Genomic DNA, 71,674 nt, shown 5'->3' with positions numbered 1-71,674 from the left:
AGTTAATAGTGAATAGTGTTACCTAGTCTAAAATGTTTCTGTTCTGATTAAGTTTTAAAATTTTTACTCCTGCACTCTTAAAAAAAGGTGCCAGACAGAACCAAAAAGGGGGTTTCACGGCACTGCCATAGAACCATTTCTTTTTTTCTTGATGCCGTAAAGAACCTTTTATGATACCAAGGTTATAATGTAACAACGTAAAAATACTTTGTATTTTTTTGGGAGTATCTGTACTTTGCTTGAGTTTTATATCCACTAAATCTCCTAATAAAAATGTAAAATACTTTTACTCCAATACATTTCCCGTAAGTATATTCATTACTTACTAATCAGAATAACACAGACTGCAGGAAAGCAATGGAATGAAAGTCACTAAGTACCGGAGGAAGTGCTTCTTATTCTTACCCAAAAATACAAAATGGAAGAAATATTGAAACTGATCTCAATCTTTCTACTCAAACTGTATGAACATTTATATATATATATATATATATATATATATATATATATATATATATATATATATATATATATATATATTTGTTTCTTTCCCATTTAGCATTTACTTGTTCTTACTTTCAACACTTTAGTACTTTTAAGACTTAGTACAATACTTAAGTACGATAAATACGTACTTAAGTACAATAAATATCAAATACTTTAACACTTTTACTCAAGTAATAACCTAAACAGTGACTTCAACTTCTACCAAAGTCATTTTTTGGTAAGATATCTGCACTTTTACTTGAGTATGACTTTCAGGTACTTTATACACCACTGTCTGATACAACGAAGAAAGTTCTAAGAATCACTGATGAAAAGGTTCTTAAAGAACAAACCATTTCTATGAAGTAAATATTTAACACAAGCATATAAGTAACAAGATTTTCTTATACTTAACTTTGCTTTTTTTTACAACTAATAATTCAATCAGTGAAGTCCTCTGTAAGTTAGCTGTCATAATTGTACTACTAAGTGACATAGGTGACACTTCTGTGAAATGTATATTTTTTGAGGATTCTTGGAGAGTTGCAAAACAGCATTAACATGAATGAACAAAAAGTAAAAAAAATAAAAATAAAAACTTTAGATGAAATTCAAAATTAAACTTTTTTATTTTATTTTATTTTTTATAAAACATACCATGAACACTGTATAAATGATGTTGTTGTGCTTAGGTTTTGAGAACAAACGACAGACTAACTCTGTTCTGTTACCATCACTACAATATTGTTTGTTCATGATAGAACCTTGTCAGAATGTTCTGAAAACCTTCCTTGTTAGCTGGTTTGGTGGTGCACTATAAATTGTTCATTTTCATATAATCTGCTTGCACTCCAGTGATGTTTAGAAGTGGATCCTCATGCTTTTGTTCTAAATATCCAGTTTTCATACAATTCCCATTGAATTCACACAAAATCACCATCTCGTTTTCTGGTAATTCAGGTTGGTAATTCTGTAGCTCCTTTTGTGGCCCATTTGTACAAATCATGCTGGCCAGGTGTTGCTGCACATTTGCAGTTCCTGACATCAGGAATGTAGAAAAACTTGCCAAGTCATTGTTTTTTATCAGGTTTATTTATGTAAGATGCTTCCAGAGCATAGCAAGGGACTTGGGAAGTCATTAGAAGCTTATGGCACAATTAAACAAGCGTTGGAGTCAGTGCAGGTATTTCCCTAGTGACTGCTGTAACCTGGAAACTGGTTTCCCTATGGGGCGGGACCAGGACACTCGTGAGACCAGCTGCTATCTGACACCTGTCGCTTTGTTTTGTTTGTAAGACTCAGGAACAAGGGAGCTGGGAGGGCAAGTAGATGCATCACTATTCTTCGGTTTCAGCTATCGTTGAACTATGAGGTAGACAAGGAACGAGCAAAAAGAGAGGTGAGGGATACAGAGCGAGGAGTGATGAGGCCAGTAATTTGCTGATCTTTGAATCTGAGGCGATGAGACTGCCTCTAACAATACTGCAGCAGGACAGAGATAGGCTCATTTACACACACACACCTACACACTCCCACATACATACTGTATGTTCACACGCAAAATGATGCAAAATGATGAACTGCTGAGGATAAGGCATTAAAATCGGCTTTTTAAAGGATTTCTGTCATAGCACAATTGAGAAGAAGGATCCACTCTGGATTGGGAGATATACGCTGTTAAATGAACATGAAGACTGGGAAGAAATCATTCTTAGGTAAGAACCTTTTCTAGTTAAGATCTAACCAGTATCATCCTTCAGTTTACTTTACCATGAGGTTTTGATTCGTTAACATTAGTTTAGTTAATACAAACTAACAATGAAAAATACTACATCATGAATTATTTTGGTTTATGCTCATTTCAACATTTACAACATTATTAAAATCTGTAGTATATCTGTTTATAATCTTATTTAATGTATCTGAGCTTACATGAACTAACAATGAGCATCTCTATCCTAATAACATGAATAAAAATGACAGAAATACTGTACCAGATGAATTGCTCATTGTTAGTTAATATGTTAATGTTAAGTAATGGGGCCTTATTGTAAAGTGTTGCCATTTACCTTAATGTGTACAGAGTACTTACTCTGTCTTGTTTAACTCTGTGAAATGTAACCATTTTGTGAGATTCATCAATAGTGATGCTTTAATTAAAAGGGATTCATGTACTCTGAAGACACTGAGTACAACCGAAAATGTCCATTTTGGTTAAAGAGATTACTTACTTAAACTGAGCAGCAGAACTGCATCTTTGTGACGTCAAACATGAATACTTCAACACATCATCAACCGGTTTCAGTAGACGCACAGTTTATTTACAAGAATGCAATTGAATGTAAGAACAATATTTACAATCACTTGTGTAACAGGGTTGAATATCTTGACAAATTCAGCTCACTATTTAAAAGAAAAGAGATAATTTACTTCTGATCATGTTGTAAAAAAGAAGTCACAATTTTAAAGTTACTATTTTGAGTAAAAACGAGAGAAAAGTCAAATTTAGGACGCAATATTGTGTTTTTTGTTATTAGCATACGTTAATAATCAGCAGATAATGCATTATGATGCTGTATGGTTTTTAATTGCTGGATCCAAGTGAAAAGATACACAAACAAAAAAGTGTGCGTGAACCACATAAGTCGCGACTGATTTCATTATTATGACGTTTTTCTGAGGGAAACTAATAGAAGGCGGGGCTTGATTTAAGGGCTTTCGGCTCAACTTTATAAAGAAGAAATGGCATACCAGAAGAAAATCTTTTAAGACAAACAAGTATTTTCTGTCTATATACTTGGCATGGATTAGCTTATTATATAACAAGATTAGTCATTTGTACTAACAACTAAATCTCTCACATTAAATCTCTTTATTAAAGGGTCAGTATATTTATTATTTTCAGTATGTTGTATTCTCTTTTTCCTCACTTATTGTAAAAACAGTAAGTATTTGAAAAAAAGAAACAGAAATTACATTAAAAAATCATTAACACAACACATATAGTCTACAGTAGGTCTGTACATTCATTCATCTGTCACAGACATAATCCACTTAAGTCTGATCAGGTTGTCTAGGCTTTGATCTCTCTGACTCTCTGTTTGTTTTATCTGTCACCTGAGTGAGCAGGACACTCTCTTTCACTTTTACATTCAACCTGCAACTTAAAGAGTTTCATACTAAATACACATATTGTCTAATTGTGAATGGTTCAATGGTGGACATTATTCCACACAACAACGAATATATATATATATATATATATATATATATATATATATATATATATATATATATATATATATATATATATATTGTTTGTTTGCTTCAAGATAAATCCCATCTTACTTTTCCTTGTTGAATATCCTGTTTAATTTAGAAACAGGTTTATATATCACATAGAAAATAAAATGGGTTGAGGATGCTTCATGCTAACTTCAAATCATCAGTAAAGTTGAAGTGAAAAAGAAGTGTATAGTGGGAGGAAGTCATGAATAAATCAGTCAAGAAAACACAGAATTGAGATATCAAATATCAAGACCATGGGTCAGACAGTGCTACCTGCAACTAGAGAGAAATCTGTTTGATTTACATAAGTGTGTGGACATGAGGCTGGCGCTTAGTTCATGATGGCGAGCCAGCATGGAGGTAAAGTGCCTTATGGGTCCAATCTGTCCCTGAGCAGTGAGAGGAGGTGCAGAAGTCAAGAATAAACTCCCCCTTCTCTTCAGATGATTCACTTCCTGCCGAGTGGAGTGTGGCAGACAGTATCTGACCGAATAACACTCGGCCTGTTATGCAAATGCATGCTCTCTCACACTTTCAGTCACACAGCAGGGACCTGTGTCTCCACAGTAACACGGCAAGTATAGTAACAGGAAATAAATAGTAATAATTGGATCTGTGACAACTATGACAGAATGACTCCTTCAGAGGTGCTTCGGTGAGCAGCGGAAAGACTTTGCCACCTGTCCGCTTGGCATATGAGATACTGTTACAGTAACAGGGTTGAGTGGAAACATGGGCAGGTTAGTGGGGGAAGGAAGAGACAAGACAAATCCAGAGAACCAGTCACTAGTCATCTGATCTAGGTAAAGGAATGGCAGTATTTTGGTTTCTCTGCATTAGTCTCAGAATGAATGAATGAATGAATGACAATTTTCCACACAACATGTTCAACTGGAAATTTCTCTTTAAGTAAATTATTTCCTTTTTAAAGTTTTTAAGATGTAATTTGGGGCAGGTTATTAGGTTATTGGACAGTGTACAAATTCAACAGTGGTCTGTATTTTTTAGTGTATTTTTCATAGAAATGAAATTAATCTAAAATGTTTAAATAAAACAATTTTACAAACAAAATATTCAAATGGACATTTCACTTTTAGTATTTTTTTTCCATTTTTTTTTGGGGGGGGGGGTGCATGTTATTAGGTTATTTGAAAAAAAAAGTAATCAATGACAAGTATTTTTGTTCTAGTTTCATATAAAATTTAATTTAGTCAACTTTAGTCAGGCATGACAGGAACACATATCAATGGCCTCAATCTAGCAGACATGGACTAAAGGTGCAAAATTAATTTCAATTATTCATAATTAGTTTATATTTTTTAAAAAAACAAATGTATTTGTTCTGAAACATGATGTATGCATTGTCTGTAAGTCTGGTCTACAAAGTATGCATAATGTCCTTGCCATCGTTTCATTTTACACAAACAGCTTGAGTACTTTCTTGAAGCTTTAAAATGGCCCGGCCAGTGGAGCAATTGAACTCTGTTGGTGGGTTGCTGGAGGCTTGCCGAAGTCTTTTTACATTATATATATATATATATATATATATATATATATATATATATATATATATATATATATATATATATATATATATATATATGTATATATATATATATATATATATATATATATATATATATATATATATATATATATATATATGTGTGTATATATATATATATATATATATATATATATATATATATATATATATATATATATATATAAATCTATTTTTTGGTAAACTTATGTCAGTCTAATATTCAACAGGCTCAAAATTCTAAGTTATGGGTGGAAGAAACCTGATTCCTCTGAACTAAGTGATCTTCCACCAAAGATCTTCCCCATCACTTTTGTTATATGACACCTATAGCTCCAGCTGAATTCCCCCCCCAATTTTTCCTCCTAACTGTTATCGGAAAGATAGGATGTTTGGTTAATACAAAGCACATAACTCTTAAGTCTTTTGATATCACGCCACCCGATCCTGCTCGTGTGAACAGGCAAATCTCCACCAAACCACCAACAGAGTTCAATTGCTCCACTGGCCGGGCCATTTTAAAGCTTCAAGAAAGTACTCAAGCTGTTTGTGTAAAATGAAAGGATGAAAAGGGCATTATGCATATTATGTAGACCAGACTTACAGACAGAACAGGTTATGCATTCCAGACGTCGTCTGGAATAGTGGAAATGCTAATCAAATGCACCAGGGCTATTAATAATAAAAACTTTAAGCCTGAAATAAAATAAACATGAAAAAATTTAATAATAATTTGGTAACAATTTACAATAATGTTCATTTAGTCAACATTAGTTTACTACTTGAGTCAACATGAACCAAGCATGAACAATATTTCTACAGCATTTATTAATATACTTAATGTTAATTTCAGCATTTACTATTAAAATCCAAAGTAGTTGGGGTATACAGTTGACCCCGTTGATCTGATGATGTCTAACCTGGCAAAATCTGTAAAAGACCAGATGGCAAGGACGGCATCGTATTATGGCACACTTATATAACTTACAGGGTCAGTGGACCACATTTGGAGGCTGAAAAATAAATGATGTGGCTCAAAGTGTTGGTTTACGTAAGCCGTGATGCCACATCCTCACACCCTTGACCTGGTCGGATGGCTTGAACACTGTGGCTTGCTCACAGACGACAATCTGGAATAGTATACAGGCTTCAACAGATTAATAATGTGCCTCGTTATTGGAAATGCTAGACTCTAAGTTACAGGGGTGAATATTTTCACAGGAATATCTTCCTTTTAAAAAAGACCTTAATTTCAGGAACATGATCCTACAGCAGTTTTAACCGCATGCTTTTATTTTCTAATTTTCTACTGCTTCACTTTCTTCCTCATCATTACTGGCAAGGATTAGAGGTTAATCTGTTAAACTACAATGAGATTACCTGCCAGCTGTGTGGTAATTTTTCAGTGATTAAAAAAAGTCCCCCAGTGTTTAATCAAGCTTGCATCAATGGGAGCGCCTCCGTTTCCTCTCGCATCGCCCCCTACCGGCGGAACGGAGAATCGAGGGGTTCCGTGACGTAACACTTCGCAAGTCTCCTCGGTTACTCGGAGTGATGTCAGAACCTCGCCTCCACAACCACGTGTCCCGTATAAAAACACGAGTGCGGGGCTGGCGGGGGAAGACAGTAGCGCTCAGCACCCGACAGCCCGGCATCAGAAACCCAACAGTGCGATTACTGCTGGGAGATCGGCGCTTTGCAATAAAAGAAAGGCTTCACCGAAGGAATACTACATTCCTCCAGTGGATTTGTAACATAACTTACTCATAATAATAGTGATGGCAGTTACTCAAACTGGATGTGACTTGACTTACTGCAAGATGCGGGGGATCGTGTCCGTTCTCACCGGTACGTCTGAGTTGTTCTGGTGTCTGTAATAGATTTCGTTAATTTACATATGCTTTTTGGGAAAAGGGATGCAATACATCACATTGTTAAAAAATAACAATGAGAAAAATATATGTCTTTAGACATCGTTTTTGTGTTTGTATAGTCAATTTAAATATGTTTTATTATTATTATTTTGTTAATAGCATTTTTTATATCCTTATATCATGATGAAAAGTATGGATTTTCTCGGGGTTAAACACCTTTACATTGTTTTATTAAATTACGTGGTTCCATGAGAGTTGTAGAAATGATGCATTATCGTTCTTGATAAATAGCAGATATATGTACAGCTGTACAGTGAGCAATGCGGTGTGTTGTGTAACACTGACAGTGCTTGACATTAAACCATTGCTCACGGATCCTCTGAATCACTGCATCTATAAAACACGTTTTCTGTCATAGACTTGACGTGTAAGTGATCATTTTACCGAGAAAGAGAGAGAGAGAGAGATTTCGAAGGGTTCCCCATCACATATGGTTGATGGTTCATTCAGATCAAAAACAGGGTGTTAGTGACGTCAGCTGTGGATTTCCTTCTTCTGAAGTAAATGCTTTTTTTTTATATTTCAGCTTTTATTAAAGAAAGGAAGATGGGCTTAAACGACTTCATCCAGAAGCTTGTTTCCAACCCTCCCATTTGTCAACAGTAAGTATCCTAATACTTAATAATGTGAGCATGGAAATAAACAATTGCATGATGCTTTTACAATTACAAGTAGATGTGTGAACTGAAAAAAAAGGCATAATCAACAAATAAGAGCAGAGAGGATTTCTGTGTTTCAAAATCAGCAAGAAAGTGGTTCAGGAAAATTCCAGCATTCTTTCATAAAGGCAGCTCTGTGACCCGAAGTGTATTTATAATAGATTAATTGAGGTGACTGTACAAGAGGATGTAATCCCATCATCTGAGTTTAGCTGTGCATTCTGCTAATTGTGCAGGTTAATCTGTACAGGCGAGATAAAGCCAAGCACCAGAATAGTGCTCCAAGAAAATCAGCTGTTGAGGCCGCTGTTGGCCACAGTAAGAAAATCCCTAATGTCCCCAAGATGAGGATAAGGGCCTAATTCAATCAAGCACATTTGGTCTTAGAGTCATTCAGGTCAGAGCAGTGGAAAATTTCTCACCGCATCATCTCTACCCTCCATATGTTCCCCTCAGTATTCATTCAAAGAGGATGTTAGAGTTGCGTAAAAGGTTGGGATTTAACCTCTCAATAGTCTAAAAGCCATCATGTTGGGCAGGGAGGGAGTTTTTATGAAGGTTTCATTAAAACATTATTTGATCTATATTTTAAGTAGATGCATCTTATCTAATAGTCTTGCAATAATAGCTGTCTTGTCAGGTCAAAAAGAAATGATGAATTTCTAACATACCTGAAACGGCCCCACATAACCTTCACAAACACTGCCATCCATCGACCTGCCTAAGGCATTACAAGAAATAATGGATTTAAAGGAATGTTCTGGGCTGTTTAGTAAAAGCTAAGTTGATCGCAGAGATCATATGTGGCATTGGGTCTATGATCTACTTAGGCTTATGATGCTTTTTGGAAACACAACTCTGGATTAAACACACGCTGTACATTTTGACTCATTTTAAAGAGATTTTGAAACAAATGCACTTTTTAGAAATACATTTAAATTGATGGATTTAGCAGGCGCTTTTACCCAAAGCAACTTACAGTGCATTCAGTTTTTACCTAACATGTGTTTCCTGGGAATTGAACCAACAATCTTACGCTACTAACGCAATGCTGTACCACTTGAGCCACAGGAACAATTATGATAAAATTTTATGAAATAACACATATTATGAAATATGTTGAGTAGTCATTGCATATCATGGTCCAATAGTCAATGGGTCTTGAACAAAAGAAATAAAATTGATAACATAATTTATTCTCCTTTCCTTAGTGCCGATGTTGATTCATTCTTAAAAATCGATGAGAACCAGAATGAGGAGCTGGAGGAGACTCACCTGTGTTTGACCAACCCCAGGAGCTCTTTGGCTGAGGAGACTCAGTACGTAGTTACTATTAAACATTTTTTTTTTTTTTTTTTTGGTTAATTGGATTTCAGTCAGCCAGGCTGCTTGTTGTTGGCATTACTAATGTTGTTTAATTTCCTTAACAGGATCAAACCTTCAGATTTTGACTACTTGAAGATCATTGGGAAGGGGAGCTTTGGAAAGGTGGGCACAAACAAGTTTCATACAGTCAAGATGTCGACATTTATGTCATATTCTAAACCGAGAATGCTAACAGCGTCTTATTTTCACAGGTTCTGCTCGCAAGGTACAAGGAAAACGAACAATACTATGCTGTGAAGGTGCTTCAGAAGAAAATCATACTGAAAAAGAAAGAAGTAAGACCTAATGCGATGCTCATACGGATGTAAAAGCACTTTGCCACAACTGCAGAATATTAACAATCGCACTTAATATGTTTCCCCAGCAAACGCATATCATGGCGGAAAGGAGTGTATTAATGAAAAATATCAAACATCCGTTCCTGGTGGGGCTGCATTACTCTTTCCAAACCACTGACAAACTGTATTTCGTCCTAGACTACGTCAATGGAGGCGAGGTTAGTAAACAATGCATTAACGCTTTACTCTCATATAGCTCCATATAGCTGACTAACTTTACTGACTCTGGTATGTTTTTTTTGTCCTGCAGCTGTTCTACCACCTCCAGCGTGAGCGGGTGTTTCTGGAGCCCAGGGCGAGGTTTTATGCTGCTGAAATCGCTAGTGCACTCGGTTACCTTCACTCACTGCACATAGTTTACAGGTATGTGACTGGCTGCAGTGCCCCTAGTGGAGAAGGAGCTGAACTGTGTGCCAGATTCTGTCCATTATAATGGGGCCTTACCAGTTTCTGTTTTTTTTTTCAGAGACTTAAAGCCAGAGAACATCCTCCTGGACTCTCAGGGCCACATTGTGTTGACAGATTTCGGGCTGTGCAAAGAGGGACTGGAACCCAACGGCACAACCTCAACGTTCTGTGGAACTCCTGAGGTGAGGTATTCGAAAAAGATTAAGTGGATCAATAATGCTCTCTAAAGTTCAGCTAATTGCATTTAATATGCATGCGTACTATAAAATGTTTTAATTTAATTCCAATTAAGTGTCATAAAAACATTACATTTTAAGTATATTATTTTTAATTAAAAGTACTGTTATGCTAACACAAGATTTTTTCAACAGTACTTGGCTCCCGAGGTGCTGCAGAAACAGGCATACGATCGTACTGTGGACTGGTGGTGCCTGGGATCAGTGCTGTTTGAGATGCTGTATGGACTGGTGAGGAAGACCTATCAAGTCTTTTTTTTTTCTGAAAACTGACTAGATCAGCTGCAGCGAAGGAAATATTTCGCGAACAATGCCAGTTAATTTCTATGTCTCTGTTTTTCCAGCCTCCATTCTACAGTCGCAACACAGCCGAGATGTACAACAACATCCTTCACAAGCCTCTAGTCCTGAAGCCCAACGTGTCCAACGCTGGCCGAGAGCTGCTGGAGGGTCTTCTGCACAAGGACCGTACCAAGAGACTGGGCTCCAAAGATGATTTTGTAAGTGGACACAACACACCAGTGCCACATGCATAACGTTTATTTTCCTGAGATTGCTGATACTTATACAAGCTTTTGCTTATTTGTAGCTGGAGATGAAGTTCCACAGCTTCTTCTCTCACATCAACTGGGACGACCTCATGGCCAAAAAGTGTGTGCCTCCTTTTGTTCCTACAGTGGTAAGTTAACTCTTTACATGCGCAGTCAAAAGTTAATGTCAAATTAGATTTTTTTTTTTTTAAATAATAATTTTTGTCATGCTTTAAAGGACGCATATTTTGATGTGTTGACTAAACAAATGTAAAGTACTTGATTATAATTTTAACTGTTATTAAATGCAACATTTAAAGGTAATATTTTATATTAAATTTAAACTTTATCATTTAATGCATGACATACAAGTTTCAACAGAAATTACATGAAAGCATATATTAGTTTACAATCAGTTACCTCAATATTTAATAAATTCTGTCTCTATTGAATCTACAGTCTGGTCCCACTGACCTCCGGCACTTTGACCCAGAGTTCACCCACTTACCAGTGTCGACCTCCCTATGCAACTCAGACAGCCTGCACCTGTCCAACAGCGTACGGGAGGCTGCCGGAGCGTTCCCCGGCTTTTCTTACGGGCCCCCGGCTGACCATGCCTTCCAGTAACGGCTTCCATGACCCTCCAAAACGTCCATTCCAGCATCACTAGATGCGTCGAGAAGAAGGACCACAGTGTGGGACACTTAGCTCTTCTGGTTTATTTGCATGCACGACCTGGCAGCACAAGGAACACTTGTGCATGACCAAGAGGAATGTGGGACATTGTAGGACACAAACTACCATAACAACAACTTCCAGAAAAGATGCAGTGTGTGCCAATGGATGCAGAGGGGACCTGAGCTCAGAGAGAGAGAGAGCGAGCGAGCTTAGAAGTGCCTGAGAGTTGAACTGATTATCTGTTAAAAAAAAAAAAAAGAGATGATGGCACCAGCTACTAGGCGAAACGCCTTTTGATCAAAATGTCTTTGGATGATGTTTTATTTAATTGTATTTTTCATGCATCATTGCACAGAGGAGGTAAAGGATCAAGAATAGTACAAAATATACAGATTGTCCGAAAAAGGGGTGATTATATCAACCCCTATCAGTACAAGAGGATACACAGACTGTCCGACTCAAATATCAATACATTTATTATCGTCTTCCTATTGACAAACATTAATTTAATAACGGCATTATTGATCATACTGCATTATATTAGTGTGGTTTAGCTTAGCTCTTCAGTCCTGCTCAAAACTTCCCAAACTATGTTTAGGTTTATATTAGAAGGAAAACTAGTCCTGCAAGCGTTTAGCATTTGTCTGAATGAGTAGAAGACATCATTTGTTCCTCCTAAAATTAATATGTTGTCATAAAAGTACTTTCTTTCCTTTTTTTTCTTCTTCAATGCCAGAACTTTTACACAAAATGCCAGACACTGTGTTTCCTGGGAAGACAATTCTAGTAGCCGCACATCATATTCTATTATCTTACAATTAGTGAGATGGATGGATGGATGTCGTATACGTCTGTTTATCATTGTTATCTGAGGTGATTGCTGTCCATTGCAAACACAGCACGTCGATTAGATTGTATTGAAACTTTTGCATCATGCACAGTGAGATTTGTAGTAGCCCAGAAGGAACGGTGTCTTTTCTGTTCAAATTGTGCCTGTACAGCTACTTTATGTACATTGTGATACATTTCCATGTGTGTCTATCTTCCTGTCTGTATCGCGCCGTGGTTTGGACAGGGACATGGTATTCTGTGCAATAGAAAAGGAGACTTGAAAGAGATGTGAACAATATTTCATGGGACGACTGAGTGGTATCGACTTAATGAAGGAGAGAGGTTTGGATGCCCTCATGATACGCATCCCTGTTTTAATTCTAATATATTTCATATCACTGGACCAATAATGCGCTATATGTTGTTCTTTAGGTAACTGCAAACAAGGCAATATGGATAAAGTTTATTCTTTCTTCCATTTTTGGAAGGTATTCATATATTGTTTTCTATTTTTCCATGTATATTTATTTACATGTCGCATATTTTACATCTAATGATCAGAGTATTAAATTCTTAGAATAATGAAATGTTGAGAATGATCTATATGAATGAACAATAAATATGCAAAAATGAAACTATATGTCTTAGTATATACTTGTTCCTCACCAAGGGGAAGTCGTGGCCTAATGGTTAGAGGGTTGGACTCCCAATCGAAGGGTTGTGGGTTCTAGTCTCGGGCCGGACGGAATTGTGGGTGGGGGGAGTGCATGTACAGTTCTCTCTCCACCTTCAATACCACGACTTAGGTGCCCTTGAGCAAGGCATCGAACCCCCAACTGCTCCCCGGGCGCCGCAGCATAAATGGCTGCCCACTGCTCCGGGTGTGTGCTCACAGTGTGTGTGTTTGTGTTCACTGCTCTGTGTGTGTGCATTTCGGATGGGTTAAATGCAGAGCACAAATTCTGAGTATGGGTCACCATACTTGGCTGAATGTCACTTCACCTTTGCTGTGATGTTTCATTTGTTCACATTGATTTTGTGAACATGATGAATGATGGAATATACTTAGCCTCAAATACCACCCCGAAGCAGTTTTACAGATAGTGTGGATTTAGTGTTGGAGTTTTCTCTTTTTTTCAGACCTGGGACAGACTTTTGCACTTGTGAAATGAATGAAGCCATTTTCTTGATATATTAGGCATCATATTAATAATGAATGTACACATATTGTGAATTTATTAAACCCTAATTACCTAGCTTTAAGGTAACTTGTCTAAGATATATGATTTATAAAACATACTGCAAGTATCACCATATGTTTATTGTCTTCACTGACAAAAGGTGAAAATGAAAAGACCATCAATCAAAGTAGAAAGCAGCAAATAATATACTACCCACTGACTTAAAATTACTATCCAATTATTTGACCCTCAGATATGTTCATGCACACATAAGGGCTGTCCAAATAGCTGAATATTATTATATTTGAATTAGATTCAGATTAAAAAAAAAAAAAAAAACTTAATTTCAATTGCGTAGAAAAGCTTTTGCCTTGTCTCCTTCGGCCACAAGAGGTCGCAGTGAATTTGAATATACCGTTTTTTTTTTTGCAGTCAAATGTGGATTTAAAACGAAACGAGTATTTGAAATTCTAATTTTAATTTAACAGGAAATAGCGCACATGCAGCTCAGTGAAATCTAAATGTTGTGCTGGAGGGGTTGTGGCGGGATTTGGGACATATGTAATTATAAAATCCTGGCTACCTATGGCTTCCATCAAACAATGATAATAAAAAGCTTAATTATCTAATTAACTTGAATACTGTAGGCCTGGGACACGCCAGACAATTTTTTAATCTTAAACAATTTTAAAACCATGGGAGACCACAGATATGAGGACCATTTTAACTCCTTAAATTAAAGATGACAAAATATTATAAAATAGATACATTTCCCTGGAAAATGGACCATCAGAGCAAATACATTAAAGAGTTTTATCATATATGACTGAAATATGAAGGCAGACACTTAACAACAATCAAGAAATTAAGCATTACCCTTGAAAAAAACACATGCATCATTGTCAGTGTCACCAGTCAGAATAAGCCAATTTAAATGCAAAAAATCCTCTACATAGCTGATAATGTATACTTCACAAATTACTTTCTCTAATTCTGTCAGACATTAAAGTATGAAGGTAAGTGCAGTGTTGTTAATTTTTATTGTTGGATTTGTTTATTTTGTTTATTTATATTTGTTCAGATCTTTGATTGACTGTTGAAATTTTGCATGAGCAGGTTGCAGAATCAACAGTGTCAAATTCATTCAGTCATTAAAAACTTAATTCATGAGAAACATGATAAATTAACAAGATTCTTTAAGGATTTTTTTATTAGTATTATTATTTATTTTTTTAATATGACACCTGACTATAACTATTTTAAGATAATAATCAGTTAAAAATATTGTCTGCATATTGCTTGTTATTCATGTGAACAAATAGGAATGGGGATGAAGATATTTATTGAAGTTATGCCCTGCATGCTTAGAGAACAAGGTTCAGAGTACAAAACAGAGTACAGTCAAATAGTTAATTAGAATCGCCATCAACATTACAAGGTTTAAAATTTAAAATTAAAAATTTGCCAAATGTATGAAAGTTTTTTACATATGCAAGACATTTTCATTGTAATGTGGAATCAGGTCAGTGCTATATATTTACAGTTTATTTTCATTTAAATAATTTTTTTTGTTTTTTTTTCCTCCAAAAAAAAAAAAAAAAAAAATCCAATTCATCCAATAGCGGTATAGCACTGTAAACCATATGATTCTCTGGGTTGATTCTCAGAATGAACCTGCAAGCATAAGTAATGAAAAAAATACATTGGCTCTAAAATGCTGCTTTCGGACAATGCATTCCAATAGAGGAAGGCATTAAGGCACTTCCAAATCCAAAGTAAGCTTCACATTCTGTCGCATGAGATACCTTCGATCTTTAAGAACAGTGTTTGCAATATTTGATGTCACTCTTAAAGTGTGAAAAAAATACATACACATACATACAAAAATACATGACATTATAATTCTCTTGTAAGCACTTCGTCTTGGCGCAGTAATATCTTCATTCTTGAAAAATCCTCTCACCGGCCCCTGCTCCCTCTAGTGAAGATATTACCGCGCCAAGACGAAGTGCTTACAAGCACTTGCCATGGTATTCTGCCATACAATATGATCCATTTTACACGCTTAGAAAAGCGTAACGTTTTGTTTTGTGTTACCGTCCTAGGTCGAGTTACACTAGGCGAGTAACTGTATTTAAGGGAAAACGTGGAGGTGTTTGGTAGCTTCTCTGCTTGGCCCATATTGAATGAATGGGCTAAGCTAAGTGCTTTCAAAGTGTCACCACGCGCCAAAGCGATTGAGTGCACGCACTGAGACAAGAGAGGTATGTATCAACTCGTCTTAGTTAAGGGAAAAACATAGTTTAATATGAAAACACAGTGGAGTATCACTTTAAGACATAACCTTCTATGTTTGTTATAGTATACAAGAGACCATTTATATGAGACATGCCACTTCCTCGATCCTCAATACAACTATATAAGGAAAACCCGTAACGGCAAAGATGGCGGTTGTATGCAAATGTCCCGCCCCTCCCGCTGGAAAGCCAATCATCTGCTTTTAACAGTCAAGACGGGGAACATTTAATCCTATCGTCTGGTTCCACTGACTTATGTGCACAGTTGAGGAACACTTGCACATGCGTATAGTAAAAGTAAAACCTGTGGGGAAAAGGGTGTTTTAAACCTTATATTGGGGCAAAGTCATAAAACATTTTCAGCGATTTTTATCATATTTTACTGCTGTTTCTATACATGCAGTTTTTATGTCATGGTGACCAGGGAAAGTGAAGTTCTGACTCTATGCCCATTCATTTAGATAGGAGCTGGTCTTGTTAGTCCGAAATAGCTGCACGGAGGCGTTGCCAAGATGGCGTGAAAGTGACATTCAGCCAAGTATGGTGACCCATACTCAGAATTTGTGCTCTGCATTTAAGCCATCCGAAGTGCACACACACAGAGCAGTGAACACACAGGGCAGTGGGCAGCCATTTATGCTGCGGCGCCCATGCAGGGAGCAGTTGGGGGTTCGATGCCTTGCTCAAGGGCACCTATGTTGTGGTATTGAGTGTGGAAAGAGCACTGTACATGCACTCCCCCCACCCACAATTCCTGCTGGCCCGAGACTCGAACTCACAACCCTTCAATTGGGAGTCTGACTCTCTAACCATTAGGCCATGACTTCCCATAAATAAAATAGTAAATAACATAGGTATTAAGATATGTTTCCTGTGGGTCCCAGCACACGTGGGAGTGGATGTAAATGAGGTTGTGGATCATTTAGCAAAACAGGAGCTGAAATTATCACATACAGAAATGATTATTCCACAAAACAAAGAGGAAGTTAAGGCTAAAATTAGTACATCAATAAAAATTAGATGGCAAGAAGTGTGGAATAAGGAGGAGAGAGGAAGACATCTTTATCATATTTGAAATCAAGTTGGGGTTGAAAGAGTTAATTTTGGTAGTAGAAGAGAATATACAATTATTACTAGAATTCTCATTGGCCATACTGCCTTAATTTTTGTACTATATAAAATTAAAAAGCATGAGTCTGGGAACTGCAGACATCCCAAGTCTCCCGGAAGTTCCGGGAGTCTCCCGCATATTAAAAGCGGCTCCCTGAGACCCGCAAATTAGTTAAAATCTTCCGGAATCTAGACCGAGCGAGCAAAAGCGCGCATGCGAAACAGATACTGTGTTTCAAACGGTGTAGCGCGCGCACGGCAGAGAGGGAGAGGGAGCGAGAGACCTTGCGTGTGTGTGCTAATGTGCGTGTGTGCGAAGTGCATCTCAGACAGAGAGCATCCTGATTGGCCTGTTTCTGCAAATCAACCAATCAATTGTCAGTGTGGGCGGGGGGGTCGGGATACCTCCCTGAAATGACTTTTTGCAAGTTGGAAAGTCTGGGAACTGTAGTCTGTGTGCAATACCAGAAACTGTAGAGCATACACTATTAGATTGTTCTTCATATTGTAATGAAAGAGCATTTCTGTTGAAAGAATTAAAATAAAAAGGGATAGAAAATATTACACTTAAAACTCGAATAATGGCTTAAATCATTATAAAATATATAATGCTTTAATTACATACTTTTAAAAAAGTAGATCTGTTTAACAGGATTTAAAAGGGGTTGTTTGTTTATTTATTTATTCAATTAATTGTTTGATTTAGTTCTTCCTGTTCAATCAATGGTCCACACTCCAGGACAGTAAGTGGCGGGAATGTACCTATCGTTTGTTTGCCAACCGCCATAAAACTCCAAAAGAAGAAGAAGATTATATTGTCCATTCTGCGCATGCGCGTTGCGAACTGTAGCGACTTCCTGCCAAATAGTTGTCCCTAACAACACACGGCGCCCCTCCGAGGGAATTTCAGTTCAAGGAAACATAAAGTTTCCTCGAAAGTAGCATTTAGTGACATGGTAAGTGTTTATTTCCCTTTAATGCGCCGTACATTGTGTATTTGAGCGCTTTAATGAGCTATTTAGTGTGAAATGGTAAGGTCAGTGAGCCACGAGCTAAATAACACACAGTGGCTAATTGGTCAAACTGTGCTAAACGCTACATTATCAAAGCTAACGTTACCACTTGAAAACAGCTTATGTTGTGTCCTCTTATGTTGTGTATGTCAGCCGTGTATTGCGTGTTTCCAAATGATTAACACGTTAAATGTGTGTAGTATCTTGGACATCGTCGGTGAACTAGCCACAGTTTTGAAGAGAAACGCTGTCTGTGTCTCAAACCCTATTAAGTGTCCTACATAGACTGCACTTTTGGGCTTCATAGAAACAAGACGTTGTTTTTGTAACGAAATACTAGAAAAATAGAGCACGAAATCAGATGTGGGATCCTCTCTTTCATTGGTCTCCCGTTTTTAAGTAATTAGTCTCTGCTATTGAGAGCCTCCTGTTGCTGTTTTTTTCCTTGATAGATTAATGCTGCGAACACATACACCAACTTCTAGCTGAGCTGACCTATATTTATATCTGACATAGATGTTTATAAATCTTTAATGTATGCATGACTGAATGTATACGAAAACATTAAAAAAAAATAAAAAATCTGTTTTGTCTCAGAATTCTTAATGCGGAAGATGTGTATGCAGAAGGATGCATTAGAGAAAACAGTGAGGACATTTGCAAAAAAAGCAAAGTTCTTTTTGAATTAATGTTGTTCTTTTGAACTTTGTCTTCAAAGAATCCTGTAAAATGTATGTATCAGGGTTTCAACAAAGAAAAAAAAGCCAACCTTTTTCAATACTGATAATCAGAAATGTTTATTGAGAAACAAATCTGGAGGACCATGCATTTTAAATTATTACAATATTTCACAATATTACAGTTTTTACTGTATTTCTGACCAAATAAATGTAGCCTTTAAAAACGTAAGAAAAAATTAATTGCCTTCCCTCTTTTGAACTATTTTTATTCTTTCAACTTGAATTCAGTCATCAATACAATTTTACATGTTTGTAATGATTGAACATTGAAAATTAGGAGCCTGCAGCCAACAATAAATGTACATGTTACTGCAGTCCCATTTTTAATAAAGCTATTATTATTATTATTATTATTCTTTTAAGTAGAGCTTTATGGCTTAAAATTCTAATTAAAAGGAAAATATGCAACGGACTTTGTAAAACATCATAGAAACCTGCACCAGCTGTATAACTTAAAAAAGGTACCATGGTATGTTTGCTGTCTAGCTTAATCCAAGTTCATCTGAGGTCTAACCTAGTTCATCGTAGCTCAAACACAGTTAGTGTGGGTTCATGGGAAGGCTGATATACAGTGACATTGCCAACTACTGACCTGGCAAAGTGTTTTAAGTCATCTTTGCAGATCTATGTGAATAGGGATAGGTTTGACAAGGTTGTTTTCTGTACGTGAAAAACGCAAAGGAAATTCCTTTTTGTGTTTGTTTTGTTTTTAGCACGTCGTTGTTGTGTAAATCTTAGTGAAGTGTGTTTTTAAGACTAACTCGAAATTAACAGTTTCTTCCATTTGCACCAACATAAAAGCAGTCATAAAAAAAAACAAAAAAAAAAAACAATAACATTTTATAAACCTATTAATTGATATTCATAGTTTGAACCTTGAACACAAATTAATTTAAACGTACAATTAGACATTCTCACATATTCGTCATGCGACGAGAGGAAATCATGTAAATAATCATATTGATCTTAAATTAGGCCATCCTTAAAAATATTTTGGTTTACAGTAACAGTATTTTTCTTTTTTTTGAAGGGTCGGTAGGTCGGTCTATCATTTTTTTTTTTTAAGTTTCGATGTAAAAAACAAGCTACATGTGCGGGTCTCAAAAAGATGTGGAAAGTTCTCAAAAAAAAAGACGTAATATTAATGTATTTAATTTTATAAAAATATCTCGAGACTTTGTTGCGTTTTTGTTCCCCATCCCACTGCATCTCATGTTTTTAAATGGAAAAAAAATATTCTGTGTGACTGGTTTTCCGCTCTTTTTATTTATTTAACAATGCATGCATACATGACGCTGTTTTGTCTATAGTTCTTTAAGCAACTTCATGAATAATAATTGGTTCATATAAATTATTATAAATATTGTTGTTTTTTCACAGTCATGTATTCTAATTCTTTGAATAAACGTGCAGTAATATTTTGCTCTATGCGCTATCTTGAGGCCTCAGAAGAGAAGAAAATAGCTTTTCTTCACCCTCACTGAAATTATGCATTTTAAATTCGAATACAATTAAATTTAGATCATATTTACGTAAAAATTCGAATTTAGTTTTTTCAGCTATTTTGACAGCCCTAGGCGATTCTAGCCCGAATCTGTATCTGTATGCATGAGACTGTCTGAAAACCGGCAGAATTCACATTTCTGTTGTAAAAAGAGAAACATTGTGCAGAAGTATTATTTGCTGTTATGCTTGTTTGTCCGTAGCTGCAGTTGCTGTATGACTCGTGTTTCAAAAAAAAAAAGAAAAAAAAAGAACTGGACTCGCTCCAAAAAAAAAAAAAAAAACCTGGACGCACTCCGAGAGAAGGTCGTTAAAATCAATTTCCTATTTTCGTTTTCGAAACTTGTGTTGGTTGGTCCAATCGATTCGTGCAATAGATTTTCGAACATAAAGTGACAGTCGACATGGTTACCATTTTAGACTAGACGGGAGAAAGGATGAGAAAAGATCTGGGCACAGTTTTTCCAGAGCTTCGTGCCAAGTTAAAGCGGTGTCGATCTGTTTTAATGCATTTTTTAGATTTATTATGGTGCCCGAACCTGTATGACTTTGAACAGTGATCGCGAACATTTTGTTTACTGCAGCCACAGCTGTCATTACCAAGCGCGAACCGTTGACTCTGACAGTGAATGAGAATATGAGACGATGCGAATGCACAGGCCACAGTGTGACATCCGTAAACCAATAGTGTAAACATAGATGATGTCACAGGGTTTTTTTTTATTAAGGAAGATAGCCTTCATTTGTATGTAGGCCTAGAAAATTTATATATTTACTATTCTTAAATATAATTAATATTATTTTATTGCTTTTGTATTACCGTATTTTTCGGACTGTAAGTCGCACCTAAGAATAAGTCGCATCAGTCCAAAAATATGTCATGATGAGGAAAAAAACATATATAAGTCCCACTGAACTAGAAGTCGCATTTATTTAGAACCAAGAAAAAACATTACTGTCTCCTGCCGCCATAGGGCGCTATATGTTTTCAGTGTAGACTACAGGAGCAATGAGCAGCATAGAGCGCCCTCTCGCGGCTGTAGACGGTAATGTTTTCTTTTGGTTAATTTCTCTTAGTTCATTTCTCTTGGGTCATGTCAAATTAATTTTGATAAATAAGTCGCACCTGACTATAAGTCGCAGGACCAGCCAAACTATGAAAAAAAAAAGTGTGACTTATAGTCCGGAAAATACAGTAGTTGTTTGAAGAGCAAAAAAAATTGGCCGGTCTTAACGCAAATTTACAATCAGCAAGTCTGTCAAACTAAAAGCAAAAACGGCAAACAAGAATATTTTTAAGGATGGCTTTAACTGAGTAAGTATCATTATTTACTCACCTTTATGTTATTCCAAACCTGTATTTGTTTCCATTGTAGAAGATAAAATATAATATTTTGAGAAATGTCTAAGTCAGTGGTCTCCAATATTTGTGTGGACAATGATTTTCATTGGAAGAGTAAAAAAAAAAAAAAGGATTATATATTAGTCATGATGAGCAGGTTTAGAGTGACAAGTAAATAAATGATGGCAGAATTTTCAAACTAAGCTTTTAAAGATGGACTGCGCACATTGACCTAAATTAATTGTTTTAATTTTCGGTTCACTTTTTTTTTTTTCCACACAATGAAGTTGATTTACATATCCAGATCACGTTCCTGAGACATCGAGCTAGATGTTGCATAAGCATCGCTCAGAGCTACACGTGATTTACTAAATATTGTAGTCTAGCATTTACGTGAATGAAGCTTTAGCAAGCGTCTGTAAAATTGGCAAAATTGGTAAAAGTGTAAATGAGCGTCTGACCCGCTTTCTCTCTTTCCTGCTTGATTCTCCAATTAAATGCAGTTTAAAGAAGGCACGGGGTGAATAAAATTAGGTTAGATCTTATCCTCTCCCACCTTTTGAATGTGACAGCTTGCGTAGAAACACCTAATGCCTTTGATATAATCAGAAAAAGAATACAAGCTTCCTAGTTTTCACCAAATGTAGGTTAGTATACATGTAAGGAGACACTGCAATATAATCCAGGCATGTGTGCTGGAAAGTGGGAGGGTTCGGAGGAAACATCTGGTGCTTTTGTGGGGGAGCCTCACGTGCCTCACCTGCCACCAGGGTGACTGTGGGATTAGGACCCACAAGACCCATTTTCCCCCTTGACTTTCCCATAATGCTTAGCTCCTCAGTGGCACACGCACACACCTGACAAGGATCGGCTCCAGTGAGATGGAGAGGCAGGGACTGGAGGAGCATATATAAAGATGTCTCACGATGTTGACTTGTGTCTTTCCTGCAGGGCCTTGGCCAAAGCAGAAGCAGCGGAAACTGCAGAGACTGACGGTGCAGATTTATCAGGGTGGACAGTGAAGACGTCCTCTCCCACAGCCATGGACGAATCGCAAGAGCTACCTGTGAGTACAGTGCACTTACTGACCAGTCAGGAATGAAGAAACATTCATATGTAGTTGACAACAAGAGCAAACTACTTTGTTTTTGACTTTGAGATATTCAGTTAAAAAGGGTGCTAAAACTGGACATTATTTCTTTTCATAATTTTAATCACTTTATAAGCACCTTTATTACTTTTATAGCAAGCCACTCCGAAGGACACTGCAGTCACTGCTTGAAATGTTACACATTATTGTGTTAAATGTCTACTGTTAATAATTCAACACCATGAGAGACATAACCCTTTCTTTCTGTTGTTTTGATCGAATAGACAAAAAAAGCTCGGCATGATCCAGAAGTGAGTCAGGAGGGTGATTCACGGTGGGTCCATGTGCTTTTTCATTACATGGAGTGGTACATTTGATATTTTCATATGTAGCTTGCATATAGACTACAGCTTGCTAGTTCAGGATTGGGCTGCTAGGATAAAGGATGAAGATGCCATTGTAAACAGTACAGATCAAGGAACTGGGTATAAGATTGTAATCTTGCTTTATTACCACTATGCACTTGAGCAAGTTGAAAAATGAGGGTAAAGAGAAAGAACAGAGAGTTTCTTGTCAGAGTGAAGTATGATTTCCTTTTGGATAATTGGCAAACTTCAATCACACTTTATCTTTTATCAGAATGTCAAGACATAAAAAAACAAGGCATCAGAAGGGCTGCAGTCAATACTTTAATCTCATGCACAAGATTAAAGACATTTTGAAGATGACAGTTTTCAAACCTTATCTTAAAGACTTATCTTAGGAGCTGGGTTTAAAACTGATTTCCTCATTTCTTCATTTTAACAAGCCAATGTCAATTCTTAAATCTCAAGTTCAGTCTTGTAGTCTTATTATGTTTTTTTAGTTTTGTTTTGTTTTTTAAGTGCGTTAATAAAAATAAAAATAATATTTGTTAATGCACCTCCCATCCAAAACATTGCAGTAGTCTGTGTGCTTTGTTGCTATAAAAAGAGTTTGTACAAAATCTGCCTTATGAGAAAATTTAAATTTACAATGGATCCACTGTTAGTTGAGAGAAAAATGTACATGTTCTAGAATCATTATGGAATTGAGATCTGAATCAAATCAAGGTGTTGTGAATCAGAATCATATTGTTACAGACGTGATGGCCATTCTTGTGTCACTGGGACATGCTTCTAAAAGTTGTTATTTTGCAGAAGTGTGGCTGCTAATGACAGCAGTGACTCTACTAACCAGAACAAATCGGCTGGTCAATCGGAGGTCAATTCCTATCCACCGTCTTCTGTCCCACACTTACACACAAGTAAGGAGCTTTTAAATTTCATCTGAAATGTATTGTAATATTATATATTTTAAATAAATGCAGTGTAGAGGACATACTATTTTTTAAATAATGTCATTTTTACTGTTTTACTTCTTGTATTACACATTTTAAATACTTTGCAGTTCTCTTATTGAATTGATATTTCCGTTGATTGAAACTTTATTTTTCCTGTTGTTTTAAATAGATAAATTGAAAATTGCTAAAAGATTATAGTGTCCCTACCTGTTTTTAAGATGTGTAAACATTATGCAACCTGTCAATCCCTCATTCATTCATTCATTCATTGTCTCCGGCAGTGCCTGGAGGTCCAGACCAGTCAAATCAAGAGACGATATCAAGATCCCAGGGCTGTGTCACAGAAAATGCATATGCTCACAGTGGTAAGGCTCGTTGCTGTCATGCTCAGACTTTTATTTAACGCATTATACATTTGTAACATAACATCCTCATTTTTCTACAGCAGTGACATGCAAAGACCTCACCACAACCACAGCCACTGAATATACCTCACAGATCTACCAAGGAAGCAAGTAAGTACTGGAAGTTGTTTACTATTAGTGGGTTAGTATCTTTTATAATGCAGTCGATGATGGCTTTATAAATAATAAAACCTGCACTGAATGTAGTCTTGCAGTAGTCTAGTCTGCCTTGTTTGCTTGCTTAATACACTGCTGGTCTTATTGTGTATTTGCATAATTGTTATATGTTTCAATACAAAATATTGTTTGGATTTTAACTTTATTTTATATGATTATATTATATATAATAATTATATTTATAGTTTTACTAAGTGTGTGTGTGTATGTTTGTGTATATAGTCGTGGCCAAAAATATATGATCAAAGAAGGCTGTGAAAATTTTTCTGCATTGTTAATCCTTTTGATCTTTTATTTAATAAATTCACAAATGTATCCTTTCATTGGATAATAAGAATTTAAAATGGAGGGGAAATATTATTATTAAATAAATGTTTTTCTCTAATACACATTGGCCACAATTAACGGCCCCCTTTTATTCAATAATTTTCAAAACCTCTATTTGCCAGTTTAACAGCTCTGAGTTTTCTCCTATAATGCCTGATGAGGTTAGAGAACACCTGACAAGAGATCAGAGACCATTCCTTCATCCAGAATCAGTCCAGACCATTCAGATTCCCAGCTTCTCCTCTTATGTTTACTCCTCTCATTTTCTGTAGGGTTCAGGTCAGAGGACTGTAAGGGGTATAGCAGAAGCTTGGTTTTGAGCTCAGTGAACCATTTCTGTGTTGTTTTTGAGGTTTGTGTTTGGATTATTGTACGGTTGGAAGATCCAAACATGGCCTATTATAAGATTTCTAATAGGGTCAGTCACTTTTTGATTTTTTATCTGTCGGTATTTGATAGAATGCCATTTGTCTAAACAAGATGTCCAGGACCTCCAGCAGAAATATAGGCCCACAACATCAAAAATACAGCTGTATTCTAACATTGTACACATGGAGTACTTTTTATCTCCATGTTCACCAAACCCATCTTGAGTGTTTACTGCTAAAAAGCTATTTTTTTAGTTTCATCTGACCATAGAAACCAGTCCCATTTGAAGTTCCAGTCGGGTCTGATAACTGAATATGCTTTAGTTTGTTTTTGGATGAGCTAGGAGATTTTTTCTAGAAACCCTCCCAAACAACATGTGTTGATGTAGCTGCTGTTTGACAATTTTTTTCAAAGGTTTTCTGACCCGAGACTCAACTATTTTCTGCAATTCTCCAGCTGTGATCCTTGGAGAGTCTTTAGCCCCTCAAACTGACCTCCTCACCATGCATTAGGACGATATAGACACACGACCTCTTCCAGGCAGATTCGTAACATGTTCTGTTGATTGGAAATTATTAATTATTGCTCTGTGTTGGAAATGGGAATTTTCACTGCTCTAGCACTTTTCTTAAAGCCAACTCACCAATTTGTGGAGCTCAATTATCTTTTTCTGCACATCAGAAATATATTCTTAGTTTTTTTGGATGATTATGGGAATTTGATCTTTGTTTCCCCCTTTCTGTGAAACAGGAAGCCATGTCTGAATAATTTCATATTTATAATCATGCTGGAGTGCTCAGAACTGTGAATATGAATGGGAATATACTTCGGAGATATTTTACTCATAAGAATTTCTAGGGGTGCCAATAATTGTCCAACGAGTATTTGAGAAAAACCTTTATTTCATAATGGTATTCCCCCCGTTTTAAATTCTTATTATCCAATGAAAGGATACAATTTTTTTTCTTGTTTTTTTTTTTTTGTTTTTTTTTTATAAAAAAACAAAAAACAAAAGGATTAAAAATGCAGATCAATTTTTAGAGACTTTGATCATATTTACCAAGGGGGCCAATATTTTTGGCCACGACTGTAAATATATAAATATATAAAACATGAAATGTTGAAAGCAAATCTTCTGTTAAAACTATCAAAATTAGAGTTAGATCAACTTTAAGATCATACTAATTAAATCTAGCGGTCTCCCTAAGTTAAGCGGTGTTATTAAATGTTCAGCTAGTAACTCTCCTCCATTATTGTTCAGCACTGCTGTCACTGCATATGCCAGTCAAGTGGCTTTCCCCTCCCTGGGCCAGTCGACCGTATACAGCGGCTTTCCTCAGTCGGGCCAGACGTACGGACTGCCACCATTTGGTCTGTGCTTCACCCAGTTGCCGTCTTTATTTCCTCTGAACACTTCACCCAAACTCATTCCACTTAACCCTCACCCTGCATTCACACTGTACGCTGGCAGTCAGATTCATGTTCATGTCTCAATGTTACATCCTGTTCTTATCCTCCCTTTAATCACCTTTTTCATCTCTGCATCCCCTCTCTCCTCCACCCTTTGCCCTCTCCTGCTTCATCTATCCATGCACGGCCTCAGGCACCATGTGGCCAGGCTTAAAGACAGAGTCGCGGCTGCCCGAGGCACCCTCTGTTGGTCAGACGGGGTTTTTCAGCTTCAGCTCAGCCTATACCTCAAACCAACCCAACCAGATCCACTACTCCTACCCCAGCCAAGGCAAGCCTGCTACCGCTCTCTCTCTCTTTCTGTGTGTTTCTACACGCTCTCTGCACCTCACAACCTTATCAGGGACCGCTGAGGAGAAAGACCCATCCAGTTCCATCAGCCAAAACCACTTCCATTAACAGCATTTCATTCAGTAATTCTAATCATGATCGGATGCTTTGGTTGTTTGACATCCTGTATAATTGTTCTTTATCCCCAACCAGGCTCCTGTTTCACTACATCCAGTGTGTACACTAACATCCCCCCAGCTACTGCTGTGACCACAACTGCTGGCACACATCAGGTGAGTCCATCTCCAGTGAAGAGAGAATGCTTTTACATTATCTACAGACTTGGAGCAAAAATAATAAAACATCCGTACTTGACAGTGATGTATGTTGCAATATACAATTTCTTATGGAAAACTGATTCAAAAACATGAAAAAGAAAAGATTCTTAAAGGACACCGTGAAACTACCAGATTGTTTTGTTGAACAAACAATGAACATGATGTAAACTTCTTAAATCTTAATTTATTTTCCTCCAGGAGTTTTCAGGTTACAGCTCTCTTGGTCCGAGTCAGTTCTCGCAGTACTACGCTCCTCCTCCCAGTTACCTGTCGGCTGGGTTGCCCAGCAGTGATCGAGATGGAGCAGGTGTCGTGGCACCTGGATATCCAGCCATTAAAACTGAAGGCAGTGCCTCAGCAAACCTGCCTGACACAACAGGTGTGTCATCATCATCCCTCTGTAACTGCACAATAAAACCTCACTTAAGAACATAAACTGAAAATACTAGTAGTAGAAATTCTCCCCACCTTCTGTAAATGGCTAAAAATTATGTTTAAAGTGTCCAAAAAGACCGTAAAGACATTCGTAATGTTACAATTTCTATGTAAAATAAATGCTGTTTAAAACCTTTTATTTATCAAAGAAACCTGAAAAAAGGCTTCAACTCAAATATTAAGCAGCACAACTGTTTTCAGCTGTTGTATTTATATTCCCCCTAAGGGGTCTGCATGGGTTACACATATTATTCTTTTTATTTATTTTTTTACATACAAGCTCAACACCCCACTTCCTTTCCTGCATTATGTAGCAAGCTTTTGTTGCTAGGCAGAAGATATATATGTTTTGGTTGCATATTCAACACCTCTTCATTGCAAAGCGAGAGATACATGACCTTTGCTCTAATTCTAATGTACATTATATACTTTGCTACACGAGTATAACACATTAATTCAGCTGTAATTAATATAATTATTAATTTGAGTATTAAAAGTATTGCAGTAGTAGCATTTTTAATAATAAATGGGAGCAAAACTGTTGCCCTGTACAGTGCTGGACTAGATGATCATTGCGGATGCCTTCATTCTTCTGGCTCTCACTGCAGTTCATGTTCTTTGCTCATTTTATCAGATGCATCCCCAGGTGGGACGCTCCCAACAGGTGTGGCTCTGCCTGATGGGATGGCCCTGCCCACAGGAGAAAGGGACCAAGATGAGACAAACTGCAAAAATCCTCCTGGCAAAGCTAAAGGCAAAGCCAAGAAATCTGATGGTTCCCAATCCACAGACAATGACCTTGAGGTAATGTAGCAACCTTGCATAGTTTTTTTCACATTCTGAAGTCCAAAGGGTATGGGAATGGTGACTCGAAGTAAAATGCATTAAATTGAGCTTGCTCAGCTAAACAGATGGTCAGGGTCTTTATTTTTTGCTAAATGTACTAAAATATAGAGTAGAGCGATGAATCATTAGATGAGCATAATGGATTGGACAACAGCCAGTTGCAAAAAACATAACAAACTCTTTCTTTTCTCAGCGTGTCTTCTTGTGGGATCTGGATGAAACCATCATCATTTTCCACTCTCTTCTTACCGGCTCATTTGCACAGAAGTTTGGCAAGGTACAGAACTGCTTTGCAGAATCCCAAACTGGCAGTATGCCCGTTTTTTTCACCTTCTCACGTTCTTGCTGTTTCCTGGAATGCTTTTATTTATTCAGGACCCAGCGACCGTTCTCAATCTGGGTCTTCAGATGGAGGAGCTGATCTTTGAGCTCGCCGACACGCATCTCTTCTTCAATGATCTGGAGGTAAGCAGAGTGAAACAAGGGTGAGTTTGCTTTGTTCATGGAAATAACATTTGCCCCTCCTCTCAACACAGGAATGTGATCAGGTCCATGTTGATGATGTCGCCTCAGATGACAACGGACAGGACCTGAGGTAATGAAACCTTCATGATGAGCTTTCCAGCAATATTACATCTCCTTAAACTAGCTATAATCTACTCTTTCGCTCATAACCTCAAAACACACATTTTGCCATTACATCTATGACAAAGGCTTTGTGTAAAAGCTCTTGGTAATTGTTTTTTAGTTTAGTCTGTAAGAACACATCTAATAGTGATCATTCTGGCCTAGCAACTACAGCTTCTCCAGCGATGGCTTCAGCGGGCCCAGTGCAGGCGGTGGTCCAGGGTCCACCTCCACGGTACAGGGAGGAGTGGAGTGGATGCGTAAGCTGGCCTTCAGATATCGCCGGCTCAAAGAGATCTACAACGGATTCAAAGGGAATGTGGGAGGTGAGAGTGTGTCTCATAACTTCGCTCCAAGCCACGCTGCATGTTCCCAACACTGTTCCCACACGGTGGCGCTGTTACTGTACCATTATTAGTCAGGTAGTCTTTCCTTGCCTTGCCCTCTAGCATACTTTCCTCTCATATTTAGTTGATATCTAATCAGGAATACTGGAATGAAGTTGAAGACGTCCTCGTGTGTGCTGTCTGATTGAATTGACATAGGTTGTGTGGAAGAGCTGCTTTATTGTTCCAGCAAACTATAACTTGTACACAAGCGTAGCAGTGTTACCCCACAGTGAAAATGAAGTTACACCAACGACAATAAGGCCTTGTCCACAGGGAGATGCATTTTTTTCATCGTATAGGCGTTTAGTCCACACAGATCTGCCGTTGTAGAAGAGTGAAACCGATATTTTTGATACCAGATCCCAGAGTGGATAAATCTGAAAAAGCCGCCCTTGTGTTTTCGTGTAGACAACGAGTCCGTATATTTTGTGAAACTATGGTCTGGCATGTATACTTCATAGATTTGTGGTTTTGTGTGAACAGCAATATTTCTTGAGACGAGAAAAAAGGAAAGCCCTGGCTTTTTGTGTACATAGCCTAAATATAACGATAAAGATAGAGTTTATAAAGATGGATGGATAGAGAAAAAGTAAAAAACATGTATTAGTTGTGTTACATGGATTAACTAGCTATACGGACCAGGTTCAGCAGTATCTTTAAGTTACTACTTCTCAATAAGCTTTATATGCATGTATGTATTTTGATGTCAGTATCTTCTGCTGATCTTGCAGGTCTTCTGAGCCCAATGAAGAGAGACCTACTGCTCAGACTGCGCTCTGAGATCGAGACTGTTACAGATGCCTGGCTGAGCACTGCCCTCAAATCTCTCTTGCTCATTCAGACAAGGTGAGGCCTGTATCTGTTCTCAGAACATGCATGGTTTAGAGGAAATCATCCCAACCACTGCGTGTGATGTGCCAGAGCGACACGCTAAACCGGTTTCTCAGTGTAGATCCTTCAGCTTTCATTGAACAGTTTCTTTGGTGTTTGTTCACAGGGGCAGATGTATGAATGTTCTGGTCACCACCACTCAGCTGGTTCCTGCTTTAGCTAAAGTGCTTCTATATGGACTGGGTGACGTCTTTCCCATAGAGAACATCTACAGCGCCACTAAAATAGGTAATGGGTTTGGTTTACCAAACATTTTAATTGAGACATTTACCAGGGTTTGTACGGTCATGAAAAACCTGGAAAAGTCATGGAAAAATAAATAAACCCAGAGAGTTTTGGAAAAGTCATGGAAATTTGTTTCAAAAATCTTGTATAATATTATACATGTTTAATCAGGTCCTGAATTTTGGTGTGGGATCGCTAATAGTTTTACTCAAAACTAAGTAAATCGTTTTACTCATTCCCCCAGGTTTCGTATTTATAGTGCGGGAAATTCCTGCAAGCATTTATTCAATATAGCATGTAGGTTAGATGTAAAGAAGTCCAAACAGAGTATCAGATCAACTCAACAGCATGAGTGATTCAATGGCGCCATGTCTTCTCTCTTTCACTCTCAAAACGGCTTCCCATCACACCTCGCTTGCATTTCGGGGTAGATGATAGCATTGCCACTTAGGGTCACTGTTGCATCATCACAAAAATATCATTTGCACATCTTGTAAAGTCTTTTTAAACTAATCAGTACTCCGGTGATGGTTTTCCATGCACTCAGTCACATCCGAAGCACATAAAACTTCCTTGCGAGTACCAAATTGAGTTTTTGCAGCTTAGGCAGTCAAATACACACAAAATGATGTCAAAAAAGTGTTTTATAAATAAATGCGACGTGACTTTACTGGAGTGCTGATTGCAGAGCTTGTGCAAACATCCACATTGCTATGATCACGTGCTTGCTTTACCTTTCTTAATCATTTTGGAGCTTTCATCCACTTTCGTTATATAGAAGAGATATCAAGATATTCTTTGAAAATCCGCCTGTTCCACTGTATAAAATATATGGTTTTGAATAAATGACGACAGTGTGTTCATTTTTGGGTGATCTTTTGCTTTAAAATCATTGTCTAAATCTGATGAACTGAGCACAAGGATAAATGTAGATGTTCTGTGTAACACATGATCTGTAACTTCTGTTCACAGGAAAAGAGAGCTGCTTCGAACGCATCACCTCTCGCTTTGGGAAGAAAGTGACCTATGTTGTTATAGGGGACGGTCGTGATGAAGAGTTTGCAGCAAAGCAGGTACAAGCAGGTTTTTTTTTTTTTAATGTAATATATTCCTGTTATCAAAGTTGACTTTTTTGCATCATTACTCCAGTCTTCAGTGTCACATGATCCTTCAGAAATCATTCTAATATGCATATTTGCTACTTTATTGTCCTCGAAAGAAAATTATGGATGACATGTTGTTGCAAGCACACACAGTAAACAAAAATAAGAGTAAAGAATGATAAAGATCTATCCATATAAACACTTGTTAAAAAAATTTACAGATACAATTACAAGATTTCTCATACAGATTTAATTTACACAATGGGACTCTATATCTTCTACAAGAGAGAAGCAGTTCATACTGTCAATGCAGGAAATGAGTCTGATCAACAAGAGTCCTGTCCATCTGATTGAGAATGCATTCCTCAGGTTAAGATGTTCATCATGCCCATCAGTTTTCACCGCCAGGTGCATCAACTTAGATTTAAGCTGTACTGACAGGTTACCAAACCATACCGCAATACCGTACCTAACAATACTTTCTAAAACAGCCTCATAAGATTCTTGTTCACTTCATAAAGATCTAACCTGCGTAACAAATACAATCTCTTTTGCAATAATTGCTAGAGTGCAAAGCCATAAAAAGACGAGCTTCCACGTTATTTTTGTGATAACTGATATCTATTTTTTGTGAGGATTTTTTTTTTTTTCAAGATTCTTTGATGAATAGAAAGTTAAAGAAATGAGCAATATCATGCATGCCTCCTTGCTGAATAAAAGTAATAATTTGTTTCTTTCTTAATGACTGGAAAATGCTTAAGCTAGCGCATTTAGTAATGTTCTGACTCTCCCAGCTGAACTGGCCTGACATAAAGGTTCACAATTGTTGCTTTATTCTATTAATTTGTGTTTTCATAGAAAGTTCCCTTTATTGAACTTGTTATGTTTGATCTAAACCGTGTGCCCGTCACTCTTTAGCACAACATGCCGTTTTGGCGAATCTCTTCTCACGGAGACCTGATTTCCCTTCACCAAGCTCTGGAACTGGACTTCTTATAGATGGAGCTGGAGGTAAGACATGATCTCTCCGGCTGCACCCATCAGCAATCCCATCCACACTAGCCTTGTCCAGCACAGCCTTGGAGCAGCTGACGTAGACTCTGGGACATTACAGCTGTCATAGACAAGAACTCAAGATGATCTGTGACACGATCTCATAAGCCCTCCATTCCCTCAATGGCAGCTATCCTCGCCTAGGTTGAATCTCGCATTGGGACGCTACACAACCATACATGAGGAAAAGAGGGGAAAAAAACTCCCATTCTCACCGCATCTTTCTCTTGGAAAAAGGATGTACTTTAACATCTTCAGCTTAACTGGATTCACCAAAGGAACAACCCACGACCAAAGGTCTGCACTGGTAAAGAGACTTAGGAGTGAACTTAATAGAAGTCGCTTTTTTTTTTGCATTCTTTTTAAAGGGCTGAAAAGTAAGTTGGAGTCATTTTGATTTGCACTCATTCCAAAGGTCAGGATAATGGTTCTTATCAGATGTCAGGTGACATGCTTTAGAAGCCTCTAAGAAATGATGCAATTATTTCAGTCCTACAACAGATCGCAGATATGGCCTGTTTAATATCTGTCTACAGATGGTACCTAAAGGGTTTAGCATAGATCCCATTTCATTTTTACAGTATCTATATACACATTTTCCTAAATATTCCTCAGTTCCAGGAATCTACTTTAATTTACCCTTTAAACACACATCATCGTTTCTGCTTTAAATTAGGCAATTTGAATTATAGAGTGCCTAATGGAAACAATTTCTTTTTGTATATTTTGTCCATCATTTTTGAAAGAATAAATTGCCCAAAAATGAGAATTGGCATAATGATTTACATTACTTTCGTTCCAAAGCCATATGACAAACATGAAACATGAAAAGAGATGTTTAGAAGAATGTTCATGCTGCACTTTTGAGCTTCAAAATGCAAAAATCACCATAATATAAGTCAAATACGTTTAGACTGTTATATACTAGAAGTCATTTAATGAGGAACAAACCTGCAATTTAATTATTCACAAACAATCTTCCCCTTCGCTGTAGCTCTGAAGTCTAATTCTGTCATCAGACCTAATCAACAGCTGAAACTTGGTGTGACATTTCTTGTTGAAGTTGAATGCAAATGAAGAGATTCCTGCAATGGGAAGATTTTAAGTGAACGTCTTCAGATTTTTGGCTAACCCATTTCTTTAAAATCCATATTAAGGTGAACATAGGCTCCTGGAATGATACTATCTCATTAGAAATATAACTTGATATTTGATATAATGCAATTATGAGCCACATGAACTAACTGCATTCATGTCTCCTGAGAAAAATCAAATGGCTGACTGGGATTTTGCTAAATTACCTAAATTACCTCTTGCATATAGCCAAAATGACCCATCGATTTGAAGCTGCAAGGCCCCAGCCTGTGACCGTTTTCTTTCCATTGTACATGTTTGGGAGAAAAACTGTGTGATCGTGTGCAATACATTTCAGTGATAAAGAATTGTTTCAATTTTGGTTGAAGGTGGTTTTACGAGCAGGTTTGGGTGTTAAGATTCCTAACTGCTGCAAGATTTTGACTGAACATTACTGAGCCTGAAGAAAAAGCATTTTTATTCAAGCAGCTTTGACAATTAAGAATGTGTACTCTTTGTTGTTTGCATAGGTGTGTGTGTGTCTGTTTCTTTTCCTGTATATATTTATATTGTGCCTTTTTAACTATAATCGCCATTCAGTAAATGTATTATCTTAAAGGGAATTACTGAAATTTGACAAACATATGCAATGACAAACATATGTTTGTATTTGTTTTTCTGGTGAAGTGTTACCCTTGACTCGTAGGTCAATGCTGTTACCTGGCATTTTCTTTTAGTTTGGTGTTTTTTTAAGTGTGCTGACTTCATCTCTGCAAAAATCATTTTTCTCCATAGCTCAACCAATCAGATGCTGTTGTTCTTAAACTTGAATAAAAAAAAACTGCTCTTCTGGTGCATTTTTTATTTTTATTGTATTTTTCTCTCAATGTCCTACTTTGTTCTTTGCATTTTTCAGGAAAAAAAAATGAGTCCCTGTAAATCGTCTGTTATCTGCACAAGCTGAAGATACATGACTATCATCATGAGATCTTGGGATTTGTTACTAATGCATAGACAATCAAAGGATGTAATGGCTCTCTTAGCCAGAGAATAAGCGCTCTATCTAACCCTGGGATTAAGCTTGAGCTTTTAGATCAATAGATGAACCTCTGGCATATTCAGACTGAAACTGGCTGAAGAAGCAAATATCTATCTGTACACTTTATGGTTTTGTGTAAGTGATGTTCATTAAATACTTTGAGGCTGGCCTACCTGCTTAGTTTGTTCATCTCTGTTTCATAATTGTGCGAATCTCATGAAAACACCTTCTAGGACAAATTTCAGCCTTAAATCTTTTGATTTAGGTTTTAGCTTGTTGTTTTATTATTATTATTATTATTATTATTATTATTCACTTTGGTTCTATTTTCCCAAGTAAGGTGTATATTTTCATAAATCCAAAGTGATCACACTTTTTACATCGCTAGTCCTCTCAAATCTGCTCTCATTACAGTTATACATATTTTCATCCGCGCAAGCATTGTTTGAAAACATAAGGTTATTGTATCATATTGTATATTGAGAACATTTGATTCAATCACTAAAAAACAACCGTATGATTTGTTTTTTGTACTTTTATTAATCAATTCATTCAAGAGCAAACAAAGCATTATACGTTTCAAAACCTTTTTTTTTTTTTTTGAAATAATTACAGTAATACAGGCAATAATTGTCATGTTAGAAAACCCACTTGTTACCTAACTTGCAAAACTCAAATAAAATGCATAATATTTGTAAAAGTATTTTTTCGGTGTGTTATCAAAAGGTGTGATGAAGGTATAGCGTGGCCATAAGGTTTTGTGCTAGAGCAGAGTTTACTGTCAATGCAGTAAATGTCCTCACTGTGCCATATGACTCAATCTATACTTTAGCTGTACTTTTCAGATGCATGTGAGGTATATGTGCAGACTCTACCATGGTATATGCCTCTACATACAGTAATGTATGCCATTATATGGCATAATGTAATGTAAAATGCTGTATTTGATGCCATCTATCTCCATTTTTTAGATACTACTTTAATCAGTTCCTCTTTCTTGTATCCTGCTGTATGTTCACCAATTACAAAACACAGTTTTACAAATGAAGACGTAATTAAAGAGGTTTTGGGTGATTTGGTCTGGTTTCACTCAGAATTCCCCAAAATATGTATGCATGCACACACAAAGACAGGTATTCTTATCTATATCTGTGATTGTGCGTATTGTACTAAGACAAGTGAAAATATGGTGAAATGTTGGGAAAAAAAGGTGCACTTTTGGTGATCTGTTGTGATCGTGTATAAGAGGATAAAAAGGTCATCCAGGATCAGTTCCGTTTACCCATCTTGCGCTCTGTGTATGATTTGGTCCCAACTAAGAGCTAAAGCATGCTGCATGCACAAATGGGTCAAGCAAAGGAAATCTATTATTCATTCTATTTAGACAACAGAAAATTAGACCACTGTTTATTTTTTTTTTCTTTTACTGACAAATAGGATGAGATTTTTCATGTTCACAACATATAAAAAGCTTTTTGTGCAAAAATAAAAATTTACACCCAAAAGTTCAATCAAGAACTAGAAGTAGAAATTAGCAGCCATGGTGCTGCTCCTCTTGAGGACCCCAGAGAGAGGCTGCGCAGGAGCTGCAACTATATCTTCCAGGGACGAGACTGAGTCCATGTCGTATTTTGCAGCTCTTCTGAACTTCACTTTTTCAGTGGGTTCAGTGATTTTCTCTTTATCACCGTTGGGATAAAACCATCTGTAGTAAAACATTTTCATTAGTATTCCAGTGGCGTACAAACCTAGTAGTGTCAGGATCACAGTGCGTGGATTTAAGGATCTCCAGCAGCCTGCATACTCAAACTCCTTCCTGTACCAGAGCCCCAACAGCATCGTTGTGTCCAAAGCTATGAAACTATAATAGAGTATCAACTTCAGTTTTATGCTTCCTGTTGATACATTAAACCAGCAGAAGTACCAAATGAGTCCAACAGAAGCTCTGTAGAGCCATTCCCAACCAGAATGTTCCATGTAATTTGTTTTCTGGCTCCAGGCCGCTAAAACCAGCAGCATCCACAGGGACAGGAAGTGAGCTATGATGTAGCATGGCAATACACTGCAGAAGAGTGCCAGAGCAGTTACACGGGGAATGATCAGCAACAAGTTCCACAGGAAGTAGACACCGGTGGAGATCCAACTCATCTTGCGTTTTTTGGGAAGATAGATACGCATGCTGCGGTGGTACAAGGCAATGCTACTAGAAATTGCAGCAGCTGATGTGAGGATTTTTAAAGCTGAAACAGAAAACCATTGCATAAAATTTAACTTCACCTGAATATGTGATATATATCCATATGATCACTGCAATACTGAAACTGAGCTTGAGAATGTACTGGTGTTTGAAATTAATTGATTGAGTGAATGAACCAATGACTCATTCATAAAAAAAAATGAGAAATTTGCTTTTGGACTGTATCAGCACTCTCGGAATACTATTTGGATATTATTAAATTTTTTTAAATTATTATTAAATTTGAGAACAGGAAAACAAACAGTTATATTAAAATAACAATCAGAAGCCATTTCACCTCTCTCTTTCCACTTCTTGCTGACTTTAATGGAACGCTTTGGCTTTTTTGTGTTGCTTGATTTAGGTATAACTTAAACTATAAATTAAATCTGTACCAGGGCCTTAAAATGATTTAAATGACAATTACAAAAAAATATCATATTTCCATAAGAGTGTCCCTAAATTAATTTCAGACATTTTTGAAGACCAAGGAGAGGGAGTGGCCATGGTGGAAGATCCAATCTGGATCCTGAATGTGCTCTGTACAGGACATCCAGACTTAAAACTGTGACACGTTTGACACAATTGACCACAACATTCTTTTGCATAGACTTGAACACTTTGTTGGCTTTAATGGAAGTGCATTAGCATGGTTTAAATCGTACTTATATGACCGCCATCATTTCGTAGCAGTGAATGAAGATGTATCATACCGATCACAAGTGCAGTATGGAGTACCTCAAGGCTCAGTACTAGGGCCGCTACTCTTCACGCTTTATATATTACCCTTGGGAGATATCATCAGGAAACATGGTGTTAGCTTTCACTGCTATGCTGATGATACTCAGCTCTATATTTCTTCGCGGCCCGGTGAAACACACCAATTTGAAAAACTAATGGAATACATAGTCGATATAAAAAACTGGATGACGAGTAATTTCTTACTGCTAAATTCCGAAAAAAAACAGAGGTGTTAATTATAGGACCTAAAAACTCTGCTTGTAATAACCTAGAACACTGTCTGAGACTTGATGGTTGCTCTGTCAATTATTCGTCATCAGTTAGGAACCTAGGTGTGCTACTTGATCGCAATCTTTCCTTAGAAAGCCACGTTTCTAGCATTTGTAAAACTGCATTGTTACATCTAAAAAATATATATCTAAATTACGACCTATGCCCTCAATGTCAAATGCAGAAATGTTAATCCATGCATTTATGACCTCAAGGTTAGATTATTGTAATGCTTTATTGGGTGGTTGTTCTGCACGGTAAGTAAACAAACTACAGCTAGTCCAAAATGCAGCAGCAAGAGTTCTTACTAGAACCAGGAAGTATGACCATATTAGCCCGGTCCTGTCAACACTGCACTGTCTCCCTATAAAACATTGTATAGATTTTAAAATATTGCTTATTGCTTATAAAGCCCTTTATGGTTTTGCACCTCAGTATTTGAATGAGCTCCTTTTACATTATAATCCACTATGTCCAATACGTTCTCAAAACTCTGATTTGCAATTTGATAATACCTAGAATATCAAAATCAACTGCGGGTGGCAGATCCTTTTCCTCTTTGGCGCCTAAACTCTGGAATAACCTACCTAACATTGTTCGGGAGGCAGACACACTCTTGCAGTTTAAATCTAGATTAAAGACCCATCTCTTTAACCTGGCTTACACATAACATACTAATATGCTTTTAATATCCAAAACCGTTAAAGGATTTTTAGGCTGCATTAATTAGGTAAACCGGAACCGGAAACACTTCCCATAACACCCTATGTACTTGCATCTACGCTAATATTTGTCTGTTTCTCTCTTATTCCGAGGTAACCATAGCGCCAGATCCAGTCTGTATCCAGATCAGAGGGTCACTGCAGTCACCCGGATCCAGTACGTGTCTAGACCAGATGGTGGATCAGCACCTAGGAAGGACCTCTACATCCCTGAAAGACAGCGGAGACCAAGACAACTAGAGCCCCAGATACAGATCCCCTGTAAAGACCTTGTCTCAGAGGACCACCAGGACAAGACCACAGGAAACAGATGATTCTTCTGCACAATCTGACTTTGCTGCAGCCTAGAATTTAACTACTGGTTTCGTCTGGTCAGAGGAGAACTGGCCCCTCAACTGAGCCTGGTTTCTCCCAAGATTTTTTTCTCCATTCTGTCACCGATGGAGTTTCGGTTCCTTGCCGCTGTCGCCTCTGGCTTGCTTAGTTGGGGTCACTTCATCTACAGCGATATCGTTGACTTGATTGCAAATAAATGCCATCACTGAATTCAATGATGAACTGCCTTTAACTATCATTTTGCATTATTGACACACTGTTTTCCTAATGAATGTTGTTCAGTTGCTTTTGACGCAATGTATTTTGTTTACAGCTCTATATAAATAAAGGTGACTTGACTTGACATGTACAGTCTCAGAGAAATTCCGAAATATAATGTCCTCATATGAGGCCACAGGGTCTTAATTAAACATTTTAGAATGTTCTGCTGTATTTAGTGATTAAAATACTACACTGAGGTGCTGATTGCAAACAGGCCCGGTCCATTATTTTATGGAAATGGCATGAGCTTTGATATTTGGGATATGGCTGCTTTGAGCTGTTTTTGACTGGCCACAGGGCTTTTTTTTGTCATGCAGACCTGGCAACCTTGGCTGCCATGCCAGTTTTATAAAACATGCAGTTTACAGACATACAAGAATTAAGATCTGAAATTTAAAAAAGTGCTCTAGTTTTGAGACAGACCTGTAATAAGCTCCAGCTCTCCTCTCTGTAGGATCCTAGACATCATGAGTGTGAATAGTGGGGCACTTTCAGAAAATGTCTCAAATAGACGAAGCATCTGAAGATCGTGGTTCATGCACATGGTCATGCCCTCTCTGAAATTATTAGTGTAATGAATAAAATCCATCGTGGAGGTCTCTATCACCCCCGCATACCTGTGAACACAAGGTAACTGCTTAAACTCAAGCAACACTTAATACAACAAAACTTGACAACAATGAGCCCACAGTTTGGATTTTATAGATTATGAAGTACTCGTTTTATTTAGATTTATAAACAGATTGACTTTCAGGTTTCATTTAAAATATGTTCATCTTCGTCATTTTGAAGACTAACAAAAGTCTTATGGGTTTGGAAATACATGATGACTGAATGATGATGAAGTACTCTTATTTCTGTAATAAGGACTCTTGCTAAAAGTGTACTAAAGAATACTGAAAATTGAGAAGCAAACCTGAGGTAGACTCCGAGCTGCAGGAAGTGAAATGGTTTGATCAATGAATGCCGGGCTGTAAATTTCTCCACCTTGCTCTCAATCTTCTCCAGTGAATCAGAGTACCAGAGCCAGCTGAACACCTGTAACAACACTGAAGAGCCCAGCAGCAGAAAAATCATCACTCCCATATACACATAGGACCCATCCTGATAGAATGACACAACAGTCCAAATGTCCAGCGCTATATCCAGCAGAAACAATAACAGTCCTACCAAAGTAAACAGATACTCCAATAAAGAACCATAAGGAAAAGAATCCTGAGACTCCACCATGATTCAGTCCAGCGTGATAAACCTTACAGCCTGACCATGTAATGTTTTCCTGTAAAGAGAGATATAGATGTGTTCTGTTAAAAAGTTCTGAAGCAGAAAGTCATTTACGTCCACTAATAACGTCTCCCGTGGCACATCTTAAAATGATTATTTGTCAGAAGGTGTGTCCGGGGCTTTGCAGACCGATTGGTGTATAACGATGTGAGTGATGTGAGTAGAGATTGGAACACATTGGGGGAATGGAAGTCCCCCGTTTTCTTTAAAAACAGTTTTTGGTTTGTCAAAGTAATATTGTCGCATAACAGATGTAATAGTTGTTACATCAAAGCAAATTTGTCTAGGTATAAAAATATTTTTGATGCGTATAGGTGATTTAGCGACATGCAAACCATTTAGCTACATGTTATAAATATTATAGCTGGATTATAAACTGGTATTTTAATGTGATATTACTGGTTTAGTTTATCATATATACATATTGTTTCAGAAATGCAAACAATTAAATATTGAAATTTAAAATTAATTTGGTTGGGTTGATGTTGTAAAAGTTAACTTTAAGAAAAGAAGGAAAATTAATTGTAAAAGGAAATTAATAAATTAGTTTTTAAATTATGATTTATTTGACATGGGTTTGAATCTCTGGGGGCTAAACTCTCACAGTAGTTGGAAAATGCAGTTCCAAGCTGTGCTTCAGACTTGGTGAACAAAATCTGCCGTCAGGTAACATGTAGCACATGGCTCTAGTTACTCAGAAACAACAAAGCAAATAAACCATTAGGGCACCTTAAGGACACTGAAAATATTCTGGCTGAATTTATTTAATACTTCCACAAAACATCAGTGGAGTCCTGTCAGAAAAAACTGGTGTGATATCATAACCCATGATGTTAGCTTGCATTCACATAGCACAAGACACATGTTTGAAAGAGCTAACCAATATCTAACTCTCCAGACTCATGACGCAAGACATTTATATGCCTGTGAAATCCAACTGAAAGAAGTACTTGTCTGTACTTGTAAAAAAATGCTAGGCTGTTTTGCTATATAAATCAAATACATTTTAATGTCAATTTTAAATGATATGACAGGATAGCTATATTACTTGAATTTTTACTGTATTTTCCACATGCATTCCAACATCGTGTCATTTACAGTGAATCCTAGGTCATTTGTCCAAAGATGTGCTTAAAATCAGGGACAATTCAAGGATTTTCATTTCAGGGGGTCAGCCCCCAAAGACAATATAAAAAAAAAAATAATAATAATAAAATGTTTGACATAGATTATGGTGGCATACTAAACCTTGCAGTATTCAACTGTACTGCATAAGTTACATTTGAGTACTGAATAAGCCAAATTCAAGTCTGACTACTGACACACACACAGACACATATACACTCAACTCTGTATAGCTGTATTTGTGAGGATATACACTGACACAATGCAATCTTTAATTCTTGACCCTAAAACTACCTATCAGAACTAAGTGCCTCACACAAACCCTTACCCTAAACCTACCCTCTCAGAAAGTAAGGACCGGGCAAAATGTCCTCACTTTACAAGATTGCCCTCACTCCGACAGTCCAAAATTCAAACTTGCTCTTATAAAGATAGCTGTACAACTGCATACACAAAAAATGTTAGTTGTAAAGTTGTAAAATAATTACCTTATATTAATTCTGCTTTGTTGGTGCAAGGATAAATATCCAAGGTAACAGTTCTGAGATGCATCAGTGGTCTTACAGCTCTCACCAAAGTCTAAGTGTTTTAATGGCCAATCAAAACAAAGTATTTATGTTCACAGGTGCTGAATGAACGCCAGACATTTCTATGCCTATGAAATCAAAATGAAACTGCGCAAGTGAAAAAGAAGTACTTGTTTGTACTTGTAAAAGAATGCTTGTTACAAACTGTGTATGCAGGTGTGGGAACCAGACGAACGAGGAGGAATATTTTATTGTTTATGTCCCTTTCAAATGAGCTCAACTTACTGCATGATGTGCGAAAACAAAATCAATTATCCACCGTTCAATCCATTATTATCAATGAACCAATATAATATATTTCCATTGCAAAAGTTTTTGGTAAAATGATCACAGTTTGTGAATTTTATGGATCTTCGGAGTATATTCACTTACTAGTGAAAGTAAATTTTTCTAGTTGCATTTAATAAAACTTACTAATGCAATGATCATGGGCATGGGTTTGAATCCCACCGCTGCCTGCATTGGTTTAACCAAGACCGGGAGGCCCTGCATGTACTCGAAAAAAGAAGCCCGCTCTCCCTGGCAGCAGCCAGGCCTGCCATAGACATGTGAGTCAAACAACATGTGTTTTCCTATCCAAACTGGATGGTAGAAAGAGGGTATGCTCTTTTGGTGGTCATGATCATAAGTGCGCTCTCAAACATTGTGTGATCACCAGTATGATACAATTTCAAACCAACAAGTCATAAGTGTGTGGATAAACCAAACCCTACTCCCACCAACAGAAAGTATGTACATCATAAGATTTTGAGTACTCTTCAGAGCTTATCTCAGAGAATGGACAGATTTGAGGCAAATCATTCCTTTTTCTGATCCATTTGTTCCCCTGGCCAGGAAAGCATTCTGCCACCTGTGCCATGGGGAAAAGAGGCTGTAGATGAAGATGTGCTGACTATTTTTTCCCCCAACTAATTGTTCGATGTGTCCTCAAATGTGCTCAAACTAAAGGCAGTGTCTTGCCTCAAGGGGTTGCAACAGTTCATTTATCACAAGCATGTGTTAGTGAGAACAAGCAGAACCTCTGTGGTGTATCATATAATCCACTAGGGTAGGGCGAAGTCTATACGCTGTGCGGTCTCTAGGTGACTAAGTTCCTACTGACTTGTTCATGGCCCTGTCTAGCATCTCTGAGAACAATTCACATCCCAGTTGTGGCAGCCAATATCCTGTCCAGGTAAGGGCCTGGATTTTCCTTATTGTCAGGAATGGTACTCTCTTATAGTACAGTAGGACTGCTCTTTCCTAGGGTGTTCTCAAAATCTCAAGAATGGTCAACAGGATTGTTGTTTGCTTTTCCCTCTCTTCCGCTGATTCCTCAAATCATTCAGAGGATCAATGAGGGTCATTACTCAGTGCCAATGGTGGGTCCATGCTGGCCAGGAAGGCCATGTTTCCAGAACTGATTAGACTGATACAGGGCTGCCAACGGCAGCTGCCAGCTCAAGCGGATCTTCTGTCACAGACAGAGTGACAGATTTGGCATCCAAACCTGACTGCTCTGCACTTGTGGGTATGGTCTCTGTGTAGTCTTGTCTCTCAACAGTGAGATGACACAAAACATTGAGCAAAGCTAGGGTCCCATCTATCCAGGCCAATTTCTCTCTAAGATGGAAATGTTTTTTTTTTTTTTTCTCAGACTGGTGTGTGAACACTAATGTCGGAATCACACCGCCAGTGACTTTTCACCGCCTCTTTTATTTAACTCTCTCACTAAGTCTCAGTCTAAATGGATTTTCTTTGCTCTTTGCTCTGCTAAGCAGGTAGGAGAGCTCGGTGTTCTCTCTGTTAGTCTTCTGCTAAAATTATAAATGATATGGAGTTAATCAATGGAGTGATATTCCTTTATAAGTCCTTTTGAGCTCATTGAGGTCACAATAAAAGACAGTTCCTGTGCCATTTTGTGCCAACATAAGTATGTTCTGTGGAGACCATATATAGGTTAAAAGGTCTCCTTAGGGATTTCAGTCTGGTTCTTTTAGCTGGGGAGAGTCAATCCAATGATTTTGTTTACTCTCATGGGTTTACATGTGACGGCCGGCATTGCATCTCAATTACTCGCCCCAAATTTGGCAATCTCTTCTCAGAATTGAAATTGTCAATAATTGTTCTATTGTTAAATTTTTCAGTTGCTTCTGACTAGTGGCACTAGGAATGATTTACAACATCCTGTTGCCTTTCTGAGGAATTTGGCTCATGTTTCAACCACGGTCCTGATTGACTCTTTAATTTGCCTGGTTTGGGTCTGATATGCTACAGGCTGGAATGAGAGGTAGAGGTGAGTGTCAGCAGCATAGCAGTGGTATTTAAACCCATGTATCTTAATGACAGAACATAATGATGCCATGTAGACAGAGAAGAGAAGTGCTCCAAGAACTGAGCCCTGAGGTACCCCAGTAGTTAGATGTTACGACTTGGACACCTCAACTCTCCAAGATACTTTGAAGGACCTATCTGATAGATAAGACTCAAATCACTGGAGTGCAGTTCCTAAGATGCTAAGATGGAAAACATGTGAGTCCGGTAAATGGCAGAATATTCATTTTTGAGTGAACCATGCCTTTAAGAATCAAATATTGTAAGATGTTTTTCAAATAATTTTATGCACTAGATTGTAAGAAGAATTATCTAATAAGAGTCAAAATACAGTGCATATGTTGTAATGAACCAACTTTATGAATCTTAGATTTAGTTTTACTCTTTTTGGAGTTTGTCAGCCCACTCTCATTTTAATTTCCATGGAAGAAACAGAAAAGTCATATGGGTGTGTAAAGTCATGATGGTAAACATATGATAACACTAACATTTTCAATGTAACAAGAATTTGCAGATATAATATAAAATATCTGTATCTGTATCTGTTTCTGCATACCATTGATTTTTACAGTACTGATGCATTATTTGCTTCATATTAATATGCTTTAAATGTTGACGAGATGTTAGGCTGTTTTTTTTCAACAGGGATACTAGCATTAAATCTAAAAAAAAAAAAGAAAAAAAAAAACTCTGAACATAGCATCAAGTACATCCAAATCCACACACACACCACCACCAAGTGCTGAACTACAAACATGATTCCAAAAAAGTTGGGACACTGTACAAATTGTTAATAGAATGCAATGATGTGGAAGTTTCAAATTTCAATATTTTATTCAGAATACAACAAAGATGACATTTATTAAATGTTTAAACTGAGAAAATGTATAATTTTAAGGGGAAAAAGGTGATCTTCAATTTCATGGCATCAACACATATCAAAAAAGTTGGGATAAGGCCATGTTTACCACTGTGTGACATCCACTCTTCTTTTTATAACAGTCTGCAAACGTCTGGGACTTGGAAAGAAGTTGCTCAAGTTTAGGAATAGGAATGTTGTCCCATTCTTGTCTAATACAGGCTTCTAGTTGCTCAACTGTCTTAGGTCTTCTTTTTCGCATCTTCCTCTTTAAGATGCGCCAGATGTTTTCTATGGGTTAAAGATCTGGACTGTAGGCTGGCCATTTCAGTACCCGGATCCTTCTTCTACGCAGTCATGATGTTGTAATTGATGCATTATGTGGTTTGGCATTGTCATGTTGGAAAATGCAAGGTCTTCCCTGAAAGAGACGACGTCTGGATGAAAGCATATGTTGTTCTAGAACTTGGATAAACCTTTCAGCTTTGATGGTGCCTTTCCAGATGTGTAAGATGCCCATGCCACACACACTCATGCAACTCCATACCATCAGAGATGCAGGCTTCTGAACTGAGTGCTGATAACAACTTGGGTTGTCCTTGTCCTCTTTAGTCTGGATGACATAGCGTCAAAGTTTTCCAAAAAGAAATTCAAATTTTAATTTGTCTGACAACAGAACAGTTTTCCACTTTGCCACAGTCCATTTTAAATGAGCACTGGCCCAGAGAAAACTCCTGCGCTTCTGGATCATGTTTAGATATGGCTTCTTTTTGACCTGTAGAGTTTTAGCCGGCAAAGGCGAATGTCATGGTGGATTGTGTTCACCGACAATGTTTTCTGGAAGTATTTGGAAACTCCTTTCTGATATTACTCCACTATTTTTCGCCGCAGCATTGGGGGAATTGGTGATCCTCTGCTCATCTTGACTTCTGAGAGACACCGCCACTCTGAGAGGCTCTTTTTATACCCAATCATGTTGCCAATTGACCTATTAAGTTGCAAACTGGTCCTCCAGCTGTTCCTTTTATGTACATTTAATTTTCTGGCCTCTTATTGCTACCTGTGCCAACATTTTGGGAATGTGTAGCTCTCATGAAATCCAAAATGAGTCAATATTTCGCATGACATTTAAAAATTTCTCACTTTCAACATTTGATATGTTATCTATAGTCTATTGTGAATAAAATATAAGTTTGAGATTTGTAAATTATTCTCTTCCTTTTTTTACACACAATTTGTACAGTGTCCCAACTTTTTCGGAATCATGTTTGTATTACCTAAGAAACCAATAAAATTTAAAAGACAATTATTTGACATGCTACACATGAATACATTAAGATATTAAAGGTTAATTCAAGTCCACCCAAAATATATGAAAATTCGGTCATTATTTACTCACCCTTATGTCATTCCAAACCCATATAAATTTTTCTTCTTCTGTGGAATATAAAAGAAGACATTTTAAAGAAAATTGGTATCCAAACCGTTTCTGTTCCCTACTGAATTTCATTGCATTTTTTTTGTCGATATAATGAAAGGAACCAAAACTGCTTGGTTACCAGTACTCTTTGAAATATTTTTTAGATTAATAAATAATTATGTATTTTTTCATTTTTAAGTGAACTATCATTTTACAGTTCTCGATTGCTAACACACTATAACATTCATTTGGCCCAATATTCCAAACCATTCATACAGTTCTCGAAACAAAGACATATTTCTCAAAACTTTTAACACATTTCACCTGTTTGCACACACATTCCAATTTGCTCAGTGTTTTCTGCAAAACTCTACACAAAAGGGGGAGGGGGAGGGGTTAAGGGGCCAAAGAACATTTGTTCCTGATGAAATACGGGCAATACTAGTTGATCATGTTTTTGTGCATGTGATGACTGTGAGGCAAGCTGGCAAACGAGTTCAGCCGAGTGTGAGCAGATCGGGACTATCATTCGAACATTTAGAGAAGAAAAAACCTTCCTGATATTTGCCAAAAACACTGTGCAGTAATCTACAGCGTCTTTATACTACTGTACTTACACAGAATACGTTTAGGAACATTATTGGATGGCGTGCCATTGTGAAGGTCCCTGGCCAGCATAGATCAATATGACATTTTGTGCTACCATCAGTCACCGGGGTTCTCCACCATCAAGCTTCCTTGGGCCCTTACAACACAAAACATCTTTTGGATTTCCTCAACCATCTTTTTGGTTCCATTTTCCAACATAAAGCAAGAGAGCCAGGATGGGCCGAACAGCCTCAGTATGTTGTAATTTGGGATAATTTAAGTTTACATCATGCTGCTCTAGTCCACAATTGGTTCAATGAACATCCCAGAATTTCTAACATATTTCTACCAGCATACTCCCCATTCCTCAGTCCCATAGAGGAGTTTTTTATGCATGGCGGTGGAAAGTTTATGATTGAAACCCTTACGTATGTGATAAGACACAGCAGAGCATATTTAATATTAATAATTTTAATAATAAGAGGTTTTAGTAACAGTGTTTTGAATCTCACTGAATCTCACTGGTGTTTTCTAAGCAAGGGATTATTGTTAGATTTGTGCATCATCTAAGGCCAAAGTTAGATTTTGACTTAAGATAATATATTTTGGACTAGAATATTTTGTTTAGACCTGGAAGCTTGAGGTTTGTGCAAGTTTGTGTACAGGTTTGAGATTGTTTTTAAAATTGTGAGTTATGAGAAAATTATGAATTTTTTCATGAATTGTGTGTCAGCAATCGAGGAAAACTGTAATCAACATTTCTATATTTCACATTGTCTTAAATTAAACAATTTATTAGTGTAACATAAACAGAGCGACACACGTTTTGAAATTTAGGGAAAATGTCAACATGATTATGAGGTCACTTGGTTCTGGACATTGTACCATGACAGCACCGTAATACATTGCTCTGGGTACAACTTTGCTCTCCAGTAGACTTCCAGATCAAAAATACATTTTACATTAACATACATCACAATACATTACGTCAGTTAATGAAATATACTCTTTTACTGTAAATTCAGTGGTTCTGGCACTGTGATTTACTGTGATTTTAAATAAATTATAAAAACAAATTTTGAAGGGGGAGGGGAAAAAGTTTAACCAAATACTAGAAGTAGAAATTATCAGCCATGGTCTTGCTCCTCTTGAGGGCTCCGGTGAGAGGCTGCACAGAAGCTGCAGCTATATCTTCCATGGACGAGACTGTCGAGTCTGTCAAGTCTGTGTTATATGTTGCAGCTTGTCTAAACCGCCCTTCACCGGGTTCAGCTATTTTTGGATGAAACCATCTGTAGTATATCATTTTCACTAGTATTCCAATGATGTATAAACCTAGTAGTGTCGGGATCACCATATAAGGGTTTAAGGAGCTCCAGCAGCCTGCATACTCAAACACCTTCCAGCACCATAAGCCCAGGAGCATCATTGTGTCCAAAGCCATGGAAATATAATACAGAACCATCTTTACTTTTATGCTTCCTTTTTTCGATACATTAAACCAGCAGAAGTACCAGATGAGTCCAACAGCAGCTCTGAAGAGCCATTCCCAACCAGGATTTTTCATGTGATCTGTTTTCTGGCTCCAGGCCACCAAAACCAGCAGCATCCACAGAGACAGAAAGTGAGCAATAATGTAGCATGGCAATACACTGCAGAAGAGTGCCAGAGCAGTTACACGGGGAATGATCAGCAACAAGTTCCACAGGAAGTAGACACCAGTAGAGATCCAACTCATTTTGCGTTTTTTGGGAAGGTAAATAAGCATGCTGCGGTGGTACAAAGCAACGCTAAAGGCAATCCCAGCAGCTGATGTAAGGGACTTTAAACCTTAAAAAGTAAAGCATTGGATGTAATTAAACAATAGCAAATGAATATGGGAGTGAGGTATATAATTCCAACCATGCTGATGTTGAGGCTCTGAGCAAAACACAGTAGTTGTGCTGTTGAATGAATCAGTGTTTGGAATGATTTGGTTGAGTGAATGAACCAATGACACACTCATAAAGACTTGTTACCATATCACCACATCTTCTTTTTGGAGTTTTCAATGTGAACACACTAATCATACTAAAGCTGTTTGTTCACATATCTTCTTTTGAGAAATTATAATTATAACAATTGTGGCTTTAAACAAATGAAAACTTGACTTGTCTGTACTGAAGTGCTATGTATTCTAATTTTATGTTTTACCTTCCAGATCTCCACTACAGTCTCATAAATTGTTCAGAAACGCATGATAATTATGACCTTAAAGTAAAGAAAAGTGATCTGGATTTGAGACAAACCTGTAATAAGCTCCAGCTCTCCTCTCTGTAGGATTCTAGACAAAATGAGTGTGAGTTGTGGGGTGTTTTCAGAAAATGCCTCAAATAGACGAAGCATCTGAAGATCATGTTTCAGTTTCACAGCCACATCCTCTCTTACATTATGCCACATGCCATTTCGGAAATTATTAATGCAATGAAGAAAATCCATTGTGGAGGTCTCTATCACCCCCGCATACCTGTGAACACAAGGTTCTTGCTTTTATTTAAGCAACACTTCATAAAACTGAGGCTCCCGAATCTCTGAGGTTTTATTGAAAATATGTTCATCTTCGTCATTTTGAAAACTAACAAAAGTCTTATGGGTTTGGAAATACATGATGACTGAATGATGCTGAAGTACTCTTATTTCTGTAATAAGGACTCTTGCTAAAAGTGTGCTAAAGAATACTGAAAATTGAGAAGCAAACCTGAGGTAGACTCCGAGCTGCAGGAGGTGGAGTGGTTTGATCAATGAATGCCGGGCTGTAAATTTCTCCACCTTGCTCTCAATCTTCTCCAGTGAATCAGAGTACCAGAGCCAGCTGAACACCTGTAACAACACTGAAGAGCCCAGCAGCAGAAAAATCATCACTCCCATATACACATAAGACCCATCCTGATAGAATGACACAACAGTCCAAATGTCCAGAGCTATATCCAGCAGGAACAATAACAGTCCTACCAAAGTAAACAGGTATTTCAATAAACAGTCAAGAGGAAAACACTCCCGGGTCTCCACCATGATTCAGTCCAGTGTGATAAACCTTACAGCCTGACCATGTAATGTTTATCTGTAGAGAGAGATATAGATATGTTCTGTTAAAAAGATCTGAAACAGAATATAAAGTTTACGTCCACTCATAACTCCTCAGACATTTGAATTATTGGTCAGGTGTCATACTGCAGTGAGTGGTGTCACATGTGACCAGACTCACACGCATTGGTTTGAAGTGGGAAGTGTCAATGTCAGACTCTGTTCGATGTTTTGTGTGTGTTCTGCTTTCTATGTTTCCTTTTGCCCTTATTTGGTCCTTCCCATTCCTGTCCTTTTGTTCATTTGTTCAGTTGTTCCCCGTTTAGTTCATTTGATCCCAGGTGTGTCCCATTGGTTACTGTGGATTTAAAGTTCTGGCCCTCTTTTCCCGTCTGCTGTTATTTCTGTCATTTCATCTAATGTGTTTTATTTGTTCCCAAGCTTTGTGTTCATTAAATACTTTGGTTTTTGCATCACTCCTCATCTCCTTGCTACTTCATTCTTGTGCTCCAAGTGTGAATCGTGACAGAACAGTGGAAGGAAACAAGATGACTATGGCTGAAGACAGGCTTTGGTGTCTGCGACAGTCGACAGAGTGGTTGGGAGTTGGAGAGGTCCTAGAGTTCTCCAACCAAGTGAGCTGGTTCAACGCCACTCTCGGTGTCTGTTTTTGACTGGGGCTGAATGATGACATAATCTGCTAAATCAGATAAATCTTTCCACATAGTCTTCCCCTGATCAAGCTGGTTAATCATGTCCTGGACTTAAATGGAGTGAGTCTCTGAGTAGAAGAAGTTCAGAGCAATCATCATCCAGTCCCTCCTGAAAACCACCGGGCCTTGGCAGGACCCTCCACATACCTGGCCAAATGTTCTGATGCCCCTTCTCCTCCCAGAACAGTCTCTTTCCTCAGCCCAGAAATGCCTGCTGTTCATCAGTCAAGTCCGCTGGCAGCTGCTGACACAGGCCCGCCAGCCGCCACTGACTCAGGCACAACGGCCACTGCTGACTCAAGCCTGCCATCTCGAACCGTAAGAGGGGTTGAGGTGATAAGATTTCCAGCAGCCCTCATCCTTGCCTCTGAATCAGCTCCAGCCCCAGAGCTCACTCCAGTGTTGGCTCCTGAGCCCCAGTTAAGCCCAGGGAGGACTTCCGAATCCCAAGTTAAGCACAGAGAGGATTCCAGTCCCCGAGTTCAGCCCCGAGAGGGCCTCAGAGCCCGATATGCTCTCAAAATATTTTTTTTTGGGAGGGTGTAGTAGAGTTCTAGCCATAGAGACTGGGCCTGCAGACTCGGAGGCTGCTCCATCATGGCCTTCTGAGCTCTCTGCAATGTAATTGCTCGCTGAACTGTCTGCTCCACCATGGCCCACCTGGTCTCCCTGCACCACCATGGTTCCTTGATCTGCATGCTCCGCCATGGCCTCCTGGACTTCCTGCTCATCCATGGCCCCTGACCTCCCTGCATCGCCATGGTTCCTTGTAATGCATGCTCCACAATGACGCCCAGAACTGCCTGATCCGCCATGGGTTCCGGAATGGGTACTACCTTGGATGCCTACTGTCCTGAGCAGTCCTGTCCTGAGGGACCTCCAGTGTGCCCACTCCCCCTCCACATTGGATGTTGTTGGGCACACCTTTGGGGATGGGGAAGTAATGTCACACTCTGTTCTATGTATTGTGTGTGTTCTGTTTCCTGTTGCGCCTATTTGGTCCTTCCTGTTCCTGTTCCTGGCTCTTTGTTCATATTATTCAAGGTGTTCCCGGTTTAGTTAATTTGATCCCATGTGTGTCCCATTAGTTACTGTGTATTTAAAGTTCTACCCCTTGTTTCCTGTCTGCTGTTAAATGTCATTTCGTGATCTGTTTCCGGTGTTCCCAAGCTCTGTTCATTATAATTTGGATTTTGTATCACTCTTTTTTTTTTTCCTCATTCCTTCGTTCACATGCTCCCAAGTGTGAATCGTGACCATCAAATATTTGCTCATTATGTTGACTTTATAAATATAATGTCCAGTACTGAGCAGTGATTCTCAGTCCCCCCCCAAAAATTTGTATAAATAAAAGTACCTTGAATGCAATGCATTTCTTTCTTTTTTCTTTTTATTAAAGTGTCTGCCAAATGTATAAAAATTAATTGTCATTTTTAAATACGACTAATATATCCATAAAATATTTGTCTCATTCAGCTTGGGTCATGTTAACAATGTTGCTTATAGTTAGACCTGTGCCACTGATGGTAGTAATTAAAACTCCACATTAATTGAATCCATAATCTGATTTTAAGTATATTATGTTTACTTTTGTACAATAGTCAGATGATGACTTTAGCAAGCTATAATTTCCACAATACTGGGATCTTTGTATAAGTGTAAAAAGCGTATTCTGGGCAGTTTTGCTATAGTATTTATTTAATTATTCATATATTCTTCTATGAATAGAATTGTTTAAATCCATGTCTTAAAGTATGACCAACAGTAATAGGCTGCTGATCCTTATTTCAGAAAACAAAATAAAACCGCATACATTCTCTGTACTAAACAGTTAAAGTAATACATAGTTACTCAAAGTAAATAAACCATCAGGGCACATGAAGAACATTGAGAATAATCAGACTAAACTGATTTAATACATTCACAAAACATTCAGTGGAGACCTGTTAGAAAAGTCCCTGACCAGAACTGACGCAATTTCATAACCCATGATATTAACTTACATTCACATAGTATGACTAGTCACATATAAAGAGCTAACCAATATCCAACTCTCCAGACTCATGACTCCAGACATGTCCATGCGTATGACACCAAAATGAAACTAGAGCCAACAGCAAATACAGGAACTTATAGTAGGGAACCTTCACTATTGTGTAATAAAATCGTAATGTTACCCTGGACCACAAAACCAGTCTTAAGAGTAATTGTTATATTTTTTTTTTAAATGGAGATCTATACATCATCTGAAAGCTGAATAATTAGTACAATATTTGGTCAAGATGCAACTATTTGAAAATCTGGAATTTGAGGTCAAGTCAAGTCACCTTTATTTATATAGCGCTTTAAACAAAATACATTGCGTCAAAGCAACTGAACAACATTCATTAGTAAAACAGTGTGTCAATAATGCAAAATTATAGTTCATCATTGAATTCAGTGATGTCATCTCTGTTCAGTTTAAATAGTGTCTGTACATTTATTTGCAATCAAGTCAACGATATCGCTGTAGATGAAGTGGGGCTTTAGTTGTCCTGGTCTCCGCTGTCTTTCAGGACAGTAGAGGTCCTTTCTAGGTGCTGATCCACCATCTGGTCTAGACACGTACTGGATCCGGGCGACTGCAGTGACCCTCTGATCTGGATACAGACTGGATCTGGTGGCCACGGTGACCTCGGAATAAGAGAGAAACAGACTAATATTAGCGTAGATGCCATTCTTCTAATGATGTAGCAAGTACATCTGGTGTTATGGGAAGTGTTCCCGGTTCCGGTTTACCTAATTAATGCAGCATAAAAATCCTTTAACGGATTTGGATATTAAAAGCATATTAGTATGTTATGTGTAAGCCAGGTTAAAGAGATGGGTCTTTAATCTAGATTTAAACTGCAAGAGTGTGTCTGCCTCCCGAACAATGTTAGGTAGGTTATTCCAGAGTTTAGGCGCCAAATAGGAAAAGGATCTGCCGCCCGCAGTTGATTTTGATATTCTAGGTAATATCAAATTGCCTGTGTTTTAAGAATGTAGCGGATGTAGAGGATTATAATGTAAAAGGAGCTCATTCAAATACTGAGGTGCTATAAACCATTCAGGGATTTATAAGTAATAAGAAATATTTTAAAATATATACAATGTTTGACAGGGAGCCAGTGCAGCGATGACAGGACCGGGCTAATATGGTCATACTTCCTGGTTCTAGTAAAAACTCTTGCTGCTGCATTTTGGACTAGCTGTAGTTTCTTTACCAAGCGTGCAGAACAACCACCCAATAAAGCATTACAATAATCTAACCTTGAGGTCATAAATCCATGGATTAACATTTCTGCATTTGACATTGAGGGCATAGGCCGTAATTTAGATATATTTTTGAGATGGAAAAATGCAGTTTTACAAATGCTAGAAACGTGGCTTTCTAAGGAAAGATTGCGATCAAATAGCACACCTAGGTTCCTAACTGATGACGAAGAATTGACAGAGCAACCATCAAGTCTTAGACAGTGTTCTAGGTTATTACAAGCAGAGATTTTAGGTCTCATAATTAACACCTCTGTTTTTTTTTTCCAGAATTTTGCAGTAAGAAATTACTCGTCATCCAGTTTTTTATATCGACTATGCATTCCATTAGTTTTTCAAATTGGTGTGTTTCACCGGGCCACGAAGAAATATAGAGCTGAGTATCATCAGCATAACAGTGAAAGCTAACACCATGTTTCCTGATGATATCTCCCAAGGGTAATATATAAAGTGTGAAGAGTAGCAGCCCTAGTACTGAGCCTTGAGGTACTCCATACTGCACTTGTGATCGATATGATACATCTTCATTCACTGCTACAAACTGATGGCGGTCATATAAGTATGATTTAAACCATGCTAATACACTTCCACTGATGCCAACAAAGTGTTTAAGTCTATGCAAAAGAATGTTGTGGTCAATTGTGTCAGACGCAACATTAAGATCCAATAAAACTAATAGAGATATACACCCACGATCAGATGTGTAAAAAAAAAAAAAAAAATTATCAGAAAATATAAATATAAATAAATATATATATGACAATTGCCTTTAAATTTGTCCAAATGAAGTCCTTAGCAATATATATTACTAATGATAATAAAAAAAATATATATATATTTTTTATACATCATAGAACATGATTTTTACTTAATATCCTACGGATTTTTGACCCATACAATGCATTGTTGGCTATTGCAAAAAAACTGGTTTTGTGGTCCAGGGTCACATATAATTAGATCCGATCTTTTTGGATATCAGTTTATTAATTTACAGATAAGGTAAATTTGTTTCAGTGTAACCTTTGATAACAACCAACAATTTTGTTGAGAAATCCTGAAGAAATGATAATAGAACTGGAAATATTAACCATTTAGAAATTCAATTATGGGATCAAACCCAAATCCTTTTTTATGTGATAATTCACCCAAAAATGAAACTTGTGGCATCATATACTTAATTTCATGCTGTTCCAAATCTCTGTTACAAAATATATTTTGAAGGAATCTTTTTTTCGGAGACATTTTTTTCAAAATTTCTTCTTTTATATTCCACAAAAGTCATTCAAACAGGTTTGGATAGACGTGAGTATATGACAGAATTTTAATTTTTGGGTAAACTATCCCTTTAAGAATCAAATAATGATTATTTTTTTATTGTAAGATGGTTTAAAGTTTATTTTTAGATTTCTTAGAGGACTCTTTTTTTGATCCTACTGTAACGGATTCCAAATTTTGACACTTAAAAAAAAAAACCCACAGATCTTGATTTTTTTTGTCTCGAGACAGTTTGACATTCACCTTACATGATTTGAAAGATTTTACAGCGCACCGCAATAAAATAAATGACCATTCATGTTTTCATAACCACTGGCCAAATTCAAAAACAAAACAAAACTAAACTTAAATCATCTTTCTGAGCAAGGGGGCCCTACGCAGCTTGCATACTTTGAGTATAGGAAGGATCGGCTCTGCTACTAAACAATTTTCGTAAATTGCATTAACAAATTTGACGAAGTTTATGCAACCTACTGGTCAAAATATATAGACATTTGACATGTCTGCTTATAATTTATAAATAGTTTGGTCAATAATCATAACATTGGTCTCATTAAATTCAGAACTGCATACTGAATCGAACAATACATTATTTTCCTATGTTCCTTTCTTGTCATCACCAATTGCTGAGTATTGTATTAAAATGCTGTATCACCAAGTATCTTTACCCGGAGTCTCGAAACCCTACTCCAATAGTCAAAACCAGCTCAGATTTACCATCTTGCTCTCTTAAACGTTTTAAAGCATGTTTCAAGCAGAAATTTGTCAAAAAAAAAAGGAAATCCATATTATTAATTATTTACACAACAGAAACTATATCACTGTTTTCAGAGATGAGAAAATTATTTATTTTTCAAAAAAGATCATTTAAAATTCTACAGTATTTTATCAAAACATTTCTGTACAAAAATAAGGTATTCTGTGTAGAAAAATACATTATACATACATTTTTATAAATAAATAATGAATTGTAATAAATGAAGATGAAATTGTTTGTGTGTGTGTGTGTGTGGGGGGTTCTACTTTTTTTCTTTTAAAAAGTAGAACCAAGAACTAAGAGTAGAAGTTAGCAGCCATTTTCCTATGTCTATTAGGAACTCCAGCTAAAGTTTGAGTAGGAGCTGCAGCTCTAGTGTGACTTGAATTCCTTCCCGAATCCGTCACGTCATAACATAATGCCACTTGACTGAATTGCCTTTCTTCAGTGGGCTCAGTGATTTTCTTTTCATCACAGTTGGGATGAAAATATCTGTAGTACATAATTTTCACTAGTATTCCAATGGCGTACAAACCCAGTAGTGTCGGAATCACCATATACGGGTTTAAGGATCTCCAGCAGCCTGCATACTCAAACACCCTCCAGCACCAGAAGCCCAGCAGCATCATTGTGTCCAAAGCCATGAAGCTATAATAGAGAATTGACTTAAATTGTATGCTTCCTGTTGATATATTAAACCAGCAGAAGTACCAGATGAGTCCAACAGAAGCTCTGTAGAGCCATTCCCAACCAGAATGTTCCATGTAATTTGTTTTCTGGCTCCAGGCGGCTAAAACCAGCAGCATCCACAGGGACAGGAAGTGAGCTATGATGTAGCATGGCAATACACTGCAGAAGAGTGCCAGAGCAGTTACACGGGGAATGATCAGCAACAAGTTCCACAGGAAGTAGACACCCGTGGAGATCCAACTCATCTTGCGTTTTTTAGGAAGAAAGGCACGCATGTTGCGGTGGTACATAGCAACGCTACTGGAAATTGCAGCAGCTGATGTGAGGATTTTTAAACCTGGAACAAAAAAAACATTGCATGTTATTAAACAATATCACATGATGCATTAGTGCTGTTCTTCAGAATAGTCACAGCTAGTGATGGGTGCTTTCAAAACACTGCTCTGTGAAGCTTGGAAACCTTTGAATCATTTAAAATGAATCATTTGTTTTGAACCAGTGATTCAGAGGGCGAAAACTGCCAAAATAATTTCTCTAAGTATTTTGGCATAACTGTTTTGAAAGGTTTTGAGATTTCAATGGTTTGCCGCTAGGGGCGATCTCCATGAACCTCTGAACCAGTGTTTATTTTTTTTATATGATAGTAGATCATTTGTAATTGTTTTAGTTGTAATTATTAGTCTTGTTGATCTGATTAAACAAGCTCTCCATAAAACAAACAAAACAAGCCCTACAAATAGTTATTAATATAATAGATCTGCTATGCTTCTGCATCACAATAAGAACTGAAACTTGCTACTGCCAATACATCCACAGATATGCTTATGTAGGCATGTATGTAATACTGCTGCTGCACATGAAATAACCTACGAATATAGCATACATGCAATCACCCCCTAGCAGATCTATACAGGTGGAGCTGGGGAGGGGGAAGGGCTTGGATTCTGAATGAAAAGAAACCAATCAGCTGCGCTGTGTGAATAATTATGTGATTACATCAGACTGAGTTGGAACCTTTTGATCTGCGCTATCTAGAGTTTCATGACTTGGTAAAACATAATATTATAAATGACACTTTATATTTAATGGCATTATATGATTTGTTAATTGCATTTAAGAGATTGCACTTTCAAAAAAACTTAACAACTGGTTAAAATGGATATGTTTGGGCTGAGTTTTGGTGTGGTGTTTCAGGTGCTAAATGATAAACAAATGACTCACAAAGAATTTTCCAGAACGGGTTCATTCTCACTTTACTTGGTTTAGGGACACATAAGAATTATGATCTGAAAAATAATTAGGTAGGTGCTCTGGATTTGAGACAGACCTGTCATAAGCTCCAGCTCTCCTCTCTGTAGGATTAAAGACATCATGAGTGTGAGTTGTGGGGCACTTTCAGAGAATGTCTCAAAAAGACGAAGCATCTGAAGATCGTGGCTCAGGTACACAGCTATACCCTCTGTGAAACTATTAGTGTGCTGAAGAAAATGTGTTGTGGAGATCTCTATCACTCCAGCATACCTGTGAACACAAGGTAACTGCTTTAACTCAAACAACACTTAATACAGCAAAATAATATTATAAACAACAGTTTATTAAGATGTCTAAATAGTTTGAGTCCTGTTTCAGTTCTCAATCACATCTGTGTGAACAATGTTTTTAAGTGCTCTATTTTATTGAGCATTAGTCTTGTAAAACATAAGTATACTTAATTGTAGCTACTGAATGTGCACTTGCAATGTATAATACTTCAAACCTTAAAAGTTAACAGCATTTCAAAGAAATATAAAGATCTACTCAATTCCTAATTAATTAGGTCAAAAAGCACTCTAGTTCAATTAATTGCATTTACAGTTTTTCTCAATCGCTTTGTCACACTTTTCGAGGCATGATTAATATTCTCTAAACTGAAAGTGTAATTGCTAATTTGAGACAGGTAGGATTCAGCTTACACCACTTCTCATTTATTTTTCTAATTTATTCTCATATATTTTACTCATTTATGGTATCTGTAAACAGTGATTGAGAGTCACACACCTTTGACTGTAATTCAATTATGTGTAAGAGTTCAATGCTGCAAGCAAATCGATGTAAACAGAGCCCAATACATTACTAGAAAAAATAAATAAATAAAATATATATATATATATATATATAAATTATTATTATTATTTTTGCAAAAGTAATGCCTCGTAAATAATTGTGATTGTGTTATATAAGTTAACTGAAAATTCACCATTGCTCATTAATTTTTACACACTCTTTTGTTGTCCATTTTCACCACCACCACCACACATTCTGAAAATTGTCTGAAAACATGGCATTTAAAGTATATTCTTTTGAAGTATATTAATTCAGTAATAAGCAGTCTTTTTGTAAACGTATGCTAAAGTGTACTTCCTCACAACAGTATTCAAGGTAGAGCTGAAGAACTTGTTCGGGCTTAATTTCTATCATCTTACACGGGCTCGGGCCGGGTTCGGGCTTGCGCTCCGGTTTGCGCGGTAAACGAGCGGTCATGTGATGTGTTTCGATTAGCGCGAGAAAGATGAGAAAATGAATGCTGAGCAGGTGTAACGGAGGCTTGCCTCTGCGGATTACGTTTTGGTTGCACCAGCAACTAAAGCAAAGTCTGAAGTGTGGAAAAGTTTTGACCATGTTTATAATGAGAATAATGAGTGAATAATGACGCACCATCAGTGAGTGCAGGAACGAGCTGAAGACATCTACAGTGCATTCAATCATTTTCCTCCACAAAAACATGTAGACCTAGTCTAATCTCTGTGAGTAAAGGTTTTTCAAATGATAACTACATATTCATTGAGTCTTAAATGCATAATGTTGACAGAGTATTTACGCTAATGTTGGCATTATTCTTTTATTAAATAAAGCAAATCCGGCGGAGCCTTTATCTTAATTTCGTTATTGCCAAATACCCATCTTAATTTAAAATTTATCTTAATTAAATTATTTTTAAATGACTCGTTTTTATTGGTGCGTTGGTTTATTTATAGGTTAAATGAGCCTATGTCTAGAATGCTGAGATGTTATGATGTCACAGAGGACTTATTTTATTTCTTTATTCCAACTTCCAAGTGGTCTAGTCTACGTTAGTTATGAGTAAATTATGTTAAAACATGAATAAATTTCTCATTGTTGGCAAAAGGCAAAAGAGCTGTGTGCGTGCGCACATTTGAATAATGTCGGGCTGTAAACGGGTTCGGGCTTTAAAAAAGCTGTCAATCAAAATGTACTTGTCGGGCTCGGGTCGAAACCTGTCGGGCTCGGGTCCTGTCGGGCCTAACTTTTAAGGCCCGATTACAGCTCTAATTCAAGGACAATTGAGTAGCAAATCTGTCACAGACCTGAGGTAGACTCCGAGCTGCAGGAAGTGGAATGGTTTGATCAATGAATGCTGGGCTGTAAATTTCTCCACCTTAGTTTCAATCTTCTCCAGTGAATCAGAGTACCAGAGCCAGCTGAACACCTGTAACAACACTGAAGAGCCCAGCAGCAGAAATATCATCACTCCCATATACACATAAGACCCATCCTGATAGAATGACACAACAGTCCAAATGTCCAGCGCTATATCCAGCAGGAACAATAACAGTCCTACCAAAGTAAACAGATACTCCAATAAAGAGTAATGAAAAGGGAAGCTCTCCTCCATCATACCCAGTGAGAGAAAACTCACAGCATAATAAAAAAAAGGCAAAATCCCGAAACAGAAAGTAAACTTTGGGCTCATTCATAAACTCCTCCTTTAAATGTAGAATGTAGTGATATCACAAGCATGTGACTACCAGACTCTGGTTCAAAGTAGGAAATGCTCACTTCTCTATAACAGAGATCAGGGGAAATGCCAAATAATTGCTTAATTTCGAAATATAAAGTTCAATATTCCGGAAAAAGAAAAAGCCTCAAGTGGTAGGCACTATTCTCAGCTAAAAATGAAAATGAATTGCTAAAATGTAGGCTATACTTTGAATGCCATGTACTTCACTTTGCATTAAAGACATCAAATACATAAAGTGTACAAATGCAAATCAGTTCTGTTGACTTCTGAACAATAAACAAAGCCCAATGAAAAAACCGAGCCCTGAAACAAAATGTGTTGAGTGCATTAAAGTAACATTAAAGAGTGTCTATTTACACCCGCCTTGTCGGCAGAGGCTATTAGTACTGCATACTATTTTATAATGTACAATACAATGTTTACAATATTGAGGTACAGATATCTGCCACTATTTGCACTAAATAGCTTCTTATCAGTGTTGGGCAAGTAGCGTCGCTACAAGCAGCGAAGCTTCTAGTTTAACTACATTTCTCAGTAGCTTGGTCGTAGCTTCGCTACTTTCTGAATCAAATAGCTTTTCAGTGGCGAAGCTCTATTTTTACCAAGTAGCGCGGTAGCTTCCACATAAGCTACATTTTCGCAAGCATTTCTGAAGCTCAAACTCAGATCGGGAAATACAACTGCTAAGATCACTGATCCTGGATCAGTAGTGACGCGACGGCGCTACTTCATCTTGCTCGTGTTTACGGTGGATAGCAACCAACCATCTTCATGATGCATTACCGCCACCTTCTGCTCCGGATGGTAACACTGCTTGGCCAGTCAGGAAAAAAAATATTTGATGAAATAATGGCATAGGATGAGGTCGGAGAACAGTTAATCCTGAGGAGTGAGTCGCCTACCTCGACAAGTACATGACACTGACCGAGATAACAGAGGGAAAATATATGTTTTCAGATGCTGCTTGTAAAAAATTATCAGGGTCCCTATAGGAAAATATATTTACCAATTTATTTCTTAAAATATATTGTGATATATTATAATATATTATTTTCTTTTTATTTCTAATATTTTATATATTTGAATACATTTAATAATATACTGATGACACATATATAATATATTGCAAAATATACAAATGATTGCCGCTTTCAATATATTGCAATATATTGGACAAAATAAATATATATAAGAATATATGCCTAATATATTACATGATATTTTCCAATATTCTGCAATTATTTATTTTTTTCACAAGGGCCAGCCTGGCCATTTTTTTTTTTTTTTTTTTCTGTTTGGAGGTCTTGCATTTTGTTCTGCAAAGTCCTACAGTATATTAAGCATGCCCATGCAACATGTGCATACACTTACTTGTGTGCACATTGTTAATTACATGTATTTTGATTGTTTTTGTTGTCAAATTGATAAGGAACACAAAAAAACTATTAAACTAAACAATTACACCTGCCTATCTGTTTGACTGACAGTTTTAAGCACTGAGATAGCATTGACTTGTAATAAAACGTGTTCAACATAAAAATGTAATTTTAAAAGTAGCTTAGATGTAGCAAACTACTGTTGATGTAGCTTAGCTTGCTACATTTCCCAGGGGGGTAGCTTCAGTGTAGTGAAGCTTCATTTACTGTAGAGTAACTGGTAGCTTAGCTCACTACATTTTCCAAGTAGCTTGCCCAACACTGCTTCTTATTTACACTTAGTGTGAAGAAAATAAGCCCTATTTTTTTCATAATGTAAATTACTTTTTGTAAATAGCTTATCGCTAAGAAAATACTTATATTTTCTCTTAAATAGCATCTATTTCTATTAACATTTAGTTTACAATAGAGTGGGTGGCCTTGTTATGCTAGGGTGTTTTGCTTGGTTTTCAGGGCATTTCTAGGGTGTTCTGAGTGTTGTTGTTTTTTTACTGGCCCAAGAGTGGCCCACTCCTGTCTCTAGATGTGACTTGGTCTCAAAACTCTCTATGAGTGTAAATCTATGGCATTTCTTCATTATTATGTTGGCTTGGCAACAAGCCAACATACTGTAATGCTATTTAAACTTCTTCTTTTTCTTATTATTATTTTTCTGACAAAAATTCTGAACGCTACTCCTCCTAGGGCTTTAAAGCCACAAGCCCCAAACTCGGCAGACACCTGTGGGATAGAGCGGTGGTGTGTGCTATATCTTTTCAGACTGATCAGACTTAAAGTTTTTTTTTTATTAATTTTTAAATGTCAAAATTCATTACCCATAGACTTACATTGTCTGAGAAAAATTGCGCCCCTACAGTTGCAATGACATTTAGGGGAGGGGCGCAGTCAGACGAGAGAAGAATCACTGCTGCTCAGCCCAGGCTGTCTACACGGAGCCGACAACAAGCGAATTCATTCCTATTTAAGACATTTTAAAAACACTATTGCACGCAATCCACACGTTAGAACACACCAAGAGCTAAATTGAGATGTTTCTGAACTGTTTAAAGTAATAACATGATATATTCGCGGCAGCCAACTGCTCGCGAGCTGGCAATGTATTTCTCTGAACACTTGAAGTCCACAGAGAATTTACAGCCTTTCACATTAAAACACTGCAGCGAAACGGCACAAAACAATTAGAATAATATATTAAATGGTTTTAAAGTAGTTTTGGCCACTGTCACGCTGGTCTTAGCTGGTTTCTAACTGAATCATCAGGCTGAACATCACAGCGAGCTCGCGACGTATTCCTCTGAACACTTGAAGTACACATTTACAGCCTTTCACATTAAAACACTGCAGCGAAACGGCACAAAACAATTAGAATAATATATTAAATGGTTTTAAAGTAGTTTTGGCCACTGTCACGCTGGTCTTAGCTGGTTTCTAACTGAATCATCAGGCTGAACATCACAGCGAGCTCGCGACGTATTCCTCTGAACACTTGAAGTACACATTTACAGCCTTTCACATTAAAACACTGCAGCGAAACGGCACAAAACAATTTGAATAATATATTAAATGGTTTTAAAGTAGTTTTGTCCACTGTCACGCTGGTCTTAGCTGGTTTCTAACTGAATCATCAGGCGGAACGTCACAGTAAACTCGCGCTTCAGCCCCGCACTGCGGGAAACTGGACTGAGCAGCTGATGGCGCGTGTGCACGAGAGAGAGCCGCGCGTCAACACTGAACCGAGCTCTCGTTCAGGACGTTCACTTCCTCCTGGACCTGAACGAACAAATTCAAATCGCAGTTTAAATAAACAGAAAAAAGAGCGAAAAGCGAAAGAGCTCAATTCAGCAGCGCGGTGTTGTTCAGGGCAAGCAGAGACGCGTCTCAAAGTCTTCTTGCTTTTGTACCGACAACAAATACATACAAAATATGTCGAAATACCCGTGTTGGAAAGTGTGTTCGAATAAGTATGTGGTTATGTCTTAAGTGAAAGTAAAGAGTTGCAAAAAAAAAATCGGATGTGTATGATCATAATGGATGCGTTTGTCTCTTAAAGGGACCGCGCCTAATTTACTAGCTCTGCTGTCAGAGTCTTTAATGTATGAAAATGAAAGTAAATCACTCACTGCTCTTGACTGATTTACCTTGTAGTACAAGAATTTATCCAAAGTCAATCCAAAAATCAGATAGAATTGTTTTACTAGTGGGTGCAGGCCACTAGTTCATTTATGTAAGTGAGTATGGCAAAATAGTGATCTGTGAAATATTATACCCACAAATTCTTAATACTGTAGGCTACCAGTGAAATTGATTTAAAAAATAATAATTAAGGACCTGCCCATGTTTTGCTTAAGTGTTTCTTTCTTTAATTGTTAATGCAACCTTTTCACACCACAGACTGAACCAAATTAAGCATTTCTTGCTTGGTAACTGTTCAACAAAGTATTGATAGTTGTGTAAATATTGTCATACTGACAGCTGTCTGAAGTTTTGGTTGATTCCATTACATATCTTTTTATCAAAGTTATCCGAAATTATCAATATGAATTTGTTCTGAGTTATTGTCATATATTATTACCAGTTTCTAAACTACAGCAAATAAACTGTGATTATGTGAGAAATGTTGAAGGTGTCTGAATACATTTTGGTTTGATTGTGTATTTTATCTTACAGTGAAGACTATGCAGTGCTATTTTAAATTAACATAAACAAACTTAAAAAAATGTAAACATTATGTAAATAGCACAAATAAATAAATAGAATGAACATACAGTACAAATTAAACAATTTTAAACAGTGTGTAACTGCATCATCTATACAAACCATTGTGCTTGGACCCCTTATGATCTCCTTGATTTAAAATGCATTGTTTCAGTTATCTTGTGTGTCGTTGCCCACAACGTGACGGTGGCAGGACTGTGAAATACATACACGAGAAAAATAGGCATGACTTATTTCACATCCAGCTAGACAACCCTGTCATAGCTGTTATCATAACCCAGGCTTTTTATTAAAAAAAGAAAACAGCAAGGGAGCATGGAAAAAGACTGTTGCAGGTGTATTTTTTTTATGGCATTATTATTTGTATTAATTTTGCAGCGGGGCAACTCAATGTTGGGCACACAAGTACTTTGGCTCTTTTGCTCCATGGCCAAGATGGCCAAGCCAACATCAAAGTTAGTTCACTAACTTTTAATTCTAGTTACTGTTTATTATCATTCACCAGGTAGAAATCATCAATAAGTCTTCAGGAAAGTATTATCAGACCTCTCCTCAATAAGCTGCACAATTTTGCACCAAAGTTCAATACTTACATGGAAACTACAAAGAGAACAAATAAACAGGGAAGCACAAATAACCCACATAAAAGACACTGAATGTCAGAAGTCCCCTTATTACTCAACAGTGTCATCATAACCCAAGATGTATTAGCAAGCGCTAGAAAACGCTTTTGATAGAGATAACCAATATCTAACTCTCCAGACTCATGATGATTTCCATGCATTTGACATCAAAATGAAACCACAGCCTCAATCACCAAATACAGGAATATACAGTAGCACAGGGAAAATGCACTTTTTGGGGGGTAATGTTACCATACTACATGAGCTTCTAGTATCTCAAACATTTGTGCTTGTATGCAATAATGGAGAAGATCAACCCTAATAAAAATTAACTCAAATCTTTTAAAGGGATGGTTCGCCCAAAAACTATACTTGCGTCATCATTTACTCACCCTCATGTTGTTCCAAACTTGTATGACTTACTTTCCCCTGTGGAACTCAAAATAGATTTAGAAGAAATTTGGCAACCAAAGAGTTTTGGGGATTTTGGATACAAATTTCATTGTTGAACAGTTTTATACTGAATGGATAAAAATACACTGAGACAATTCTCAAAATATCTTCATGTTCTGCAAAATAAAGTCAGGTTAAGAACAACATGAATATGATTAAATTACAGATTTTTTGTTTCTAGATTAAATATCGCTTCAAAAATCAAAGATCATAGGATGGGTTTCAGTTTTTTTCTTTATTCTTTAAGGATTTTTTCCCCCATTGTGATTCCAAATGATGACAAAACTCTAACTTTTTAAAACAGATATATAAGTGCAAAATATATAAAAAGTTTTGGTACCATGATTAATTCACACATATACGTGACTGTTCATATATTTCACATATCAAAGAAAGGAAGAACATTGTCTGAATCAGACTGCGCATCATGTGAGTACTAAAGCATAAAGCATGTGCTTGAAAAACACATACATTTTGGCCTGTTCATCACACAGAGCCATAAAATAACTTTATAAGACTTGGAATACACTGCATGTGTCAACAACAAAAAATATTTTAAAGTGACTCTTTTATGCTGTTTTGTCCAAACTCTCCTTTTGTGATCCACTGACTAAACGGGTGTGGAAAGTCATGATGATGATGAGCAAAACAAGGTCATTTTCATTTGGGGTGAGTTATTCTTTTAATACATGGGAAATTTATGATTTTATATTAACAATAACACTATCCAGTTTGTACACACTTTTGTACAAGAATTCACAAATATAATAACAAAATATCTGTAACAGTTAAACATGCTGCACACCACAGATTTTTACAGTACTGATTAATTAGTTGCCTCACATTTATTTGTTTTAATTTCAAAAGAGGTGTTTGTTGTGTAGAAGTTAGCAGCATGTCAGCCCATCTTCTTGTTAATGTTTGGAACAGAAGCACAGTCGGCCTGAATATCCACAGGCGGCTCCACTCCATCCGTTACATCATATGAAACTTTTCCCAAATCTGCTGGCCTCCACAGTTTATCAGAATGAAGGCATACAACTGGGTTACTGAGAGCATGAGTCTCGATCTTCCCCACTGGCGATCCGCCTTCTTCAATGAAGACAGCCCCACTCTCCCATTTCTTCGCTCTCAGCAATCTTGGAGAGAGAAACAGTGGAGTCAGGGAGCTAAGCAACTCGGTCTAAGTGATCTCACGCCGGCACAAAACTCGCATGTTTGCTCTCCACCATGTTTTACAAGTGAGGATCATTACATCGAGTGGCTGAATCCTTCTAGGCAGATCGAAGTAGAAATCTTTAACTTTAAAACTTTAAATCTTTAATTAAAATTTTTCTGTGAACTAATCCTTTAAAAACAACAACAACAAAAACAGCTAAAACCAGCGTAAACTGTTTGGGGGCTTAGGCTGGTCTCCCAAGCTGGTGGACCCTTTTTGTTTAGCAGGCTAGCCTGCCTTAGCTGGTTTTTAGCTATTTTTATACTGAATAAACTGGTTTTAGCTAGATTAGCATGGAAACATACCAAAACATGCTAGCAGCTTGCTAATCATGCTAACAAAATGCGAGTAACTTGCTAATCAGGCTAAAAAAGGCTAACCCCGTGATAGTAACATGCTAATTATAATAAAACATGTTAGCAACATCCTAGTCCTAATAGAAACAGCTTATCTGTTTTTCTGAAAGAGCATATAACCTTAAAAACATTGAAACTTTAATCTTAAAATATTTTAACTTTCAAATTACTTTAAACTGAAAACTTTCAGACTGTAAGCTTTTAAAACTGTTTATAACTTTCTAGCTAGGTTTTTTTTTTCAAGCCAATTTAAAGTCTACAAACTTTTTAATCTACTTCAAATCTTTTAACAATATGAAGGGCTGATTTAAATGTGAAGAAATAATCTATCTTGGAATAAAGTAAGTGAGGGGTCGAATAATATGTACAGGTGCATCTGAATAATTTAGAATGTCATGGAAAAGTTAATTTCAGTAATTCAACTCAAATTGTGAAACTCGTGTATTAAATAAATTCAATGCACACATACTGAAGTAGTTTAAGTCTTTGGTTCTTTTAATTGTGATGATTTGGGCTAACATCTAACAAAAACCCAACAATTCACTCTCTAAACAAATCACAATACTTCATAAGACCAATAAAAAAAAATGGGGAAATGTTGGCCTTCTGGAAAGTATGTTCATTTACCGTACATGTACTCAATACTTGGCAAGGGCTATTTTGCTTTAATTACAGTCTCAATTTGTATACTCTTTACCTTTAGTGTTTAACTCCCTCCAGATAACAATTAGGCCTAACTTTTATAAGTTTCCACACCACTGAAGCCTGTAGGTTACTTTCTTCGTTCTTTTTGTGCTAGACAGGTCCAATTTAGGCTGGAGATGGATATTCATGTCTCCTCCATGTCAGGTAAGTCAAGTCACCTTTATTTATATAGCACTTTAAACAAAACAGATTGTGCCAAAGCAACTGGACAACATCAATTAGGAAAACATCTCAGGTTATGAATGTAACCATGGTTCCCTGAAAGAGAACGAGACACTGCGTCCTCTGAAGTGACACTATGGGGAATACCTCGTCGTGACCCGTGTCTGAAGCATACTTTGAAAAACGCCAACATGTTGGCTGGCGACAGCCTCTGACGTCGCTACCGGCGCGACTATAAATACGCGCCTGTAGGACCCGTCACTTATCTTCTTCGTGAAGCTTGCGTCCGAAGCATGGCAGGGAGCTAGAGGACGCAGTGTCTCGTTCCCTCTCAGGGAACCATGGTTACATTCGTAACCTGAGACGTTCCCTGTCAAGGGAACTTCGAACTGCGTCCTCTGAAGGGACACTATCGGGAACAGTATACCCACGCCGCCATGCTGAGGGGAGTGCAGGCCAGAATCATGGCAAACACTAAGTACCAACTCTACCATTTCACCGGGAGTCGCCCCTGGACAAAATTATCCCTTATGGCCAAAGGCCTAAGCTACATACCCAACTTACCTGAAGGGCCTCGGCCCGGGGTAGAGCTGAAGGCTTGGAATCACGAAAGATTCCTTTAAAGGGATACGGCTAAGAACCTAGCACTGTTTATTACCAAGTCTTGCTTGTCACAAAGGAGGGGCTCTCGTGGCACTCTGATAGAGCAGCTCGTAGATAGAATGGCCTGGGAGCAGAGCAATTGGAGGACAGAACGTACAGATGAAGCCTTGGCCATGCCTGTACCATCGAGTCCAGCCCGAATGGAGCTCAATGAGTCAGAGGAAGCCAGAGGGGATAGTGCGACGCTCTCTTGAGCCGCAAAACCGATCCACCCAGGTCTGGCCAACCTTTCTAGCACCTTGGTGCGAAGGCGCCATTCCCCGAGCCTCAGCCCCTGCCTCAGCAGGATGTCTGCTCTCACAGTGCGTCTCAAAACAGTATGTAGTACTGGAGCGCACTGATGAAAAAAAACGAGAATTCACTCTCCCATGAGAGGAGGACTCCGAGCTCCAAGCAGCATGCTCATAGACGACCCTTTTTGAAAAGGGGAGCGCTGCTAAACTACTGCGAGAATTGCCCACACAGCCCCCCCATGTTAAGGGGGTGTATAACAAATACAAACTGGTTGGATGTAGCCCAAGGAACCCCGGGGCTAATCATCTTAAGAAAGGGAACGAAGAGCAGCACGTAACCCTTACCGTACAGGATTCCAGAAAGTGCGCAGAGCCTTGCGAGCACACTTACCACTTATGTGGATTTATGTGTGCATTAACGTGCACACTGACCACCATGTGGTTTTGAGAAAGTACACAGGCTTAGCGTGTGTACAGAAAAAGTTACCTGATAACCACAATATGTGGGAGTTCACCTACAGAGAGGCCTAGAGAGGCCTACTACTCTCTAGTATTGGAAACACACTGCATGTGGGAGCTAAATTTCCAGGGAGGCCTGGTGAGGCCTTCTACCTGACAACCACAGTATGTGGGAGCTCACTTTCAGAGACCTGGTAAAGCCTACGATCTGAAAAACCACAATATGCGGGAGTCCACACAGCCCCTCATTTTGAGGAAAGCGATGCTAGGGTTGTATAACAAATACACACTGGTTGAATGAAGCCCAAGGAACCTCGGGGCTAATCATCTTAAGAAAGGGAACGAAGCGGAGCGCGTAACCCTTACCGTACAGGAGTTTAGAAAGTGCACACTTACCACTTACGTGGATTTGAGACAGTGCGCAAAGTGTTCACGTGCACACTGACCACAATGTGGTTTTGAGACACAGGCTTAGCGTGTGTAAAGAAAGGTTCCTAAGCATCACAGAGGCGCTGGATCGCATGGGAGAGGCGAGCTCCAACCCTCAAGCGAGGGGAGCATCACCTGAGGCAGTACATACAGAAGGACTCCGTAACTAACACCTCCTCGGATGTGCCAGGCGGCCCCTCAAGGTGACCTGGCCGAGTATCCATGAAATTCCCTGCAGTGCTGTGCCAGTTTTGATGATCAGCCAGGCTCCTCAGGAGGGTTGTGGGACGAGCAACCGCAGAGCGCTTGCTTCCCGCACGCGGAACTCGCTCCACGGTGGGTGTCGCACCCTGGGGGGGGCGAACCAATGCGGCACGGCCGCCTGCCGAAAGCCTGTAATTGTGGCCAGAGCACAAGGCTGGAACTGAGCACTGTAAAGGAAACTCACAGGGTTTGTAGTAGACATATAACCACCAGCAACATAACACCCATAAGCAGAAAGGGTTACATACTCACCCACCCTCCTGTAATGGAGTCCCGCTTTACGGGGCGCCCCCTTTTGGTCCGGACCGTCAGTAAGGTGGTCACTATGAAACTAGGACCAACCAAAAACATAACAGGTCCAGGATAGGAGACTGTTATGTGAGAAACTTTCCACCTAACCCCGATCAGGTGGAGCGCTGGTGGCTAAAGGGAAATTAGGCAGGGGAGAAATAAAACATCCAAAAAGGAAGTGACGAACTCCTAGGTATTGCTCCGATCCGGACGAGAACGCTGCCTCGTCTGAATCACATCCCTCTGACCCTGTTTACCTCTTCGTGACCTGCGATTCCTCTTGCCCCTGCCCTCAGGCGGTGGAGGAGTGCGAGCCGCAACACTAGCCTTCTGCGCCCGTCTTCGATCCTCAGATCAAGATACCTTTGTTGTTCGGGCTCTG

General features: G+C 37.7%; 4 protein-coding genes across 8 annotated transcripts; 2 read left to right on the top strand and 2 right to left on the bottom strand.

Annotated features, from left to right (window-relative positions):
* Positions 1-1,796: 1,796 nt before the first annotated feature.
* LOC113090778 (serine/threonine-protein kinase Sgk1-like) lies at positions 1,797-12,814 on the top strand. Of its 2 annotated transcripts, none has more exons than XM_026256368.1 (12): positions 1,797-2,201; positions 7,778-7,853; positions 9,122-9,229; positions 9,341-9,398; positions 9,488-9,571; positions 9,661-9,792; positions 9,885-9,997; positions 10,101-10,224; positions 10,414-10,509; positions 10,623-10,778; positions 10,868-10,957; positions 11,268-12,814. In XM_026256368.1, exons 1-12 carry the CDS (start codon positions 2,168-2,170, stop codon positions 11,433-11,435), a joined length of 1,239 nt encoding a protein of 412 aa, XP_026112153.1. In that variant the 5' UTR covers positions 1,797-2,167; the 3' UTR covers positions 11,436-12,814. The 2 variants fall into 2 exon arrangements, with proteins under 2 accessions (XP_026112153.1, XP_026112152.1); XM_026256367.1 differs by lacking the exon at positions 1,797-2,201 and adding an exon at positions 6,928-7,165.
* Positions 12,815-17,710: 4,896 nt separating this feature from the next.
* On the top strand, positions 17,711-35,123 carry LOC113090823 (eyes absent homolog 3-like). Of its 2 annotated transcripts, XM_026256431.1 has the most exons (19): positions 17,711-17,861; positions 22,455-22,569; positions 22,878-22,927; positions 23,772-23,878; positions 24,196-24,279; positions 24,360-24,429; positions 26,453-26,562; positions 26,795-26,932; positions 27,145-27,224; positions 27,468-27,648; positions 28,339-28,508; positions 28,744-28,827; positions 28,926-29,015; positions 29,087-29,145; positions 29,343-29,503; positions 30,298-30,412; positions 30,564-30,685; positions 31,655-31,755; positions 32,704-35,123. In XM_026256431.1, the coding sequence occupies exons 2-19, from the start codon at positions 22,546-22,548 to the stop codon at positions 32,782-32,784; spliced, it is 1,827 nt and encodes a 608-aa protein (XP_026112216.1). In that variant the 5' UTR covers positions 17,711-17,861; positions 22,455-22,545; the 3' UTR covers positions 32,785-35,123. The 2 variants fall into 2 exon arrangements, with proteins under 2 accessions (XP_026112216.1, XP_026112217.1); XM_026256432.1 differs by lacking the exon at positions 26,795-26,932.
* Positions 35,124-36,341: 1,218 nt separating this feature from the next.
* On the bottom strand, positions 36,342-61,977 carry LOC113090824 (XK-related protein 8-like). 3 transcript variants are annotated; one of them, XM_026256435.1, is made up of 4 exons: positions 42,415-42,586; positions 40,434-40,796; positions 39,941-40,134; positions 36,342-37,191 (listed from the first exon to the last, which is right to left on the bottom strand). In XM_026256435.1, exons 2-4 carry the CDS (start codon positions 40,745-40,747, stop codon positions 36,470-36,472), a joined length of 1,230 nt encoding a protein of 409 aa, XP_026112220.1. In that variant the 5' UTR covers positions 40,748-40,796; positions 42,415-42,586; the 3' UTR covers positions 36,342-36,469. The 3 variants fall into 3 exon arrangements, with proteins under 3 accessions (XP_026112220.1, XP_026112219.1, XP_026112218.1); XM_026256434.1 differs by lacking the exons at positions 40,434-40,796; positions 42,415-42,586 and adding an exon at positions 60,851-61,973; XM_026256433.1 differs by lacking the exons at positions 36,342-37,191; positions 39,941-40,134; positions 40,434-40,796; positions 42,415-42,586 and adding exons at positions 56,869-57,822; positions 58,813-59,006; positions 60,851-61,977.
* Positions 48,564-50,894, bottom strand: LOC113090825 (XK-related protein 8-like). Its single transcript, XM_026256436.1, has 3 exons — positions 50,431-50,894; positions 49,982-50,199; positions 48,564-49,523 (listed from the first exon to the last, which is right to left on the bottom strand). The coding sequence occupies exons 1-3, from the start codon at positions 50,742-50,744 to the stop codon at positions 48,805-48,807; spliced, it is 1,251 nt and encodes a 416-aa protein (XP_026112221.1). The 5' UTR covers positions 50,745-50,894; the 3' UTR covers positions 48,564-48,804.
* Positions 61,978-71,674: the final 9,697 nt, after the last annotated feature.

Source organism: Carassius auratus, unplaced genomic scaffold, assembly GCF_003368295.1.
Source record: "Carassius auratus strain Wakin unplaced genomic scaffold, ASM336829v1 scaf_tig00214021, whole genome shotgun sequence".
NCBI lineage: Eukaryota > Metazoa > Chordata > Actinopteri > Cypriniformes > Cyprinidae > Carassius > Carassius auratus.
This window is presented reverse-complemented; position numbering and strand designations above follow the sequence as displayed.

What these genes read in the sequence shown, in the direction of transcription:
- LOC113090778 (XM_026256367.1), top strand. Translation starts at nt 7,096, where the DNA reads ATGGCAGTTACTCAAACTGGATGTGACTTGACTTACTGCAAGATGCGG. An exon ending in TCACTGCACATAGTTTACAG is followed by an intron (nt 9,998 to 10,100) that starts GTATGTGACTGG and finishes TTTTTTTTTCAG; the next exon opens with AGACTTAAAGCCAGAGAACA. An exon ending in TTGAGATGCTGTATGGACTG is followed by an intron (nt 10,510 to 10,622) that starts GTGAGGAAGACC and finishes CTGTTTTTCCAG; the next exon opens with CCTCCATTCTACAGTCGCAA.
- LOC113090823 (XM_026256431.1), top strand. Translation starts at nt 22,546, where the DNA reads ATGGACGAATCGCAAGAGCTACCT. An exon ending in TGTCCCACACTTACACACAA is followed by an intron (nt 23,879 to 24,195) that starts GTAAGGAGCTTT and finishes TGTCTCCGGCAG; the next exon opens with TGCCTGGAGGTCCAGACCAG. An exon ending in CTCTTGCTCATTCAGACAAG is followed by an intron (nt 30,413 to 30,563) that starts GTGAGGCCTGTA and finishes GTTTGTTCACAG; the next exon opens with GGGCAGATGTATGAATGTTC.
- LOC113090825 (XM_026256436.1), bottom strand. Translation starts at nt 50,744, where the DNA reads ATGGTGGAGACCCGGGAGTGTTTTCCTCTTGACTGTTTATTGAAATAC. An exon ending in CAGCTCGGAGTCTACCTCAG is followed by an intron (nt 50,200 to 50,430) that starts GTTTGCTTCTCA and finishes TTGTGTTCACAG; the next exon opens with GTATGCGGGGGTGATAGAGA. An exon ending in AGAGCTGGAGCTTATTACAG is followed by an intron (nt 49,524 to 49,981) that starts GTTTGTCTCAAA and finishes TTACTTTTTAAG; the next exon opens with GTTTAAAGTCCCTTACATCA.
- LOC113090824 (XM_026256433.1), bottom strand. Translation starts at nt 61,236, where the DNA reads ATGAGCCCAAAGTTTACTTTCTGTTTCGGGATTTTGCCTTTTTTTTAT. An exon ending in CAGCTCGGAGTCTACCTCAG is followed by an intron (nt 59,007 to 60,850) that starts GTCTGTGACAGA and finishes TTGTGTTCACAG; the next exon opens with GTATGCTGGAGTGATAGAGA. An exon ending in AGAGCTGGAGCTTATGACAG is followed by an intron (nt 57,823 to 58,812) that starts GTCTGTCTCAAA and finishes TTTTTGTTCCAG; the next exon opens with GTTTAAAAATCCTCACATCA.